Raw genomic sequence first — 72,089 nt, 5'->3', positions numbered from 1 at the left:
ATGTCCTTGCTGTGCTGTTCCCCAGGGCTGGAGCAGCTCTGCAGGGGGGTCTCAGCTGAGCAGAGTAGAGGAGCATAATTATGTTTTATATCTATAAATCCATATATATTACATGTTTAAATGTCCTGAGTGCTCTGCTGATTGGTCCAGCTTAGAGAGTTTTGCTGAGTAGATGAAAAGGTTTGAGTATCCACTGCTCAAAGATGGACTAGAGCTGGGCCTAATTGTTAGTCCAAGCCTATAATTCCCTGAAATCAAGCTGATCCATTTAAATGAGGTCTCTAACAATTTAAATGTCCAAGCATTAGGACAATGCACCAATTCAGGAAACTGGGATGTTAAACAAAGTTATATCAATGTGTTTTTCCATTTGTTTCTAGTTTAACCATTGTCTCTAAACAGAACTCAGTGACAGATAACAGCAAGAGACAGTGTGTCCCAAGAAACACTTCCCTAGGTATTACCCATGGGAACAGCTGGATTTCTGTTTATGAGGCTTAAAGAACATCAAGGAATTGCTCTTCTATTACAAATGCCACTGAGAATCTTGTTTGCATTTGATAGCAAGCCCATCACAGGTGATATTCAGACTGTTTTCTCTTGGATGCTTTTCTTTCCTTTGAACCTTTTAAGGACACCATATTTAGATAACTCAAATCCACGTTTTGGAGGTAAAACCAGCTGATATGAGGACACTGTTGCAAAGCACCTCTGACTGGAACAAGCTGAGCCCGGTAAATTAACTTCAAGAGAGTTTGGGAACTCAAATACTTCTGTCAAATCACGAAATGTGGATCTAGCAAAGACATTTAGTTTTGCGGCTCTCCCCACAGCCAGCCAACACCTCAGATAATTACTTGCAAGCCTCTCTCCATAAGGGAATTTGATTTTATCACTGCCTTCCTTGCTAACATCCCCCTGTGCTCCAAAGGTGCTAACCACCATTTCCCCCCAGATCGTCAAACCAATTAATGTAATTAAGTTGAACTCAGGCTGCCACCTACAGTTGCAGGTGGCAAAGCCATTTTTAAGGACTTGGCCCCTTTGGTCCATCACAGCTGGGGCAACATTGCCTTTCCTAAATATCCTCATCATCTTCCCTCGGAGGGAGAAAGGCCAGTGGGAGCTTCTTGTGTGGAGCTCTGACCAGACAGACATCTCTTCTCTTTCTCTCTCTAATTTTGAGCAAGGGATGCATATCAGCCTTCCAAAGGTGCCCTGCAGAGGTTTAGTGACCTCTGAGCTTTCCCTGCTGGCCAAAATATCGTGGCTAACCCACCTAACTGGGATGGGAAGGACATGGCAGCCTGTGAGCTGGAGCTCTGAGGGCCACAGACCTTTGTAAGGCCTGTGATAAACAGTTGGGTGCCTCTAGGCCCTCTGAGCAGGAGAAGGCTTGGGGACATCACCTCCCCTCCACTGGGACAGTGAGGTGACAGCCCAGTGGTGACAGGAGTGACCTGGGTATCGTCCTATTCCAGAAGAGTTCAAGGGATCATTGCTTTGATCCCCTCCCAGGAGAGAACATGGGAACATTGCTTTGATCCCCTGTCAGAAGAAAACATGGGATCATTGCTTTGATCCTCTGCCAGAAGAGAACATGGGAACATTGCTTTGATCCCCTGTCAGAAGAAAACATGGGATCATTGGTTTGATCCTCTTCCAGAAGAGAACATGGGATCAGTGCTTTGATCCTCTTCCCACCCTGTGGGTATCAGCATGTCAGCATAACCAGGACAAGGAGATGCTCAGGAAACTGCTTTGGGGACACTATTAAAGTGCTGTGATCTCTGTGCCCAGAACATTTTGGGGTGCCCAGGTGATGGGGGACTTGCAGTGTTCCCCACTTCTCTTTCCCTGAAATTCCAGCTATTGAGCTGCTCTCATTTCCAGGTGTATGCTTTGATATAAAATGACAAAAAAATCAGTTTAACAGCCTGCTGCAGTTTTCTGTTGGCTTCCCATCTGTCAAGGCTTTCTTTTATAGTTGAGCTGGCTGGCTTATATTAGTCATTTGGGAGGTTGTGCATTGATTTACATCACACGGTGTCATAAAACAGGCTGGGCTGAATCCAGTGTGCTAATAAAAGCTAATGAGACAAGTAGAACAATATAAGGTGGGACAATGCTATTGTTATAACTTTCTGAGATCATATCATTAAACCTTCCTCAAATTTCTACTGCTCTGGGTGGGTTTCCCCCTGTAATCTCAAGGTTACATTTACATATTGCTTTTTAGTGGTTTAGTATTTGTGCTGGATTCCTCAACCCAGAGGGGAATAATGGTGCAAGTGGATTTTTAAAGAAGTGATTGATCTGCTGTGTATGTGACTTTTTAGGTTTTTTAGTGACAAAGAAAACTCTCACTTCCCTGGGAATAATTTCTGCTTTTCACTTGCTGAAAATCTGGTTATCTTACTAAAATCTTACTGATTTTAGTATTTGAAACCAAAATGCCATTTTTTCTCCACGAGAAAACAAGGGAAAAAAGTTCCACACTGAAGACAGAAGTAATTCCCAGCTCCTGTGTGTTGGGACAGTGGAAAAGAGAGCAGAGAAGCAGCTGCCCAGACATCCTTCACATCTTGGGTCTGGCAGGGGAGAAGCTCAGCACAATTTCAGGTGTCAAGCACAATTAGGTGTTAATTAAAATGATATATTTGCTTGTCCCCCAAGGTCCCCTGCTCCAGTTCAATGACAACAGGCAATAAAAATATCGGGGCACATTTATTTTTCAGCTGTGCCTGTGACAAAACAAGAGCATTTTCTGTTGAGCAGTGGGTGACTGTGACACATCTCCTGGGCCACAGAGGGAAATCTTGCAACTCTCCCTCTACTAAGACACTTTTTCTTGGGTATCTTGTCCTGTGTGCAGAGAGATTCTGCTGGAGAGTGTTCAAAATAAAGGTAATCCATGAGTACTCAGCATTACATACAGGCTAATATATAGAATATAGTTACCAGGTAATGAGGCTGATTTTTAGTATGTTTAATATATTAAAATTACACCTATGATAAGGAAATGTTGGTCTCTGTTGCTTTTTATGAGTCAATGCTTGAGTTTCTGTCTTATTCTTTGCTTTTATTCTTTTATTTAGGGTTTTAAAATCTTTAAATATCAGTATTTTTACTCTTGAGTTGCTAAGCACTGCCATCTATTTCTTTCCTATATTTTTTTATTTCTCTCATCTTGTGTGGCATGAATTCAGATCTACTTGCACAGCTTAAATTCCCAAAACGGATTTTGCATCCCAGACAACCCAACCAGGGAGATGAATGTTTCATTTTCATTTTTGCCTTGTTTTATGCCATAACATATCCCTGCTACTGCTGTTATAAAGAGGATTAGAAAAGAAAGGGCATTGGGGTTTTGTTTTTCTGGTTGTCTACCTCACAGATTTTAGTATTAAAAACCAAAATACTCTGTTTTCTCCACAAGAAAATGAGGGAAAGAAGTTCCACCCCGAAGATGGAAGGAATTCTCAGTCCCTGCATGTTGGGACTGTGCTGCCCAGACACCCTGCACATCTTGGGGCTTGCAGATGTGCAACTTCTGCGTGCAAAGAGCTGGGGAATAAGCTGTGAACGTGCCATGCCCGTGTCTGTGGGGTCTGAGCAGTATTTGGCTGAAGGAAATGATTGATCCCTGCCCAAATCCAGCAGAGAAATGCCCTGTATTTAAAGCAAAACACCTCCCAGCTCTTCTGCCCCTCTTCATCCAGGGCATCTAAAGAGTTTCCAAACTACCTGAGGAAGGAGAAGCTGAGAGTAGGGGCCTACACGGGTCCCTCAGGAGGCTGCTGATTAACTGGAAATGTGGTGAGATATTCACATTAAAAAAGCCTGGGATGTTTGGTTGATTTGGAGGGACAGTGTCTTCATGGCTGTGTTTTTCTGTTGGAATGGTTCTAGAAGTAGGAGAGAAGCAAGGAATTCCAATTTTGACATAAAGCTCACCTTACAGCCTTGGAAACTACGTTTATATCCCCAAAGTTGATGTACACCCAAAGCAGGAGCCCATTTGGGGGCTGCACTAGTGCTCAGGGACATTGGTGCTGGTGATTCCTCTTGCTGAGGGTCACTAAGAAGTCCAAGTGAATCCAGGTTCTTCTTTGGGATACCCAGAGCAAACAAAGCCAAGGGATGAGCTGGAATGGTTTGTATTCCAGAGCCATTTCATCGCTGACAGCTGAGGAAGCTCAACACACTGCAGAGAGCAACTCAAAGAGGTTTAGGCAAGAAAGGGCACAATAAATATTTTCCCAAAGCAGGTCTGCACAAGGGGAGGAATACACCTGAAAAAAACGTGTCTCTGTGTGTCTTCAGCTGGCTTTTCCTGCCATTTACCTTGGCTTTTTCATGCCTGTTGAGCAGGGAACATTTAAGAGAAGAAGATGCCCCTCATCCAATGCAGAAGAACCACCACACTGCTGGAGGAGCCTCCAAATTCATACAGCCCCTGGGAATTTGAAGGGGTTTAGGAAAACCTGCTTCATCCACCATCAGATGTGAAAATAAGCAAATACTGTGGTGTGCAGCTCCTTTCCCTCCCTTCCCAAGGAGGGAACACCTCGCTTGGGCTTCTGCTGAAAAGCTTAATCATGGAGGGAATGTGATGAGCTTTAGAGAACAGATTTTTCCAGAGAGAATAAATCAGAACAAGCCTCCTTCTCCCCTCTCTTTTCCACTGAGATTCAAAGCCCTGGTGGCTGCTTCAAATACTAATTATAAGTTACACTCAGCCATGAAGGGAACAGAACAACAACCGCCGTGTGACTTATGAGAATAATCACATTTTTCTGCTCCAGCTTGAGTTTGGATTGCTGAATACTGATGGGCTGTGACAATGTCTTGTCTTTGGGTCAAAGAAAAGGAGAAAAAAACTGTAAATAGAGGAAAAAAAAAATAGAAGAGAGAGGAAAAGGAAATAAAAAATGTTGAAGAATATTAGAGTGAGCTTAAACCTGCTTGATGATATTACAAGCTGAATATTAGGTTAAATTCATCATATACGTGTTCACCCAGGTTTTTTTGTGGGTTAAGAGTAGTGGAAGGACAGGAATGGCACAGTAATTTTTCCAGGACTCCTCTCTTCTTTTATTTTGTCTCTTAAACTCTATATGTCTCATTTTCCTCCACCTTGGACACTCCCCTCTGATCTCCCTTCCTCACATTGGCAGCTGAATATTCTCTGGTAGTTCCTTTTCCAGTCCAACGTTGCTCCCACCCCCTCCTGGCCACTGTCTCTGATGATTCCCCTGCTTCTGTTGGGACCTGTCATCCTGACCCACCTCAGCTTTCCTCTCCAGCTCCAAGGCTGTGTCACAGCTGGTTCCCCACCATCCATCCAAGCCCACAATCCAATTCCAGACTCAGCTTTGCTCTCATTTTGCTCCTCTCCCTTCTCCATCCCTGCCTCTGGTTCCTCTCCAGCCCCTATGGAGCCTTGGCCCATGAGGTTCCCCCGTCCTTCACCCCAACCCTTTGGACTCTCACTTCCATTATAGTTTCTCCATTCCTGAATCCATATTCCTGAGCTCAGCCCTGCCATTCTGGATGATTTTTATCAGTTTTGGGTCAAGTAGGGATCTTATTTACAGCAGAAACTCCACTGCCTGTTGGTACAACCAACAGAATGGGGAGTATTGAGTTGCAGCAGAAGGTGGGAGAAGATTTCAGGGCAGTGCAAGACAAAAGGCTGCAAACTCTACTTTTAGGGGTGATGACCAGGGTATGCAGACAAAGCTGAAGCAATTGATGCCCCTGTAGATCCCAATCTGCAGGATTTTGGAGCTGATTTAGCTTTGCTATTTCAAAGTTGTGGCATTACAGGCAAATCAAATGTCAGGGACACGGAGGATGCGGGGGAATTTTGCCCAGCACATTTAAAGTGGGGGACACAGAGCTGGCAAACAGGAATTCAGCTTGTATTGTCAGTGTTCCTGCTCAAACTCTACTTTTCCCCTTGAAATTCGATTTTGCACCAAAATTACAGGAAATGAGATTCGAGCTGCACAAATAAGCAACTTTTCCTTGCTGCCAGCACTGGGGAGGGGGTGTTGAACACTGGCACAAGAGCAGGAAGGAAATTTGAAATCCCTGGAAGTGTCCAAGGCCAGGTTGGAGCAACCTGGGCTAGTGGAAGGTGTCCCTTCCCATGGCAGGGGGTGGAACTGGATGAGCTTTAAGGTCCCTTCAAACCCAAACCAGTCTGGATTCTGTGATCTCTGAACAAAGACAATCAAAACCAACTGAAGTTTTGCAGGTATGAAGTATCGTGGCAAATTAATTAACGAGACTATTTTGATATCCCACAGCCAAAAAATATCTTAAAGTGAACAACTGTTTATCAAATGTTTACTGCTGAGAACAAATCCCAAGGTAAAATACGGTCCAAAGCCACCAAAATAATGTCAAATTATATCAGGAAGAGAGAACTCAATTTGCTTTAGTGTCTGATGTTTAGGAGAAAACACTGATAAAAGAGGAAATGCTTGAAAATCATTATGAAAATCAGTTCTGTACCAAATTGCCTTCTGTGGAGCATCTCTCATCTGGTTGTTTGTGTTAGGATTAAAATTTTGTCTTTTCTTTTCTTTCTTTTTTTTTTTTTTTTTTTTTGATCAATCATAGATGTAAGAACAACCACATCAGCAGTTTTGCCACCAGAGAACTGAAGCAAATATTCAAACATGTACTTAGCCTCAGCCTGGCTGATGTTTGAGGGTAGTTAAAAAGCCTTTTCAGGGAGAAATCTGATGCAATTAAGCAGCTTCCGATTTGCCATATCAGCAAATCACATATTTGTGCTGGAGACAAATGCTGACATGCAGCTCTGAAAGTTTACTGAGTTTACTGGGAGAACTGAAGAGATTAAGAAGTGGTTTGAGGCAGAATGTGTAAAATGATCACGTTGATAAAAAAGTATAAATCCACTCTCACATTTACTCCAGTGCATGAACTTGTGGAGATCCTCAGGAATGATGGAGAGGAACTTTTACAAGAGCATGGACAAGGGGGAGAGGATTCAAACTGCCAGAGGGCAGGGTTGGATGGGAGATTGGGAAGGAATTGTTGGCTGGGAGGGTGGGGAGGCCCTGGCCCAGGTTGGGCAGAGAAGCTGTGGCTGCCCCTGGATCCCTGGAAGTGTCCAAGGCCAGGTTGGACGGGGTTTGGAGCACCCTGGGCTAGTGGAAGGTGTCTCTGCCCATGGCAGGGGGTGGCACTGGATGAGCTTTAAGGTCCTTCCAACCGAAACCAGTCTGGGATTCTGTGATTCCAGGATTTACCAGAGGTGGTTCATTGATCCCACAGGATCCAGTCCCGCTTTTAGGCAACATTTAAGAGTCACTTTTTTGGGAAGAGTCTTTCTATTTCTCAGGCCCCATCCTACTCCAGGTATTAAGGTTCCTACAGACCCACCTGAGTCAGAAGGTACAAAATCCTTTCTATTTTCTGCTGAGCCTTGGACAGCAAAGTTGTCTTGCTTTGCATTGGTGACACTTGAGAAAGTTGTCACAAATTAATTAAAGGTGTGAAGTGAGCACATTAATTAAACCCCATGAACACCTGCCTGGATCCTCTCAGTCATAACTCATATCACATTAAATTGCTTTTGCATAACAGCAGCCCCACTTTGGGACTGAGCAGACATGGAAAGGGATGCTTATGAAAGCAAGGAGGGAAAAAAGGAGAAAAAACCTCCCTTGCAGGGGTTTTGGCTTTGCCACAGCCTTGGATCGTGGCCCAACCTCATCAAAAAACTCTGAGAATGTTTTAAGCACACTTGGGATGAGATAATTCCAAATCAAGGTGACACTCGTGGCCCGAGACAGCCAATGAAGCACCAGGATTTTGAGAGGGTTCTGCTCGGGGACTGAAGATTTAGGAGCATGTCAAGCTCCAAGTCAACACAGCAGAATTTAATGCTGTGTAAATGGGAGCCAAAGACAAAGCCCTCGTGAATCCACGTGATGGATGGGCCTGGGCCCCCACAGCTCTATCCTCCAGCACCAGAGTTTTGCTCTGAAATAACAATCATTTCTAGAAAGAAAGAGAAACACTATTGATTTTCAGCTCTCAGCCAAGCTTTCTGAAGTACTTTTTACGTGAGAGAAAGCCTCTAGTTTTTAAATTAAAATACTCTTTTTATTTTTTTTTTTGTTTTCTTTCTTTCTTACAAATCTGTTCAGATGAAATAAAATCATGAGCAAAGCCAAGACTGGATGAGTTTCAGACTGATCCTTAAAGGAATTAGTAAGTAAAAAATGGCCAATTCATCTCCCACAAAGACATGTGGGGCCCAAAGCAACTGTAATATTTCTGATAGTCATTGACAGTTCACTTCGGGGCAAAAATCCAAAGTGGTCACATTAAACTCACTCACAACTGCTTTGTTTTCCATGAAAATATTGTGGAGACTAAAGGATTCCACCTGGCAGCTTCCAGCTCCACCCAGCAGCTGGAAGATGTGGATAAAACATGGTCAACCCTGGAAGAAAACAAATTTGTCTGTTGTAATATTTGAAAGCATTTTTGCCTCTGAAAGTTCCTGTGATGCTTTAGCTCGGTAGCACTTGCTGGGAGTGGAGAGGTGTTTTATTTTATGAGATTCAAAGCATTTGAGGTTAATTCTGCCTCTTTCTTATCAGCTGGACAGTCCCAGGAGTAAATAACACCCCGTGCTGGGAAGTGGAATCTAAATTCCATCCATTCCAATATCAAGCAAAGGCAAGGGTAGATTTTTTTTAACATTCTGATGCATATTCTCTATTTCCTTTCATCCAGACTTCTCTCCAGCACCTGTCTTTCGTTCCAGAGACATCCTATTTTTCCCAGTTTCATGTCTATGTGATGTCTGTCTAAAAATGCTTCTTTCACACCAGCTCAAAGCATGCTGACTTTGTTCCTGGTCTTTTTGCTACACAAAGATTGTGATGCTTTCCTGGGAACACCCTAATTATCACTGAATGTAATTGTTTTTCATCAGCTGTCGTTTGTTCAGATTTCTCTTTTTTGATCAGGAAACAGTTGCAGCAAAACCAAATTGCTCCGAGGATTGATTTCAATTAAACTTATTTTTGAAAAAAAAATCGAATCAAAAATTAATCCTTGATGAAAACAAACCAAAGATCTGAACAAACCTGACGCTCGTAGAGTTTAAACAGTCTCAGCAATTCTCAGGGCTGAGAAGACTTGTCTCATTTCCAGGTTTTCTTGCTTCTGAAAAAAAAGGAAAAGAGAGCAGGGCTACAATGATAAGCCAAAGTGTCTGTTTGTTGGTGCCATTTTCTTCCTAGGCTGAAAAAAAAGAAGAAAAAAAAAAGGAAGAAAAAAGGAAGAAAAAAGGAAGAAAAAAAAGAAGAAGAAAAAAGGAAGAAAAAAAAAAAGAAGAAAAAAAGAAGAAAAAAAGGAAGAAAAAGAAAGAGAAAAACAAGAGATTCCTGTGGAGTCTTGTGGGGAGAAGCCCTTTAAAATGAAGCTCAAATGTTTTTTCTCCTCCCCTCTCCATTGCTGTTCCTGTTTGCAGGGCACAGCTCAGTCAGAGCATCTGAACACGCTGAGGTTGTTCCCATCTTGTCTCTGCTGGGCTGGAGAATATTCCTGTGGGAAAACAGAGCCCATCCCTTGGGTGGTGGAGATCCCAGGTGCCAGAGCAGACCCTGCTCTCCCCAAGCAGCAGGACACAGACTGAGCAATGTTTGCTGCCAAGGGATCCTCGGGCAGTCTGGGGGTGACAACCCAGGAGCTGGGGGGCCAGGGATGGCCAGGGACACTGCAGGGGAGCTGGAGGGGGAAGGAAAGACCAGAGGCAAAGGGATAAGCAGAAAGCATCTAAAGAGCTTCAAAAAATCCTGAGGAAGAAGCAGCTGAGGAGGCTGCTGGTTAATCTGGGGTCTGCTGAGATAGTCACAGTAGAAGGCCTGGGGTGTTTGGTTGATTTGGAGGGACAGTGTCTTCATGGCTGTGTTTTTCTGTCTGACTGGTTCTACAAGTAGGAGAGAAGCAAGGAATTCCAATTTAGGCACAAAGCTCACCTTACAGCCTTGGAAACTGCACTTATATCCCCAAAGTTGATGTATACCCAAAGCAGGAGCCCATTTGGGGGCTGCACTAGTGCTCAGGGACATTGGTGCTGGGGATTCCTCTTGCTGAGGGTCACTAAGAAGTCCAAGTGAATCCAGGTTCTTCTTTGGGATACCCAGAGCAAACAAAGCCAAGGGATGAGCTGGAATGGTTTGTACTCCAGAGCCATTTCATTGCTGACAGCTGAGGAAGCTGAGCACACTGCAGAGAGCAGCTCAAAGAGGTTTGGGCAAGAAAGGGCACAATAAATGTTCTCCCAAAGCAGGACCAGCAGGTACCACAGGTCTGCACAAGGGGAGGAATCCTGGTCCTTTGGCAGTGTTTTGTGTGAAGAATGAATGAGCCCTTCCCCTTTTGTAGATCACTTCAATCCCTTTTGGCTTTCACTTTTTACCCAAAGAAAATCTCCAAGACCAACTCTATAGAGGCTGATACCATTTACAAACTTTTATCTTTCCCAGCAGCAGAAGGAAACAGAAACCTGAGCTTCCTTTACAAAAGTGTTTTAAGAAGTTTTTTTTAATCTTTCTGCCTTATCAAGTTTTATAAATAGGATTTTTTTTTTCTTTTCATAAAGCAAACTTCTCATTGTTGCCATGCATTTCCTTTCTAAGCTCTGACAGTTCTTGCTGTATATTGTCTTCCACAGAAGTTTTTAAAGTTTGGAGCTCTGCCTTCATTTTCAATCTGTACTTTTCTGAAATTCCTGGACTCAAAACAGTCTCAAAGCAGCCTAAAGTTGTCCAGACTACAGAGAGACACTAAACCTGGTAACCAAATCATCTGGTGCCTGTGGGGACATCTTAGTGTGGACCTACAAGGTTATGATTTGGAAAACACAGGTCCCAGTCCTGCAGTTTTACAAGCAGAAAGCAGTCAGAGCAGTCCCATTAAAGTCAATATATATAAGCTTAGGCAAGCCTAAGCCTGTGAGATTGATGCCATCTATTTTTATTTAGGTTTGTTTCTCTTGTATCTCCCTTTCATTTATTTTTCACAAAGTGCTTCCTCTACCTGTTTGTCTGAGATATCCCATTTCTGCTCAGTCCAATTACTTGTGTGCATTTCTTTGCCTGCCATAGTTCTGTCCTCTCTGGTTTTGATCTCTTGCAAGAATATACACTTTTATTCCTCTCCTATCTGGGAAAAAACAGTGCCTTGGAGCCACGAGACAGTAATTATGTGCATAGCAAACCACTTTCTCTTGCATTTAGAGTAGTTAGAGTGGTAAATAATATTTGATTTCTCTTTAGCATTCAGGGAGCAGAGTGATGAGCCTGGTGTGACCATCCCTGGGCCACGGCACATCAGAGGACACACATCAGCCTCCTCAGCATTCCATTCTGGTGCCCTGCTCACCCTGGGAGTCCAAATCAACAGATTTTTGATTCAGGACTCAGTGATTAAGTGTAGAATTCCAATATCTTTATTCCTGCTGGACAGTATTCCCTGAATGAGAGTGTTGGAATGTGACAAGAATAAAGGGAACACTCTGCCCTGCGAGCTCTGAATCCACGTGACCCTGCAATTTAAGATTTTCATTGGTTAAAAACAGCAAAAAGAGGCAAACTGCAGTTATTTTCCAGACACAAAGCCTGACTAAGGTCCAGGTTTTCAGCTGCAGTATCAAATCCCCACGTGGCAGGAAGCACAAAAATGCTGTTTCTCGTTTATTTGCTCGGTGTGATGGCCCAGCTCAGGCTGGGTGGGGTAACACCAGCTCTGCCCCCATCCCCTGGCCCTCAGCACATCTTCACACCCCTGCCATGGATTTCAGGAGGCACCTGCACCTCAGTTCACGCTGCCATTGATGTGAGATGAGTCACAGAAGCCCAAGTGATGATGAAGAGGGAGGGGGAAACCCCAGTGTGTGAGAGAGGAGATGAAAAGCTGCCCATGCAGAGAAACTCCTCCCAGCTCACAGAGACACAGCAGCCACGAGGGAAACCTCTGCTTTGTTTGTTCCCAAAAATTATTGATAATTTCCATTTCCCCACCTTGTTGGGGTGGGCTTTTTTTCACACTGCTGAAATAGCAGCTTAAAACCCACCACAATGCCTCTGCAGATCTTCATTGCCATGATGAATATTCTCCCAAAACAGGTTAATTATCAGAATTTCATGTACAATAATGGTAAACAATGTTTGATGCCCAGAGAAGCTGTGGCTGCCCCTGGATCCCTGGAAGTGTCCAAGGCCAGGTTGGAGTAACCTGGGCTAGTGGAAGGTGTCCCTGCCCATGGCAGGGGGTGGATCTGGATGAGCTTTAATTTTCCTTCCAGTCTAAACCATCCTGGGATTTTATGATACCGTGGTTTGTTGGCCTTCTGGTTATGGTTGTTTCTACATTTCTCTCCAAGAAAATTTTGTCCCCATTTATTTGCTCTTATTACCCCTCCTCTGTCAAAAGTTTCAGTTTCTGCCAAAATATCCTATATTTAGTGTCCTGTAGTATTGTACAACCATAAAAATAGTTTCAAATCCCAATTCTCCAAGACTGGCTAAACCTTGTGTCAAAATGCCAACCCCAAAAATTGATGGTGAAGCCTATTGGTTGATATATGTGGGTTTTTTTGGATTCTGCTCTATCTTAGTTGTCCTCCAAAAGCTGCAATACTGAACTAAATATTTCAATATCGCTAATTAAGAGAAAAAAAATCATAATGTTGAGTGTACTCACATGTTCCATCTAGGAACACTCTCCCAGCCTTGCCACTGGATGAACCTCGGGATACAAAGCCACATGTCTGCTGGGATAGTGGATTCAGCACCCTCTGCTGTATCTGACTGCTCCCTTTTTAGGAACAACCTGCTAAATCACCAAAAAGTAACCCTTTGTATGCCCACCCTCCCATCAGTCTTGCTCAAGGTCAAGATCAAATTGCTTTATTAGGAATATTCAGAGGGGGTTTGCTAGATTTGCATCTCAGCACAGTTCATTCCATATCATAAAATAATTACAGCTGTAAATCATTTATTAGCTCCTCTGTGCCCCAGCCAATATATGACTTATTAATAACATCTGCTTTACAGAGATAACCCATGTCCAGGTTTGCTGGGTTTATTTTTTGTACTGCTATATATTTAATTCTATTTGAATTCCCTGGTTTTCCAGCTGAAGGGGAAGGGAACCCAGTTTGCTGCTCGTGCATCTTGTGTTACCAGCCCAGCTGAATCTTCTGATTGAACCACAATCCCTATCCTATCAGAATCCTACTAATTTCTTTGATTTTAAGTGCTATAGAAATCTGCCTTTTGTTCATATCTGACCAATAATGAGTCTGGGATAAAGGAATAAGGAGTTGGGAAATCTGTGTCTTCTCAAGCCCAGGGGATGATGCTTTGCCTCTACCAAAGCACATGGGACCCTACAGACCCTTCTCTCCTCTGCAGGTGACAGATATCAGGATTCTCTTCACTGCAACACCACTGATTTATAAAATCAAAAGCTCAAGAGGTTTTTATTTACCTCCTGGAAAAAATTCCGAATTTTTAGCCCCGAGGAGTCTCATTTTCCAGGATGCTGTGATGCTGTGGAAGGTGGTGCTCAATGCCCTGGGTCAAACTGCATCTGGCAGGAGATGGAACTCCTCTCCCACGCCTCTGGAAGTGCTTTTTCTTGGTGCTCAGCCCATCAGTGCTGCCAACTGCCCTGCCTCTCTCCAGGCAGTTCAAGAGGGGAATTTAGCTCTGTTATTTAGACTGAAATTCTTGAAAGAGGGACTTGCATTGGAGCTCTCTGTGACCATGTGTGTTCACAGCCTTCTGTGGATACCAAAAAACACTTGTGTCATGTGAGGAAGAGATCACAATGTTTAATTATTAATTTCTTTGGTCTTGTGCTTGGTTTGCCTCCAGAGATCCTTAAACCCACTGCAGCTGTGGTTAAGCAGAGGGCACAATGCCACAGATGCTATGTAAGAGTTTCTGATAAAAATAGTAAAATTAAATTAATTTTACTAAAAATTAGTAAATTTTTTTAAGTCTGTTTTTTATTCTTTTCAATTTCCCTTCCCTTCCCTTCCCTTCCCTTCCCTTCCCTTCCCTTCCCTTCCCTTCCCTTCCCTTCCCAAACCTTCCCAAACCTTCCCAAACCTTCCCAAACCTTCCCAAACCTTCCCTTCCCAAACCTTCCCAAACCTTCCCTTCCCTTCCCAAACCTTCCCAAACCTTCCCAAACCTTCCCTTCCCAAACCTTCCCTTCCCAAACCTTCCCTTCCCAAACCTTCCCTTCCCAAACCTTCCCTTCCCTTCCCTAACCTTCCCTTCCCAAACCTTCCCTTCCCAAACCTTCCCTTCCCAAACCTTCCCAAACCTTCCCTTCCCAAACCTTCCCTTCCCAAACCTTCCCTTCCCAAACCTTCCCTTCCCAAACCTTCCCAAACCTTCCCTTCCCAAACCTTCCCAAACCTTCCCTTCCCAAACCTTCCCTTCCCAAACCTTCCCTTCCCAAACCTTCCCTTCCCAAACCTTCCCAAACCTTCCCTTCCCAAACCTTCCCAAACCTTCCCAAACCTTCCCTTCCCAAACCTTCCCAAACCTTCCCTTCCCAAACCTTCCCTTCCCAAACCTTCTCTTCCCACACTTTCCCTTCCCAAACCTTCTCTTCCCACACTTTCCCTTCCCAAACCTTCCCTTCCCTTCCTTTCCTTTCCCTTCCCAAACCTTCCCTTCCCAAACCTCTCCTTCCCTCCCCTCCTCAGCAAAATGTTAAAAGCCTACTTGCTTTCAGAATCAGAAACACTTCATCAGTTGAATAATTTCTCATGTGTCACTGTTAAAATCGTGATGTTTCAGTGACCTGGGGATTTTTTAAAAATTGGCTTCTAATTTTCAAAGTGAAGTTTTAGTGAGAGATTTTCAGAAAGAAAACAAGAGCCAGAAGATGTTCTCATGGTGGGTGGAAATAGGCAAGCACAGGACTTTGTGCTCAACACTCCTCACTGAATTTCTTGCCTCAATTAAATCAAAAAAGGAAAAAAAAAACCCCTTGTTAGCACAAGTATTGACAGAGCTTAATTTCTGCAAGTGTCTTGTATTTGAAGAAAGGAGATGTCCTTCACACAGAAGGGCAAACTAAACAGGAGTGGGAACTGATTTTAAAAAGGCAGAGAAAGCTACTCCATCTTCAGCAGTCGAAATGGTGCAGAAGATTTTCAGTTTTTCCATGGTAATTATTCAACTGTAACCTTCTCAATGCCCTGTCACTTCTTAATTTATTCTGTATTGTAAACACCTGCAGGCACAGATGGTTGATCTAGTCTCCAAAGCTTTGGCTATTTTGCAGTGCTAAAATGAGGTAGGGCACTGGTGCAATACAGATTAGGTTTATTGTTGAGGGCTCATGGCAGTGTTCACAGTTCCACATGCCCGTGGACAGCAGGATGATCCTTTATGAATCTGTCCCAACAAACTGGCTCAGGATCCTTCCCCACCTCACTTCCATGAGGTAACACCTTGCTGTGACTGAGATATCTGTGTTAGTTGTTTGGTTTTTAGCTGTCTTTTTACCCTTGATTCGGGGCAGCAATTTTGCTCTGGGCAAACTTTTGCTCTCCATGTTTTCCCAATTCCAGGCAGGGCAGCAGGACTCAGATTCTCACGATACCCTTGACCTCTCTTATGCAAGTCCAGGATGGTTTGGGTGGGAAGGGACATTAAAACCCATCCCATCCCACCCCCTGCCATGGGCAGGGACACCTTCCACCAGCCCAGGTTGCTCCAAGCCCTGTCCAACCTGGCCTTGGACACTTCCAGGGATCCAGGGGCAGCCACAGCTTCTCTGGGCAACCTGTGCCAGGGCCTCCCCACCCTCACAGGGAGGAATTTCTTCCTAATATCAAATCTAAAGCTACTCTCTATCAGTTTGAATCCTCTCCCCCTTGTCCATGCTCTTGTAAAAGTCCCTCTCTGTCTTTCTTGAGGGTCTCTACAAGTTCATCTCTTTGAGTAAACGTGAGAGGGAATTTCTCCCTGTGCCAGGGCCTCACCACCCTCACAGGGAAGGATTTCTTCCCAATATCTGATCTTAATTTCCCCTCTTTGTCCTGTCACTCCTGTTCCTGCTGAACAACCCCTCTCCAGTTCTCTGGAGCTCCTTCAGCCCCTGGAAGGTGCTGTGAGGTCTCCACACAACCTTCTCCTCTCCAGGCTGAACATTCCCAGCTCTCCCATCCTATCTCCATAGGGGAGGTGCTCCAGTGCCTTTTATCAACTTTGTGGCCTCCTCTGGACTTTCTCCAACAGTTCCATGTCCTCCTTATGTTGGGGACACCAGATCAGGACACTGGGGAGGATCTTATGAAAGCAGAGGGAGAGAATCTGAATTTTTACCTTCCTGAATGACATTTAATGGATATGTCACAATTTTTGATCAATAAAATCAGGGTGAAAAAGCAATTCCCATCCTTTTTTGCAGCCCTCTGGAGGCTGAGACTTGAATGCCAGTAGGGCCAGACAGGAGGAGACCTGGATTTTGGCTACTGATGGACATGGATGATAACATCAATTGTTGTCAGGTTATCACTGATCATAATCCAATCCCTCTCCAATGCATTAAAAACTGAGGCAAAGTGGAGTAAAAGTCAATTCTGACCTGTATCAGACAACTGGATTTCTGGAGAATACTCCTCCTCTCCCAGCAGGTCCCCACCCATTGGGAAGTGCTCACTGGATACGTGTGGAATGAAATGGAAATTTTATAACCACAAAAAAATTGGAAGAAATTCTATTTTCGGCAAAAATAACATGATGTTGTGGGGTTTGCACAACATATTTGCATTGTTTTTATTAAAGTATTTAAAACTAGCTGATGGCTTACAAATTGTCTGCAAAGAACGCCTTTAATACACAAGAATGAGGGGAAAACACTGGGTTTTTTTCACAGATTAGGAGTATGTCGTGTTTATTATGCTAATTTGGGGATTTGAGACAGCAAATTGAAGTATCATTTTTCCAGTTCATTAAGATTTGACTTAATTGCTCTGCAATTGATTAGTTTAATTGTGCAGATACCAAATCTTCGAAGGGCTTTGAAGGCTCTTTCACGTGGTACCTGTGGTGAAATTTGCTTTTGGAAAGGACAACAGGAGGTTTTTCTGGACAGGTCTCTGCTCCATTTGGCTGAAAGCAAGAAATCCCCCCTTTCTTGTCACTCAAACCCTTTAAGTAATAACATGACATTAATTCATATGATCTGACGTGGGATCCTTTAATTATCAACGTGAAGCACACGTGCATTTGGAGGGGTGGAAATGACATTTCAAGTGACAATTAGTCCCTTTCACACTCCATTAAGGATAAAACCAGGATGAGCATTTTCTCAGCATAATCCATGGTCGTTATAAAGCCATCCATGGGCATCAGGAATTGTGGCTGTTATTGAAATATATCATTATAACAAGGGTAATGATTGCAGGGTTTGTCCAACTGCAGTCATCACTTGCTCTGTTTTGCTCTGGTTTGAGAAAGAAAAAGCTGCAATTGGAAAGCCACACAGTCGCAGAAAGTTGGTGCAATTATTTCCTGTCACTTCTGGGCTTTAGAACTTCAGGCCACATTTGCCAGAAAGTCCAAGAAAGAGGCAAAACAAACACAATTTTGTTTTATAAAAGAAATAAATGATAATTCAAGTGCTGTGCCAGTTCATATACAGGATCCAACGTGGGGAATAAAATGTTAAGTGAAATAATCAAAGGATTTGACTGCTCTTTTAGCTACAGGGAGCTCTTGCTTTACTTTTCTCTTTCCCTTTTCTTTAATCCTCTTTTCTCTTTTCTTGAAATCTCTATTCCCTTTTCTTGAACTCTCTATTCCCTTTTCTTGCTCTCTTCATTCTCAGAGCAGGACCAATGCAATGAGACGACTCCACATTTTTCAAGCCAAGCCATTCCTGGTCAAGGCTTGGCCACAGAAGACACCCCCCCTGACGGTGGTGTGGAACCATCGCTGGATTTGGACAGTCTCTTAGAAATCCAAGCCGTGGGCCACACATGTTGTTTGGTCACACAGTGCAACAACTGTCCTTGTTTTATCCCTGGATTGGCAGCTGGGGTCACTGACTGATTCAGGAAGTTTATTCATGGGCCAGTTTAATTTCAGACTCCTGTTTAAATTCCTTGGGATGTCAGTGAAGTCTAAGTGCTCCTTCCATGTGTTTTACCATCTTTACAGAGTCCTGTGCTTTCCTCTTCCAGCCCCTTTGCTCTCCAGAATCCTTCTTCCTTAACTGAAGTGGTCTCAAAAATAATCTGGGAGCTCTCTCACCTCGGTAAATTCATCACAAAAAGGCATTTTGCAGGTTTGGGGTGGTTTTCCCACCCAGCAATGGTTTTGTTGATGCAACATCTGGCCTTTGTGTTCGATGGAGATGCATTGCTGAGATTGAATTCCTGCTGCACAATTAACAGCCCTGAGCATATGTTTGATGGGGACGTTTCCAACAACCTTTGCTCCATAACAGGGACGTTTCAAAGGTGTCCCCTGGGTTCTGCTGAGGTGCAAGTGCAACTCTTAGAGGTCAGATCTGATGGGAAATGTGTCACTTGGGTTTTACCATGGCTTTTAGTGTTGTTTCCTGTCAAACAGGACATAAAGAAAGGCAGCAAAATCATGAATGTATTTAGTTCTTCTTATCTACACCAAATAAATACTGCAAACCATATGTGTATGTATAATTAATATCACAGGGGTCACATATTAAAGATAAAGCCATTTTCCCTGTTGCTGTCAGGGCTTTTAGGTTTTGTGTTGGAAGAAAGTCCCGAAAAATATCCTCTAGAGGAAAACCAGAAGACTTTTGTTGTACAGAAAATCATGTGAGTTGACTGTACTTGTTCTTTGTGGCTGGACTGGTTTATAAAGGGATTTATTTTATGCTAACAGAGAGTGTGAAACTTTACTCCTCTTAAGCATATAAGACATAAAGGATTAGCCCTGGAGCTGAAATTTGTGATTCTCCTACAACATTGAAATTCAGCAGGTAAAATCTTGATTTTTTGTTAGTTGTTGTTGTTGTTCCCAGTGAAATGAAGTAAACAATGTTACATTTTGGGGCAGTTCAAAATGTTTTGATTTTTTTTTTCTGCAGTTATTTATCTCTTTTACCAGCTGTTTCTCAATTTATATATATTTTTAGATGAAGTGGTATTTAAGAACTAACAACCACGGCTTACTCTTTTGTATTTCAGAATTAAATAGCCTTTCATTTTAAAAATTGAACGCCAAACTCCACCCTTCCCCTGCTTATCCCTTGCCAGTTTGTTGAGGCTCCTATTTAATGCAAATAATTTAAAAAAAAAACCATAAAGTTTTGCTCACAGTTTAGAAGTCAAGAGATAATTTTTTCTCATTCTTCCACTTTGACACAAATTTGGCTGGGAGGGGTGGCAAGGAGAGTTTACCTACCACTAATTATTCCTTGTGGAATGCTTATTTACTTGATAGAAACTTAATTAACCATCCAACTGCTTCAGGATGGGACAGCCAGGGGCTTTTTTTTGTTGTTGCTGTGTAAGTTTTTTCTTTTAAATAATACCATATAAAATACGTAGGGAGGAATATTTCTCTGGAGCACCTTGCCCATGTTTCTCCTGCTCCAAACCAAGCTGAGCTTTTCCAGCTGACAATGTTTAAAATGTAAAACTCTATTTCAGCCAGTAAATGATGTTGCTGCTGATGGCTGGCACTACAATCCTGGGAAGCATTTAAGCATATGGATGATATCTGTTGGAGTTAATTGAGCTGCTGGATTGTTGGAATTACACAGAGACCTGATAGCAGAGCTTAGTCACCTCCTCTGAGTTGTACTGGATCCCCTTGGGATGGGATCTAGGGACTGGATTCCTCAGTCAGCATCTGATGAGGGGGTTCAAGGTCCCTCTTTTGGGCTGGATGGGTGTGGTTCAACCTGGCAGGGACATGGGGCACTTGTGGCAAGTCATTAAAATGTTAAAATTAATCCCCCCCCCGTAGCAATCTTGGTTGTGTAGTGCAATTCTAACCACTCCCAGTTATCCAGGTATTTCTGGGAGAGCCCTCATGGGCATCATGGTGGGACATCTCCAAGCTTAAAGTTGTGGTGAGCCACAGGGAGAGAAAAGCCTGTTTCTTCTCTTTGCAGACCCTCTCTCAAAGCTGATATCTATTTCTTCAGAAGAATCAGGTGGAAAAAGCAGAGTGGCCTCAAGCAGGGACAATATGTTGGGAACCACTTCTGGAAGTGTTTTTTGTAAGCTCTGTTTTAGGCAAACCAAAGTTTATGCCCTGTGCTCTGGGATGGCCCTGCTGGAGCAGGGAGGTGGGACCAGCTGAGCCCCTGTGGGCCCTTCCAGCCTGACCCATCCTGGGATTCTGGGATTCTTTTACAGCAGAGTGGTGAACTCCAGGTCTTGAAATTCACTCTTTCAGGACAGATTTATCCTGGCCTTTTAGACAGATTTATTTGATAAAGATAGGAAAAATAGCACCCTCGTTTATAGCAACTACCTCCTCCTTTCAGAGCCAAAAATGACTTGAATTTTCAAGGCAGAAACGTTAGTTGGGAACATTCCATTGACAGGATGAGAATTTGTGTGATTTTTAGAGATTCACCTCTGCAAAGCTTCTCAGAATGTTTCCCAGGTGGATCATGTGTGTGTCACCACACTCCTGGGAGCTTGGTGGGTTTGATCTGATGGGTGACTTACTGGGACAAGACCAGAGCTGTCCACTCTTTGAGAGTTGGTAGGAACACAGAATCATGGAATGGTTTGGGTTGGAAGGGACCCTAAAGATCATCTAGTTCCAAGCCCTTTTCCATGGGCAGGGCCATCTTCCTCTATCCCAGGTGGCTCCAAGCCCTGTCCAACCTGGCCTTGGATATTTCCAGGGATGGGGCAGCCAGAACTTTCTTTGGATGACTTGTCTTTAGTGGCTGCAGGAATAGGAAGAGAATCAAATTAAATTTTGCCAGTCGCTAGCAATGACTTTCCCTGTGCTCCTATGGCCTGAAAAAAGGACTTTGGTGCAGGTTCAGGAAGGCCAGGCAGTGAATAAGCAAAGCTGACCAAAGGATCATGGATCTTCTCACTTAAAAATGCTGGGTGTGATGCTAAATAACCCCCAGATGGGGGTGTGCTGGGGCATGAAGTTGATGACATATTCAGGGACAGAGATCATACTTACCCATCAGGTAAACTCCTGCTTTGGGACATTACCCCAGAGCAGATGATTTATTCCAATGGCTTTAACTTTCCTGCCCTATCAGAACTTCTCTTTATCTTCCCACTATATCACCTTGGCATTTTCCTTGACTGAACTCTGCTCTTGCTTCTCTTTTTTAGTGTGCCTGCAAATCTCTCTGTCACTGCCTTTGCTGTGTCTCCCAAGTCATTACTCCAGTGCTTAATAAGAGGTACAGTAAAGTCATCTTGAGGAGCTTCAAAAAAAGAGAACATATTCAGAATTAAAGTGTTGCCTGGGTGTCAAGAACTGTGGTATAAACAAGAGCAATTCTATGTCGGTAATGAATCCAGATCCGTGGAAAAAGAGGCTGTGCCCCTAATCCATCACTGCCTGTGGATTATGTATCCCAGCAATCTTCTACACACATCAACAAACACAGTGCAGTGTAATGGACCCAGCCACAGAATTCATATTAAAGAATTTTTTTCAGTCCTTTAATTGAATTTGAAAATGTCACAGTAATTCAGGCTCTACTTCACTTACACCTGCACAAATCTGTTTATGGGGGTTTGATGTAATTTGGGCCGCTATAAACCGGCTTAAATGACCCAAAAAGGGGATTTGTTTTCCCTTGGAATCCCCTGAAAGCTTGGCAGAAGTTAATAAAGCAAGTTCTCGGGGTTATTTTTGCAGCAGGCAGAGTCTTCCCAGCGTGGTACCTGTTTAGTTATTAATTCACTCCAGTATGAGGGGAGTGTGATGTCGTGGCCATTAATAAACAACAGAAATGAGACTTTTTAATGTGATTTTGGGACATTTGTCTTGCTGGCTTCATCCTGCACCCATTCATGAAAATGTAGATAAAAGACTTAGAGGAAAGGAGCTGATTCAAAGGCAGGTGACTAAGATTTGACTCAATATTTAGGACAGGAGGGTGGAGCGAGGCTTTTATGGCCTTTTTTGAGAAGGATGTCTTGAAGGGATAAGCAAAGTGGACAAAGCAGCACTTCATGGTTGAGGTGGGGGTTCTTTAGAGATCCACTTTGGTGAGAAATGAGTTTAATGCTCTATTAGCTGTTTTCTACAGCCCTCACCTCTGTCTCTTGTCCCCTCCTGCTGATATATTGAAGCAGAATAAACACACATGTGGATGTGTGGTTCTCATGACTGCAGCACACAGACATGAGTTTTGTTGAATTCCCAGTTTTCCTTCTGTTCTGGTTTCCTCTCCTTTCCAGTGCTCCTAAAACCAACTCCTGGAATCAAGATCTTCATCAGTTTTGTTCCCCAAAAAAGAACAAGCTTTCCAGCGGGAATGAACTGGAGTTTTTGGACACCAGGAGAAGGGAAAGAATTCACAGGAAAATAGAGGTTTGATGCAGCACAAGGCAGAGGGAGAGAAACACTGAGCACGAAACAAAAGGAAGAAGAAAGCTTATATCATAATATTGGTACCAAAACCAATTGGGAAATGCAAAATCAAATCAGTAAAATTTCACCCCAAACAGTCTCATTAAAATCCACCATTGATGGTGACAGACACTTTCTGTTGAGAGTTATGCACTCTTCTGCTGGTAAAAGTATCTTTATATGGAGAATTTTGGCTTTTTTTAGAGAAACAAGGACATTAAGTTGTTTTTTTTAAGTCTCAGAGTGGCTGAACATTGATTGATGCTTGTTTGTGAACCCTAAAAAACCAGCACACTGTAAATGAGTTCTGATTGGTGGTGAACAAACTATTTCATGATTATTAATGAACTCCGAAGTTGCTATTGCTGTCTAATTATACTAAATGTATTTCTCAGGGTTCAGAAATCTACATAAATCAATAAAAAGAACCGAGTCTGAAAAATGAAGTGAAAATAGTTAATACTCTGCTTGATTGGACCTTACTGGTGGCTAATAGAGTCTTTTTTCCTGGTTTAATTTTCTTAGTTGCTTGAGGAGTCCTTCTGTTGCAAGGCACTTTTGAATAGCTGCTGTTTTTTGGTAACCTACCTAAAAGTTATTTTTGCACTGTGGATGCAGCAGCCAAGAACTCTCCCCATATAATTGCTGTGGGGTTATGGAATTTTCCCTACAGTGAGCTTTAATTATTCTGTGCTAATTAAGCAACTGATGCCTACTGTGAAAAATGTTCCCTTTGGAACAATGTGAGCAAAGGTGCATCCATAAATTTCATAACATATGCATAAAAGCATCCCTTTTTTATCTCTTGTACTAATTTCATGTCCCCATGTTCAGTTGGTGGAATGAATAAATATAACTCCTATTGCCATACATAGCTTGTTCATAGCACATAATATTTGTCTTTTCCCATTAAAAACAAGGTATTTTGGGTCTTGTTGGATCCTCTCTTTAGTGGATGACAGCTGGTGATGTAGAATCAGCCTCAGACCATCTTAAAGGAAGGAGGAAATTTGGAGAGAACATTAATGTATAAAAATGCCTGACAAAGTAATTTCTCATCAAATCTAGCAAACCTAGATTTGCTTCTTTTATTCTGTCTGAAACTAAACAGATTTTTTGATAGCTGTGCTACAGGTGAAAGATGTTTTCTGAGGAAGCTGAATTGAATTAAAATCCAAGCTTTTTTTTTTTTCTGACAAAGTGTCAGTATAAAAAGAAATCAGCAGTAGTTTTTTCAAATGAAGGTTTGGAAAGGGAGTTTTCTGCCTCATGGCTGAAACCTTGCACTGGTTCTGTGATGGACACAAAGCTGAGTGGATGGATAACTGGATAATTACATCACTAATAAGTGGGAAAACTGGTCCAGTACATCACTGCTCCAGACTGGAGCTGTATCTGCTCCATGGTGAAGCTGGACTTGGTTGGATCTGTGTTGGCTCCCACTCCACTGGTGTTTTCAGGATCAAAACAACCTAAATACAGCTTTGGAAGATAAAAGCTCTGTGTGACAGAGCTGAACTGGCCTGGAAACATCTCAGAAGTGCCAAGGGATTTAATTTCTCTGCTTATGAAGAACGTGAAGGTTGAGCTCAGGCTTTTTTGGGGGGTAAATCTGGCGTAGATGTTTTCCCAAGAGTGTTGTTACACCCAGGTGGGTGCACTGGGGTGGAGGATAAACCTCTTTACACAAGTCATGCGAGGTCAGGACTTGAAGGCTCTGCCTGCAGGAATTTGGGGTTCAACCCAAATTCTAAGGGGACCCTCCTGAGTCCTTAGAGTTGGGGAACAGAAGTGCCCACAGGTGCCAAGCCCTGCCCTGGGCCGGACCTGCCTGGGGGCACATCCCTGAGGCCTGGAGGCAGCAGGAGAAGGAGTAGCACCATCCTGGACCAGAAACCTCCTGAGATGCCTTCAAGCCTGAGTTAGGTCCTGATCCTTAAGAAAAATGAGCTGCCTACTGAGATAGAAGCTGTTTTGAATTGACTTCAATTTCTCAATACGAAAGAAACCCAGGAAAAAAAGAATCCAACCGGTTGCAAATTTATTTTAGACTAAAAACCAAAATTTCAATCAGTTATTAACAGAGATCTCTGTGTGTCCCCGAGGTGTCAGAGATGAGTGGATATGTAGATATCCCAGTTCTGATCCACCTGTGGGCCCAGCAGTTGTCAACACATCACTGTGGAGATCCAACCTAACCTGGCAGGGACGGTGTCCTGGAGTCACATGGGGACACAGGCTCCACTCTGCTGCCAGCTACGTGTGAAAATACTCCTGTCAGGAGCAGGGAAATGGCCTTGCTACTCCAAATTCTCCACATGACCAAAGTGAAGCTAGAGGGGGAGAAAGTCTATCTGAATTATCTTTAGCTCAGCCTGTTTTTTTCCCCTCCAAATCACAGATATGTCACTTCTAGAGGTTTCTAATTCAATTATCTTTAGCTCCACTTAACTGGAAACTCCTGGTCTGTGGAAAGGTACAGGACAAATACTGTCTTTTGGCAGCTCAGCATCATCCCTCCTTGTCTTGACAAAGTGCTTAAAGAAACTACAGGTTTCAAACAGGCTCATTCATCTTGGATATGACTTCAACATACTCTGGGCGAGTTCATCACAACGATTTCCAGATTTGCCACTTTTTTGATGTTTCTTTCTCTTCCCTGTCTCAGCTGTGCTCACATTGCAGGAGTTTATGTATTCTTTCCTTTTATCCACGTGTGCTGACTTTGAAGACTGGATTTTTCCTTGCTACGGCACAAAACACTCAAGAATTGGAATAGAAAAACTCTGTGTATTATCCATTATTTGCTTTTCCTCTGTTAAAGAATCTGCCCAGTACAAACTGTGGGACCAGTGCACATTGCAAGAGATCATCACAGAGGTCTCCTCTTTGTTCTGCCTTGAGTCCTCAGGAGCCTTTTTGCTCCCTAAATTTAGAAAGATTCCCCTAGAAAAGCTTTTCCATTCCACAGAGGGTGCCAGCACTTTGAATAGGGTTTCATTTTTTAAGGGAGATAAAAGGAAATGTTACATTTTCCTGCAAAAATAAGAAACCCACAGCTTGCATTTGTCAAACTTTCTGCTTTGGTAATCTCCAAACATGTCATTTGAAATGAAATTCTGTGCTGTTGCTGCTGTTTCTGGGGGGTTACCCAGTGGTGGAGCTGCTGGGATAACTGTGGTGTAATTCCCTTGATTTATGAGGATGGGACAATCCCCTTTACTTGGGAGGACAGCACGTGTTCTACCACAGAACACAGGGCAGAATGAACCTGCAGGAGATGGTATTTTTTTGCTCACCAAAGTGCCTCCTGCAGTGCTATGTCAATAGAATATTAGAATATAGGATCACTGAAGCATTTAGGTCGGAAAAGCCCTGTGAGATCATCCAGTCCAACCCTTCCCCCAGCACTGCCAAGGCCAGCACTGACCCGTGTCCCCAAGTGCCACATCCTTGGGGCTTTGAAATTCCTCCAGGGATGGGCACTCCAGGGTTTAACCTCCCTTTCAGTGAAGAAATTTTGCCCTTCCTTTTCCTGACAACATGATAAAATAAAGATTATTCAAATGCATAAAGTGTGCTGTTATCTGGCACCTTAATTGTTTAACAGTACATCTCTTAATAAATAAAAATATACCTCCTGAAATCTCCCCAAGTGTAATATTTGGCTCTGAGCAACCTGGGCTAGTGGAAGGTGTTCCTGCCCATGGGCTTTAAGGTCCCTTCCAACCCAAACCAGTCTGTGACTCAATGATAAATTCTATGTACAACTCATAATTGCTTTTCCCAGTTCAGGGCATGACCCAGTGAAGGAAGATGGCAAAGGCTCTGCTTCCTTTCCTCCCTGCACAGGGTCCAAATATGTGTTTTAAAGGCAGGGAAAACCAAGCTGTATGGCAGGTTTGAGGGCAGCAGGGAGGCAGTGCAGCATCTTCATCCTCCAGCATGTTCTGTGAGCTGAGAGTGACATATTCCAATTGCTCCTCTTGCTTGGATGGATTTTGGAGTGGCTCCCTCCTCCCCATCCCAGGCTGTCATTTCCTGCAAAGGGCACCTTTGAGCTGGGGTCTGTCTCTCTCCTGCTGAACAGAGCTTGCAAATTGCTAATGATTTTGGCAAAAGAGCTTTAATTTGGTGCCAGTGGGAGATTGCAGGTTAATTAGATAGTCTTGTTACTTCTGTGTTTCACCAGCTTCTGGCTGAGACCAAAATCTTACAACTTCAGGCCCTAATAGTGCCTTGACCTGAACTTTCTCAGGCCAAACCCATGTCTCCAAGTGCCTGAACAAGTTCTGATCCTTGTTCTAAAAACTTTAGGGCCACACCAGGACAACAGTTTGCTCCAGGCAGTGAAAGCAAGGCCCTGATGCTTATTACTTTTGTTAGCCTTGAAAAATGTCCAAAAATGTGAGAAGAGCAGCAAACCCAGCTGCTGGAGAATATGTCATTTAAATCAGGATCTCAATCTCACCTGTGGAGGCAGGTGAGCAAAACAGAGAGGTGAGGAAATCCCTGGGCAGGAGGGAAGAACTCCAGAGTGAGGTTTTACCTGCAGGCAGTGAGTGCTTTCCATGTCAGCACAGACTCCTGGGGCATTAAAAACTGATATATTTGGTGTGATCAGAGGAGCTGCCATCAAATCCAGTGCTGCCTGTATATTAACAGTGGTTCTCTGTTGCAGTTTGGCTCTCAGTTATGGGAGGAGGCTCAAGAACCACAGGTTTGGGGCACAGGATTTGTGGGAAGAAGTGTCACTGTCAGTGGGTGCACTCAGCTCTCTGCTTGGCAAGGATTATAAAATCATGGCTTGGGTTGGAAAATATCTTAAATCTCATCTCATTCCACCTTCCTGCCATGAGCAGAGACACCTTCCACTAGCCCAGGCTGCTCCAAGTCCCAAATTTAGCAGAAATTTAGGATCAGGTTGGCTAAAAACTCCAGTTTTCTGATTTGTGCCAAAGACCCTGAATTTCTTAGCTTTGTGCTTCTCATAAATGGCCATAATTGCAAATTAATTCCATACCATTTTTAACAAAGACCCATTAAATACCAGTTGATATCAAACCTTCTACTGGTTTGTCCATGGAAGTCCATGGAAGTGCAGGGAGGGAATATCAGGCCAAAGTCTTACAGTGAATTTTTGTTGATTTTCCCCGTCTTGTGCAGGGATGTTCTGGCAGATTTAGGAGTCTGGGCAAGGAGATGTGGGAAGAGCCAGGAGAGATGGGAAGGACCAGGAGAGATGGGAAGGACCAGGAGAGAATGAGAAGAGAGGTGAGGTGAGAAGAGTGAGGAGTGGGGGCTCTGCACATTTGCACAGTAGGAAACCAGGAGCAAGATCAGAGTCAAGAGGTTTTAGGAGACCGAATACTGAGATTTTTCTGGGACAACTTAGTAGTTTTGTGGGTAGGATTTCAGGAGAGATTGGGTACAGGAATGGAGGAAGTTAGATGAGCAAAGGGCTTAGAGTTTACACGGCTGTCTAAAGGTTTTATATCACATTTTGAGCTCTGATGAAACAAAACAGTGAGAGAATAATTGCAGAATATAAGAAAAACATTGCTGAGATATCCAGAGGGACCTTTGCCTGCAATGGTTGCCCCAGTGTTATTTTATTCTAATTCAGCCAAATCACATCATAATTAACAAGAAAAACAAAAAAAAAGTAAGAGTTTGGATGAAAATAACAATGATAAAAGCAATCCAGGTGCTGTTCTGAGAAATGCAGATGAAGAGAGAGGATTTAAGTGGAAGAGGGAAGCAAAACAAATAGAAAAGACTTCCCTGGTGAGCAAAGCCTTTTTACAGTGCAAGGATGATAATAATAATAATAGTATCAACTGTGTGTGTTTTATTCAGGTTTTGTAGCCTTCTTACTTATACTGAGAAGAGAGATGGGAAGGGCTTGGGAGAATAGAGAGGGATGGGAAGGGCTCCGAAACAAAAAGTCTGTCTGCTGTTGCTTTCTGCAGGTTTCTCCCTGTCTTCTGAAGGAATAAAAAATACAAACCCTCTATATTTCAAGTCTCTACCAGCTCTTCCCCTTCCATGAGTGCCAGTCTTTGCTGGCACGGTGGCTGTGCCTGCTGAGGGCGGAGGTGCCCTCCCTTGCCCCACAGAGGAGGCAGCACTGTGACTGCTGGGCCTGATTGCTCATTAAGAGGGGAGTTTTAGGGCAGGATGGTTCCTGGCTGGCAGGTGACAAAATCGTTGGAGGTGTGTGCTGAAGCTGGAGCCAAGACCTGGAGGGGGAGAGGTGGAGGACTGTAAATAAGGACACTTGGAGCCTGTCTGTGCAGTGCCAAAGGTGTTCCCAGCCAGGAGCGAGCTGAGCCCGTCACACACTGTCCCTGCCTCGAGCTGCAGGTCACTGCTGCTCCTGCTGGGGTTGTCTCTGGGAGCCAAAGGAGACAATCCGGGTGGCTTTCACTGGAAAAATTCACAAAATAGACAAAAGCCCCAAGGTTGGCCAATTTCTGACCAATTTGGTCAAATTTGCTGCCATTTCCTACTCCGTCCACCTCTCTCATCCCAGTGCCTGTGTGCCTTCCCAGCCCCAGTCCTACTCACCACATCCCACTCCTCAGCAAGACACGGAGGGGCTGGGAAGGGAAGGGAACTGGGAAGGGGCTGGAGCAGCAGGAGCAGCTGAGGGAGCTGGGGGGGCTCAGCCTGGAGCAAAGGAGGCTCAGGGGGGACCTTCTGGCTCTGCAACCCCCTGACAGGAGGGGGGAGCCGGGGGGGGTCGGGCTCTGCTGCCAGGGAACAAGGGACAGGAGGAGAGGGAACGGCCTCCAGCTGTGCCAGGGGAGGCTCAGGTTGGACCTCAGGAGGAATTTCCTGCTGGAAAGGGTGGTCAGGCCTTGGCAGGGGCTGCCCAGGGAGGTTTGGAGTGCCCAGCCCTGAAGGTGTCCCAGGAAGGCCTGGCCGTGGCACTCAGTGCTCTGGGCTGGGGACAAGGGGGACATCGGGCACAGGGGGGATCCATGGGCTGGGAGGGCTTTGCCAACCTCAGGGATTCTGGGATTCTGTGGACAAGGGCAGGTAGTGACAGGACAAGGTAGAACAGACACAAACTGACAGAGAGTAGATTTAGAATGGATATCGGGAAGAAAGTCTTGGCTGTTGGGGTGGCGAGGCCCTGGCACAGGTTGCCCAGGTAGGGCTCTGCTCCCAAGGAACAAGGGACAGGAGGAGAGGGAACGGCCTCCAGCTGTGCCAGGGGAGGCTCAGGTTGGAACCTGGGAAAACTTTCTGCCCAGGAGTTGTCCAGCACTGGCACAGCTGCCCAGGGCAGTGGTGGTGTCACCATCCCTGGAGGTGTTCAAAAATGTGTAGATGTGGGACGTGTGGACATGGCTTAGTGGTGACAGTGGCAGTGCTGGGTTAATGATTGGACTTGATCTTGGAGGGCTTTTCCAACCTGAACAATCCCATGATTTTAAGACTTGCTCCTAAATGTGCCATGTATAAAGATCAGATCTAGGAAAAAACCCTCAGTGAGTGTGGGGCTTTGGCACAGCACTGTCTGAACACGCCACACTCTTTTTCCAGAAGCCACTTGCCTTGAGCTACCTCAGGGTTAGCTGTAAGTCCCAATTTCTCATGCCTTTTCTCTGGCATTAATGTTGCTACCTCATATTCTCGTGCTTTGGCATCTGCTTCTGCAAACAGTTCAAATTCAAGACTGACTCACAGGATCTGAAGGGCAGAACAGTCCAGCACTGATTTTTTCTGCTGTTTTTTTTTTTTCCTTGTTGCAGATGACTACAGGCCATGCATGGCAAAGAAGAATTCCACCCAACCTGTGCCATGGGTGTTTTAGAGCAATATTATCAAGCCATATGAATTTTTATGCAGGTCCCTTAATGAAGTGCCTGTGTTTGCTCTACAGACAGTGTTGTTTGGTGTGTCACAGATCATTTTCTGCAGAACTGAGATGATTGTTGCAGACGTGCAATCAATAAAATGTTCTGCTTCAAACTGGCACACTTGATTTTCCTCCCGAAATTTTGGTCAGGCTTAATGGGAATAAATTTCCAGGCAAGGCAGTCTCTGAGGACGTGCAGGAAGGACACTGGAAAGGTCTATCCTTTGCCTCCAGTCACTGACCACCAACAGTTCCTGAGAAAATCCCCTGGGAATTGCAGGGGATTGTGCAAGATATATGTGGGTGTTGAAGCAGAGGAATTGGTCATAAGTGGAATAAAATTTGCTGCATTTAGTGGCAGTTGAGCACCAGACTTCAGGAGATCTAATCAGGGGGAGTCCAGAGAAAAAGAGAAAGCTTTAGAAATGATGACCTACAGGAAAAGATTGAGGCAATTGTGACTTTTGAGGAGAAAAGCAACGAGGGAAACATGATAGTCCAATCTTCCAAACTTCTACTGCTGATGAGAAGTTTCTTCTCCATACCAGGGCAAAAAGCTAGTTGGCAAGGGAAATTTAGCCTAACAATGAGCCTAAATTAGGCTTAGCCTAAGATTTCCAATGGTTTGAAATAGGTGTTGGGATAGACTGACTGAAGAGGTGATATAATCTCAGTCACTGGAGGTTTTAATCCTTATCACTGGATATTTTTAAGACCAAAGGATACATATACAAGAGGAATTCAGCAGAGGTGCAGGGTTTGTAGCCCTTCTTCAGTGTTTTCATGTGTCTCATTCTGCAACTAATACGTACACATACAAAATCGCAAGTATTTCCAATTTTTTCTCCTCAATTTTGACGTGTAGCTTTTCTTTGTGCTTAAGTTTGCTCAGGGATTGTTTCATTTCAATAACATGGTCTTTTCAGAAAGTCTTCTTCTGGGAATAAGGGGTATTCTGCCCAGATATTTGTGAATCACTGAGTCACAGAATCCTGCAATGGTTTGGGTCGGAAGGGACCTTAAAAATCATCTCTTTCCAACCCCCTACCATGGGCAAGGACAAGTTCCACTAGTGGAATTTAGTCACTAAACTAATAAAGAAGGGAGAAATTGTCTTTCAGATTTTTGGAGGAGAGTTCTGGCCTTGTCTCTGTTGACATTGTTGATGTTACCATAATAAAATAATTACAGGCAGAAATTTGTGAGTAATCAATGCCTAAATTTCCATGTTTCTTTGTAGAGAAGAGTTTTGCCTGAAAAATAAAGTGAATTTCACCTGACAGTTAAAACTACTCTCTGATGATAGCAAGTAACAATTTAATGTCTTCTGGTTACTTACAGGTTACTGAGCCTTTTGGAATATGTTTTCAATATTTTTTTTTTTATTGGTTTAAGTTTTCTTCCTCTGAGCAGAAAAAAAAAATAAAATATTCAGTTGTAATAACAAATTCTCTGATGACACGAAAACATTATTAAACAACTTCAATAACCTCCAGAAACATAAATGTAATATAGGAGAAACATTCCTTTGCAAAAGTCGATTGGAGGCAGGGTTTTGATACAATTTGTCAAATCCATCTTGTTTCTAAAACCTGATGGAAGTTAATATTGATTGCCATTTTAAAGCACAGCTTGTCAGCTTAGTTCCACTCAGCTGCCAGCATTGTCATTCCCAAGGTTTATTTTGCCTGTGCTCTCAGATCTCTGAGGCTGCTGGAGCATGTTAGAGCTGGTAATAACACAACTGACTGATAAACAAAAGCTGTTGAGTATCAGCACAGCAGAGTGAAGTGGAGCAGTAAAATCTCTACCTGTGTCTGGGTTTTGAATGTACTAAAAGCACTAATCAACATTTATTTAAAGAAAGAAATGCAGTAACAACAGAACGACAGCAGTCTGGTATCAGTTCTTTCTCTAATATGCCAGTAATAAATAATATCTGTCCTGTATTTTATTTGGGTTTTTGATATCTGCCCAGTAGAATTATAAATTCCAGGATTAAAAAAAAAACAAACAAAACATTATTACCTATCACTGTTCTTTTCAAGTATGAAAATTTGCCTTAATATCTTTAATTAGAAGGATTTCTGTTCTGGCACTTCTGTGTTTTCCTGAGAGTGCATCTCCCTGGGAGTGTCCTCAACGTGCAGTTCTAGGAGTAGGGAAGTTATGCCAGGCCTTTTTTGGGGGTCTCCACTGCAGTGTCCCTGATCCATGCACAGCTGGAGCCTTCATGCCTGGGACCCCAAGCTTTCCAGGCAGAGGGACATCGGAGATGCTTCCAGAGCAGCATTTCCCAAACTCTGACCTCACTGGGAGGGAGGAGGGTGACCAGAACCCAGGGGAGAATTTGGTCTAAAATGCCAGAAGCACAACAAATCCCAGATTTTGAGGTACCATGATACATAACTAGAGAGGAAAAGGATGATGCTGACAGGAAGGGGGGCTGCTGATTACATGGCCCTGCAGGTGGGCAGGAACAGGAGCTCCTTCTCCTCTGGAAACCCCAGACCTTTCCTTCCCGGGCGAAAGAAGAGATTCACACATAAAACCGTCTCTGCCTCGTGCTGACAGTTGTCTTGATATACTCAACACACTCCTAAAACACTCAGAGTGCTGTTCTTCCCTTGAATCACTGTTTTTCACGGGGAGCTTGTTCAGCTGGAAAATGCCTTGGCTGGCAGGACCCTGGGAGGTCGGGCAGCACATCACTGTCCGGCCGAGTTCCAGCCTCCTCCCTCCCCACATCTGCTTCGGGAGTTCTTTTCCATCCAGCTGGATGATTTTCTACCTATACTTGTAGGGTGCAGAATGTTCCACTTGCCTGTGAAGGCTTTATTAGCACCTCTATTTTGCCCTGTCTGCTGATTAATGGGGCGAACGACCCCAAATCCACACGGGTGCAAACTTCCCGGTACTTCGCTGCCCTCGGAGAGACACGAAGGAAAAATCTCCCCACACGATGCGTGTGTGCATAAAGTGATTTATTTAAAAGGCACAGTGTATTAACAGTGCTCCCACCCATGTGCTCCTTCTCAGACAGAGACAAATTGCCCTCTCAGCAGCTGGGCTTGCCAATGCCATTTGCACTTTGCTTTGCCAAGTGACAGGAAACTCAGCTCTGTCCCCTCGTCCCCCCTGAGCTGTCTTGTTAAAGCACATTTGGGCTGCAGGAGCTGATCTGCAGCGCTCAGTCCGGGCACTGGCACCATGGAATGGCTGGGAAAATATGGAGGAGTTTTCCTGCTGAAGGAAACTTTTCAACACCTCCCCATCATTTGCTCCGGATGCTTAATCCCATTTAAATAACCACGTGTCAAACATGCCCAGCCATCAGCTTGCAGGTGGCCTTGCTGAGATTTTTCAGCTTGAAGTTTTTCTGCCTCTCGTTGCAGAAATTTTTTGCAGGGATTGTTTTCCCCCCAAATATTGACTTTTTGGTTTTGAGGTTACTGTTGACGTGCTCGGGCACAGGAGTTGCTCAGCCCACCCCAGGAAAAGAGGCACATTAAGAAGATGAATGCATTTATCAGGCAAATCAGCTGGCTGATTATATACTTTTGGGTTTACCTGCAAGGCATTGTTTGAATAAATCCTTTTTCCCCCTGTAATTCCATGTGCAAACAGCTGTGAGTCCTCATCTTTCAGTCCCTGGAAGAAGTAGCTCTGATTTATGGTGTTTACCTGGCAGTGCCCGTGGGTTGGTACCGAGCAGGCTTCAATCTCCACTTCCTCAAAGAAAACAAAATCTTATTTATTAACAATGAGAAACCTACAGGATCCTTTGCAAGCATTGTCTGACAGCGCACTGCCAGATCCAGAGAAGCCAATTAGTGCAGGAATGGAAAAGGATGAACTTCGGGTAGCTCCACTCTGTCCTTTTGCTGCTGGGGGCACCCGAGGCTGTAGAATAAAGGGAAGGCAAAGCTGGATTTCTAGATCAGATGACCTGCACTGGCTGCTTTGGCTGTGACAATTGGGGTTTTTGCACCATTTCTTTCAGGACACCTGTTTCATGATTTAATCATTCAGGTCGCTTAAACTTCTGGGGGTGAACTAAAAATAGATGCTGAGTTTGAGCCATTAGTCTGGCTCTGTATTTCCCAGGGAACAACAGTCCAACAGTGCTGTGAAAAATGATGGTTTGTTTGGGTTTTTTTAAGAAAAAAAGAATAACTGAACCAGTGCAAAAAAACCCCAGACCAAATGAAAAAAAAAACAACCCAACACCAGAACAAAAACAATGAATCAAAAAACCCCCAAACAAACACCCAAAGAAAACCAGTAAATTAAAAACCCCAAACAACCCCCCAAAAAAACAATGAATCAAAAAACCCTAAACAAAAACAATTGATAAAAAAAAGGAAAACAAAACCCAAACAAAGACAATGAATTAAAACACCCCAAACAAAAGCAATGAAACAAACGTCCCCAAAACAAACCCCCAAACAAAAGCAATGAAACAAAAACCCCAAAACAAACCCCCAAACAGAAACAAACAATGAAACAGAGACCCCCCCCAGACAAACACCCAAACAAAAACGGGGAATCAAAAAAACCCAAAAAAACCACCTAATAGAAAATAATGAATTAAAACCCCCAAACAAACACTCAAACAAAACCAATGAAACAAAAAACCCAAACACCCAAATGAAAAAAACGAATAAAAAAGACAACAAATGAAAACAATGAATGAAAAAGCCCCAAAACAAACATACAAACAAAAAGAAAGAAAGAAAGAAAGAAAAAAGAACAGACAGAAAAACTCGTTTACTTTATGCACAGAGAATTTAAAAATATTCAAAACCGTGAGAAATTGTGAGGGAGGAAAACAGTCAAATCAAAGATGTTTCTATGGCACTCTTAGGTGGAAAGCTGTCTCAGGCACTGTTTAAAGTGCTTGTTAATCTTCTGCCTGAATATTTCCCAATCAGGAAAAGAAAGAACAAAGTACAGAACGCTTTTTTTCGTTAAATTAGGTGAAATACTATGAGATGTATTTAACTGAATGATTCTCTGCTGAGCTCTCAGACATTTTGGATGTTGATTTTGGTTTTTTTTTTTTTTGTTAATAGATGTGTTTTTTTGCAGTGTTCGCCACGATGTATTCATCAATCTCTGGCTTCTGAGCTGTTTGTCATTCGGAACAGGCCACTCTCTCCCGGGTGACTGCAGCACTCCTTGATCCCCCAACTGAAACGATTATGGCCAAAGATAATTAAACCAACAAATGGCAAACAGCGAATAGCAAATAAGGAGTATCGACCCTGTCTGAGCAGGTACAGCCTGTTTGCAGGTGGATCCAGAGGTTTGGATAAATGACCAAGGAGCTGTGCAAACAGCCTGTTTGCAGGAGCACTTCCAGCTGGGAAAGGAGAAGGGGCAGGAAAACGGCTCAATTAGGTCTTGTGAGCTTGAGTAACACAAACACTGTGCCTGGGACAGCTCAGCTTGGCTTTTGTCCCTCCAGGTCTCTGGAAATCACTTGGAGCTCTGCCAGTTCCACCGGGAGCACAACCAGTTTTCATCATAATATTCAGTCGAGATCAGTCTTAATATTCCAGGATTACATTTGTCATCTGGTTCAATTAGATCCTTTTAATGTCCACATTAGTAAATGTTGTTTAGTTGGGTAAATTACCATCACATGGGGAAATGTGTTCGGTGCTGCTGTTTAGATGTAGTGTCACTGTGGTGTTTTTATAGGAATAAATATATTTTTGTGATCACAGAATCATAGAATAGACTCAGAACATCCTGAGCTGGAGGAGACCCACAAGGAGCAAGTCCAGAGGAGGCACCAAGGTGAGCAGAGGGATGGAGAATATCTTAAAGGTCTTTTCCTACCTCAACAATTCTGTGATTCCATGGTCAGTGTCAGGTTCTGACAAAGAGAGAACTCCTGAAGTCTGGAATCACCTCTTTCCCCCTCACTCACTTATTTTGCACAGCCTGTGGTGTTAAAACTAAGATGTGCTGGGGAAATTTTCCACATTAAACATACTTCCATTAAGATGGAATTAAGCATAATTCCATTTTAAACATTAAAAAAATGTTCCATAAACATAATTTTCCCAGCATGATGGGAAAATGTAATATAAATATAACAACAAGGTTGTTAATCAGGACTAAAATGCATCCCCAAGTTGGTGTAATATCTGCTGCCTGCCTGACCCCAGAATTCTGGGCAGGTTTACCTCTTCTTGTAGACTTCTGAACTTTTTAAAAGTGTGGCAAAGAAGTGCAGGTAATTTAAATCAATAATCTGGTTCTTGTCTGACAGCTTTGGTATTTTATACATATTCATACACTCCTTCAAAGCTGATTTCTCTTTATTCTTCAGAGGGTGAGAACTTCATTGCTAATCAGAACACTATTTCTCCTTACAACTTCCAGCAAATGAATCTCACCCCGTTGTTTAAATTGAAATTTTGAGCTGCCAGTCAAGACAGGTCAAATGGGAAATGGAAAAAAAAAAGTAGGATCCCTGAGTACAAAGAGCAAATATCATCTATATGCACAAACACCCCTGGTTCCGTGGATTCTCCAGGAGGTTTGTCTCCATCCAGATGGCAGCTATTCACATGGCCTTCCTACCTTGAGAAGTTATTTCAATTCAAAGGAAATAAAAGCTTTTAAAATGCCATCCACTCGCAGTAGTTGACTGTGCCAGCAGGTTAAAATAGCTCTGAAATGAATATTCCACTTCAGACTGGGGGTGTTGCTGAGGAGGGTGACCCAGCTCTGTCTGCAGCAGCTCCTGTCACAGTTTTTCTGGGAAAAAAAAAAAAATCCAACCAAATAAACAACCAAAACCTCTAGTGTGGAGAGAAACCTCTCCTTGGTGCTTTTTTGTGTTTTATTGTGCTTTATTGTGCCTTTATTCCCACAGCAGCAGGAAATCCAGGCCCTAAACCCTGAGGTCACCACCTGAGAGATGCTTCAGGAACAGCAGAAGCGAGGAGTTCTTGTCCTGATGAATTTTGAGTTGATGACTCCACCAAACTCTCCAGAAGAAGGAGAAACACAAAGGTTTAGTGGCTGATATGAGAACGTGGAGTGGGTTATTGGAAAAATGAGCTCTCCAGCCCCTCCCAGCACTACTTTAAATCAATCAAGGCTGGGTTGCAATCTCCAGGTCCTGGGAACGCGAGGAATTAAAAACAGTTCCAGCAGTTTAACATCCTGCTTCAGGATAACCTCTGATATTTAGAACTGGGCCATTTTTCTCATGAAAACACCTTTCTCAGCTCCAAGAATTATGTAGCACTTGCCCTCAAAGCCTTGGTAATTGCTGCAGGTAACCCCTTGGATAACTCAGAGCTCTGTTTGCACCACTCCTAAATGTCCCTCTTGGAGTAATTTAGGGAAGGGAGGTCACCCCACCAACACAGGGACATTTATCTAACACAGAGGTAGCTCTGCATTTTATATCACACCTCATTTTTTTTGTCCTTACGCTGGACAAAGGACACAGGAAAATTACAACCTTTTTGGAGTTAATAAGTGTAGGTGGCTCTGATTAGAAAATGTTTCACTAAATTCTGAAAGCTCCTCTGTGTCACATGTTTTTACCTCTAAATATTTGAATTATCTGCCCGAAATCATTGATTTCCAGTGGAAGACACCTCCAAATGCCAGCAGAGACAGAATCATTCCTACCACTGGAGAAGAGAGGATGCAAATGGCTCCTTTAAATATATTCAACTTTTTTTTCCTAAATTCTCTGGGCCATCAATAACCCAGTTTCTTTTCCTGTGTGTTGCTGCAACAGAAGCTTCTGGAGGCAGATGAGCTGAACTGAGTTGGTCCCTGCCTCTGCTTTTCCTGCTTTCATGCTGGAATCGTGCAAAAGCAGGAAAGGATTTTGGCAGTTGAAGTCACAGGCGGATTTGCTCTCGGTGCCATTGTAATTTACTTGTTCAGATAAATGTCTTTTACACCTGGGTGATCTCTTTACACTCTGCATGTTCTTGAGCAAAGTTGAAAGTCTGAAAAGATGCTTCGAGTCAGCTCTTTCTACTTGGAATCACTTAAAAAGTATTATGGGATTATTGGTTTGCTTCTCTTTTTTACTCAGGGCTGGAAAAAAAAAAAAAGAAGCTGCATGTAACAAGAAAGAAAGGAAAACATCCCAAACATATCCTTAGGCTAAGAAAGGAAGGTTTATTGGGAATGGAATTTGAGCAGGCCATGAAGTGGGTTGTGTTGTGCTCTCTGTTGGAGTTTCCTGGGAATTTAGGGATGAGATAACCCCAAGAACAGAACCACAGCGCTCAGGGATGTTACATTTCTGATTTATTAAGTAGGATTGTGAGTTCTGGGATGAGGTTTCTGCTGTATGACTTTTGTTCTCTGACACTCCCAGTCCTGGCCCTGCTCCATTTGGGCCCAGGAGAGCAGGACATCCCACAGCTCCACATTCCCATCCCTGGGGAGCAGCCCAGGCCCTGCCTGCACTGCCTTCACTGTGGGCTTGGAATCCTACAAGGTAATCCCATGTCTGAGCAGATATAATCCCACAAAGGGCTTGTTGCTCCCTATTTAAGGTTTTACAACTTGTCTGCTTGGCCAAGACCTCACAAACCTGGGCCAAGCTCTTTGGTTTCCTCCCCACCTCCAGCCAAACTGCTGCTGGTTTTGGGTCACTGTCACCCCCCAACCTCCTGCCCAATATATATGAGAAGGTTCTAGAATTTCTAAAGCCTGCCTCAGTCATCAGACACAGCCCAGAGCTTTTGGGGAGGTTTCTCCCATAAAAATGATGTGTATTTTTCTCTTCCCTGCACGTACCAGAATCTGCTGATGAGTTTGAGCTGAGCAAGTGGAGCCAAGGACTCAGGTGTGTGAGTGATGCTTTCAGGGAAGGTTCACCCCATGACAGCAGTTTATTACCCTTATTAACTATTTGGAAGAGATGACTGGATAAAAAAGGCACATAATCAAAGAGCGAGGAGGAAAAGGGCATTATGTATTAAAGCTGACTGAGAGCTGATAAAAATTTAACCTTATTTTTTTAGTTGGCTGAATGACTGCAAACAGTATGTATTTTAACACAACCAATGGAAGGTCTTGCATTTAGTAATAAAAAAAATGTAGGTGCCAATTGTTCCGGGAAGAACTTTGGGAAGGGTCTGAGCACTGGAGGGGAATATTTAGAGAAGTGGAATATTTAGCTCGTCAGTGCCCAGTCCTGCTGTTGGCATTTAAAAGTGCTACAGAAAAATGGGAATGAGTTAAAAGAAGAGCCATGACATTGTGGAAAGCCTCAGAAAAGAGGTTCTGGGATAATAACTAGCATGGACAAAGTTTTAGTGCTCTAAACCAGACTTGAAAACACTTCTCTCTCAAGGGGGCACAGTCAGAGGAAAGGGCAATCCTAAAGAGAAATTTAATAACAAGACCTGATGCCCTGAAAGTTGTGGGTAAACAAATGTGCAACGTAATGTATATGGTTTCTGCTTTTTGGGGAGCTTTTTTAGCCTTTCTTATCTTGATTTTTTAAACCTGCAGGGTAATTAACCACTGGAATATCTTACTGATATCAGCAGTCGCAACATCAGAGAAAATATTTATACCAAGGGCGGGTTATTTTTTTTCCTCCACATCTGTGGTATTTGATGAGAGACATTATTTCAGGGAATTTTTGTGTCTTGTGCTCTTTATGACCTCAAAACTAACACATCTTTTTCAAAAGGCTAGGAGAGTGTTGTGAGAGGAGTCTGGCAGAGGTGAAGGAAAGCAGAGCGGAAAAGAAGGTCCTCTTCTCAAAAGAAATGACCTAACTTAGAAACAAACCACCCCCAAAAAAGCAAAGAGGCAAATTAACAGCATGAAATGACCAGAATAATGATTAGATGCTGATTTGCAGTCAGTCTGGATGAGATCAGGGGAGGATGCTTGGGTGAGTAGGGATTGCAAAATAAGCAAAGGGATTGAACTGCCCCATTTTGTTATTCAGTGCTGGAAACAACCTGCAGAACAGCCCAGAGCTCTGAGAGGGAACGTGGGGCTGATCCTGCCAGGCCCTGAGCTGTCTGCTCAGCACAAAACCTGAGGCAAGGGGTGTTTGAATACCTCTCCTGCCTGACTTTCGGTGCTGTGATCAAAGTGTGTGGCTCATTTTCTGGGGAAGACAAAGACGGAAGGCAGATGGAGACAAACCATCCCAGAGCAGGGTTTAGTGCTGGGCTTTAACTTTGGAGAAGGGAGAAGAAAAGGCCCTGCCTTTGTCTGCACCAGCCTTTGAGCTTTGGGGCCGTTTGGAAAGGTGGCAGTGGGTGTTTAGTGCATCTCAAGAGGGGCAAAGCTTTGTTTCAGTGACAGATCGTGCACATCCACACTCAGCTCCACCAAAGGAAAGGCCCCCCTTGGATTCAGGGAGCTTTGAGTCCATTCCTGCTGCTGCTTCTGACTTCAGTGAGAGCTGCACACTCTAAACATCTTAGAAAATTCCAAACTCATCATCTTTATCTTTTTTTACACTTTCCATATTAATTTCAAACCCATTTGTGTGAAGCATATTGTGGATACGGCCCTGACAGAACAATACCTTCAGTCTGCACCAGTTTGGGCAACACACAAGAACTTTTTGAGGTTGTAAAGTTTCAGTGAGAACCTCTTCATTATTAAAAAACTCAAACTGCCTTGTTTACTATTGAAGCCCATTTTGCTCTTGAGCCCCATGTCTTCTGCTCTGCAGTAAAACAAACTTTTTCTGAGCCTTTTAACTGGGCTTTTTGCTTCTGGCTGTGGTACATCCAAGTGATGTCACCTGAACTATTTTTATCTGCCAAGCATTCTTTTCACAACAGCAACAGCTCCCAGTTAGGATATTTATGTCTGTGTATGTGTGTAATATTGGTGTTACACTGTGCAGTGGGACTGGAAACACAGAAGGGGAAAAGGAGTTGGAAAAGTGAGGCTGGTGGTGCAGTCATGGGGAAAAGGGAGGAACACATAACAACCCCCTCTTTACTTGGGTTGGATACCTTGTAGAAGGTGTCCCTGCCCACAGCACGGGTTGGAATGAGATGAGCTTTGAAGTCCCTTCCAACACAAACCATTCTGGGATTCTGTGATAAACAGTTCAGTGATTGCAGCCATCAAATACAAGGTTTTCCTTAACTCTGGCATAAGAAATCCAGACCTGTTTTCCAAATGCAGGTCAAATCCCTACTTTTACTCATTTTATTGGTAATATTTGGATTAGGGTGTCACTTCTTTTGTTGGGCATTTTAAGGACTATCTATACACTGAATACAACACGAGAATCCTTTGATAGAGCCATGAATTTCCAGGGATTTGCTGTCCACAGCTGGTAAATAAAGCAAGAGCAGCTCAGCTGAAATATCCCTTTGCTCTGGCTGGCACTGTGACCCCACACACACGAACCCAGGCAAAAATATCTTCACACCTATGGAAGAAACATACTCCTGATTAACCAAGGCTGCATTATCCTTCCATCTTCTCCTTCTCCAATGAGTTGTAACTGCAATTCTTATAAATATTCCAGGGCAGTAGTCATGGCCCAAGGCTGCCAGAGCCCAATGAACATTTGGACAACACTCTTAGGCACGTGGTGGGGATTTTGGGGTGTCTGTGTAGGGCTCGATGATCCTTGTGAGTCCCTTCCAACTCAGTGTATTCTATGGTTCTATGGAATATGGAAAAATTCAGTCTCAAAACCAAAACAGGATGTTTTAAGATAACCTAAGGCATGACCAAACTCTGCTTTCTTATCAAAACTGCTGATCTCTACTTTTGTTTCAGTCGAGGAAGTTATTTTGTCGTGGCAGCACAAACCCTTTTGGGTCTGAGAATATATTTCAGTCAAAAAGCAATCGGGGGAAAGTCTACTGCTTTGCAAATCTTCTCATAAATTTGAGGGATCACTTGCCTTGCAATGAAGGGTTATTCTGTGGAGTGAAAAGGAACACAGTCCCTACAGTTGCCATCTAACTTGAATTATATTTAACCTGGAGAATAAACTCGGCATAAGAGTTATGCTGCAACATTAAACTGGAGTCTGTGTGCCAGCACCTAAATGACTGTGAGGGCATTTACAGACTCCCCCCAATTACTCTTGTGCTAACCCCAATAACCAGAGCTGAGCTAAATCACACATACCTGCACTGCTCCCAGGCTTTGCCCCAAGACTTTGAGAGATGAGCAATTTGAAACTGGTGCTTTACTGTAAACCCTGCAGATACCAATATAAAAAAATGAAACGAAGCCAAATCAGTCAAATACAGGGTGGAGAGAGACTGTGGACAAGGGATGGAGGGACAGGACACAGGGAATGGCTTCAAACTGGCAGAGGGCAGGGAGAGATGGGAGATTGGGAAGGAATTGTTGGCTGGGAGGATGGGCAGGCCCTGGCCCAGGTTGCCCAGAGAAGCTGTGGCTGCCCCTGGATCCCTGGAAGTGTCCAAGGCCAGGTTGGAGCAACCTGGGCTAGTGGAAGGTGTCCCTGCCCATGGCAGGGCGTGGCAGTGGATGAGCTTTAATGTCCCTTCCAACCCAAACCATTCCATGATTCTATGATTCAGGTGTCCGTGAGGTGTTTGTGAAAATGAATATGATTGGGTAAACACTGAAACACTCAATAATTCACATAGAAAAAAAAAAATCTACTTTCTGAGGTTCTTATAATGATTTCCAAGCCAAGAGTTGTGAAGGACAGGCTTGTGCAAGGAATTTTTATTTCATATATTTAATTCTCTTTCTGTGTTGGAGACAACTCCTGGAAGCCTGTTCTTAAATGTAAATGGATATAACTTTCAAAAACTTCATTAATGACTCACTGATTATCAAGAGCTGAGCTCTTTATTCATGTATAGTGAACTGAAGTTTCATTTCTTATGATTCTACCACTCTTTCCTCTTCCTTCTAGTTTCAGCAGATGGATCATTAAAAAGGGTCCCTACAGCATATACTTATTTAAAGGTATTCCTGGCTGCTTTGGCAATAGAAAGAGACTTGGAATTCAGTTTCTAAAAGTCAGTATCCCCTCATTTCATGTAATTATAAAACTACATCATTTTTAAAAATGAGACATTAACTCCACATTTATGATATTTAATGTTCTGGATGTGCAGATGGAATGCATGCAAATGTGAAATTTAAAAAATGGTATTTTAGAAAGCCTGTACTCCGAGACCTTTTGTGCATGACTTAGGGGAATCGGCAGCGAATCCATTCAAAGCCGTGAGTTATGGATGATAAGAATCCGGGGAACTTGTCTAATAAATAATGGCACTAAAAACCTCTTCCCCAGTTCATATTTCTAGCGGGAAAATGTACGGCTTGGTGTGACTGAAATGCAAATGCTGGGCCCTGAGCTCTGTGCTCCTGAGGGAGGAGGAAGTGATGCCCAAAAGGGTGCAGTGGAACTGTTTAGTTGTAGCCTTTAAACAGCGAGGTATTTATTCAGGCAACGTTGGAGAGCAGCCCAGCTCGCTCTGGACAAACTGCTCTGCCTTCCCAGTGAAAGGACAGGATTATATATCATTTCTACGAGGGATTACAACATTTTCACATACATATTCATATAATTGCAATGTATAATTATAATATTCATAATAGGTAGAGTCTGGGCGCAGTCTGGGGTGGAGTCATCTTTTTGGGGTGACGTTCAGTGGTCGTTCCTGTTTCTTCAGCCTCGGGGGGGGTTACATTTTTACTCTTCTTCCTCGGCTGAACTTTTCAGCTTTCTTGTTTTTTGCTGATTTCATGGTGAATTTTGCAAGACTTTTGGACTCCAGCCCCTATTTCACCCCTTATCTTTATTTATGTGGGTGTGTGAGCACCCTTCTAGTGCACGGTACCATCTAATCCTTAAGCTCTGGTTTCTGTCTCTAGCTAAGCAGTACATTCTAGCTAAGCATTACATTTTCTTTTGAGCAAGAGATTCCCCAGATCAGTGTTCAGAGTTAACTCTTCAGGCCCTAACTCCGTTTCAGAAGGGCCCCTCCTTGGCCAAACCCAGGGATGGAGACAGAGCCCGATGGCCCCGACTGGTCACGTGGAGCTCCCCAGGAGGGCTCAGAAAAGTAGAATTGAAAGGCAACAAACAAAGGAGGAAGCAAAACATCCTCCCTGATTTCTGTCCACGGTCAGAGTTGGCTCAGTAGGGTTTTCCTTCCCTTGGCAAACCCTGCTCCCTCCTGCAAGAAGAACCTCCTCGTGCAGGTGTCACACCAGGGTCGTTTTGTCCTTCGAATCGCTCGGGTTGGAAAACACCCCCAAGATCATCAAGCCCAACCTGTGTCTGGCACCATGGCTCGAGCAAAACTTTCAGAAGGCACCTCAGTTTTTGCTCACCAACATCTCCTGTGGTTGTGAGGTCCCACCTGTGGAAAATCTTCTCCTTTCTGGTTGTTTTTTGAGCCTGTCACCTTGACAAGTGGCCTCAATGTCACACTACTGGCAGAAGGGATCCATCTTTGGGATCCACAGAGTTCCAACATCACCTTCCAGGCTGCTGTGACTGGAGCAGATACCTCAGTTTTCCTCAACGTGTTGAGTCAAAAGAGATCCATCACAGGATGGCAAAAGGATCTATCCCAGGGATCCAAATGGCTCCAACATCACCTTCCAAGCTGATAAAAACCTCAGTTTTACTCAGGATGTTGGGTCAGTCTCATGAAATTGCCACTTATTTGCCTTCGGGTTTGCTCTACATGGACTCACAGAGTCCATGCATTGAACAGATATTGAAATATGCCCAGATTGCAGGTGATAACAGGATCAGAATGAGCAAGCAGGAGGAAAAGTAGCACAGAAACAAAAGCCCAAAGGGTTTTATTGCTGCATTGTTTCTCTTCTATGTATTTCACAGTCACTTTTGCAGTTCCTAATGCCCTATAACAAGAGAAAAATCCGTCTGTTTAAGAAGATACTTTAAAACTCACTTGTCAGGTTGGAGCTGGCCATTGGTATTTGTTGCAGTGAGAAAAGAGATGGGCAGAAGTGACTAATATACAATATATTTCCAGATTTTATGTTCTGGCAGGCGCTTGAGCAGCAGAGGAAGGTTCTTGAGTGACAAAGTCATGTAAAGAGGTGGAAATGAGATGTCAAGGGAAGGTAATGGGACTTTTTTGATGCTACAGCTCTCCTGGCTTTGGTCAACTGCCAGCAAAAGTCAAAAGGATCACAGAAAAATCATACTGGGAAGAACAAACAGGTTAAACTGTTGGGAAAAAAAGTCAAACGGAATAAACTGTTGGGAAAATGTTAAAAATCTCTATTTCCATCCCCATTGTCATGGGTGGTATTATAAGGAAAGGGCAAGGGAAGCTACCATAGGCAGTTTATCTTTTAAATCCAAACCAAGAATTATCGGTTTATAATATTTTTCAAGCTAAAACTAATTTTTTATATATTTTTTTTAACCTAGGGCATTTTTCTTTCATTTTTCTGCTTATAAATGGGATCAAAGCTTTCCCTCAATTGCAAAGTGTCCTTTTCTGTTTGGTTGTTGGATCATAAAAGCCAAACCCAAACCCGGAGAATTGTGAGTTCATTATTTCCAAAGTAACTTAATGTTTTTATCCCCCTCTTTTCCACTGTTTTGTCTTCATAGGGAAACGCAAAGAAGTTGAGAAAAGGAACTTCTATAATTAAATTAGTCACAAAAAAATGAGCAAACCAGAACATCACATATTCCACTAATAAGCTGTGCCTTTTTTCCCCCACATCATTAATATCCCTTTTGCTAAAGTTATTAAGATGAAAAATGGTTATCAAGCCTTTATTTTTATAATCAGAAGTATATTTATTTCTCATACATATAATTCCTTCTGACATCAGTCACCTTAATCCCACATTATTTGTGCTCTGACACTTCTGTAATTATCTCCTCCTCTTTAACAAAGCAGCTTTATTTTGAGGCAGAACTAACAGATGACCAGAAGCAAAGGAAGTGGGACTTCCAGAAGCAAAGGGGGTGGGACTGGATGAGCTTTAGGGTCCCTCCCAACCCAAATCATTCTGGGATTCTATGATTGTAGGGATTGCACTCTTCTCATCTTGCTGGGCCACACTCAAGTGTTGTTGTGATGAAAACCCTTTAAATCATCCAACTATTTAATTTTATTACTAATAAAACCATTCCCTGCCCTCATGTTCTGTGGAGAGTGGTGAATAGCTGCCACCCAGAGAGTCAGAGAATTCCAGAGTCACAAATGGGTTTTGTTGGAAGGGACCTTAAAGCTCATCCCATTCCAGCCCCTGCCACGGGCAGGGACACACACGTTGCTCAGAGCTCCATCCAGCCTGGCCTGGTGATCCAGGGGTAATTTTTCCAGGCAAACCCAAACGTGGAGGATGAACTGCAGGGTGATTCACATGCTGAAGAGGCCCTGTTAGCAATGCCACAGATGCTGATGCTGCTTTGGGTACTGACAGTGATGAGTGGTGTGTAATATCTGATAAAGATTAGAGGCCTCAAAATCAAAACAAAGCTGCTGAACAGGGATCCCATGATACCAAAACACCATTTACAAGCTGTGACAGCAAGATAATTGGGCTGGGTGTGGCTTCTACTTACTGGAATAAATGATGATAAATAGTGACTCTGGCTGGACTTTGACTGGGGGAAAATGGAATACTCAGAGATATATTTTTATATTATTGCTGCTGTCAGAAGGCTGCAGAAGCGAATGTCTGCATGCTTGTGTGATCTGTGAGTAGAACAGAGCTGGCTGTGTACAAGCAAACTGCTGCCCTGCTTCCCTGTGACTCCCACGTTGTGCTCCTTCCTCCATCATACCCTGTGTGCCTCATCCATAAACCCAGACGAGATCCATTCCTCCTGCTGCCACCTCCCACCCTCGTTATTCTTGTCACCTGTGACTTTTCCATCACTTAAGAACTTTCTCTTGACCTGAAAATTGGGTTGTCATCTCAAGATGGATCGTGACAGGAGGAAACATTGCTCAATGAGTCCCTTCTTAACTGTCCTCCATGAAATAGTGGGAAATAATGTCAGGGAATGTGATGCCCGTCCATCACTGTCCAGGTGTCTCAGAAAGCTGAGAACCATCATTTCTGCCCTTTCTTGCAGCCAATCCATGTGACCAAGGTACTCCAGGTGATGCAAAACACACCCCTGGGAAGGAGAAACTTGCTGGAAGAAGAGTAAGGCAAGAAGGACACATCTCTTTTTCCTTTACCCTCCTGACAGGTTTTTTGAGCCCTCTCACGTTCTTTTTGAGGGTCTGTGAGGAAGATGATGCTGGGGAAAAGGATGGAGGAACACTTTTGATCAAAGCCTTTTATAAGAAGGTATCACTTTGTCCTCTGAGGAGCTGTTGGGCTGCCAGGCTGGCTGAGAATCTGGGCTTTATTACCTGAGTCAGGACTTGGGAATCAACATTTCTACCCCAGCTGACTTATGTTGGTGAGCAGTGCATAGAGCTGAGAGTTTATAGAGTGTTGACATAGCTTTGAATTGGGGTTTTAGACTTAAACTGCAGGAGTTGTCTTTAGCTCTAGGATAAGCACTGCTTTTATAAAATTAAAAGAAGGATAGAGGGAAAAAACCCCAGTGAACCTATAGTGCTATTCCCTTTAAAATTATGTCTGAACTCACCACAAAATGGGAGAGGTACATTTGTCAGTGTACTGTTAAACACAAGATGCTGAGTTGCCAGGAGGAACATATTTTTTATGACAGGCAAGATAAAGTATCCACTGTCTTTTAACCAAGTAAATACTGCAGGACTGCTCATTAAAAATTCAGTGATCCATCTTCATCCTACACCTCGAATTTCTCGTGGTGAGTGACTCAAAATTGGTTCAAGTGGCAGATCCTTGGATTAGGAATTGTGGATTTTCGCTCTGCAGGTTTATTACAGGGTGCCCCAGCACCACCCAGGACAGAATGCTTACCCTGTGCAAATCAAAATGAAAACAAATGGTTCCAATTAAAGGGATTTGGATAGAAAAGTTGTTGCAGAGATGAGAGTGGAAAGGGAAGAAGGACCCACCATCGGCTCAGAGGTTTGGAGTGTAACTGAGATGGGATGGAACAAAAGGGATGTTCTGACTTTCAGATTCAGGCATTATAAACTGAATAAACAATAAAAGGGCATCTGTTGAAACTGGCTGGTTCCAGTTGTTCACAACATACTCCTGGTGAGTCTCCTTTCCTGACCCTACAACTGGAGTGGAGATTTGAAAACACCCTTTCTTGAAGAGACTTTTCCAGGTAACTTTGCAGTTACTTCATCTCCTTTTCCCCAATAAACCAGCCATTCAAAGGCAAGGCAGACACTTCACCAGAGAAACAGATGATTTCTTAAGGCCATGTGGGGTTTTTTTTACCACTTGAATCCGACTGAGTAGCAAAGGAAGAAAAACATACTTCAGGAATTCAGACCATACATTTTGCACATGCTGAGTTCACCCCTCACAACACACTCCTCATGGAGTGAGACATTTGTTAAATTGAAAGGTGCCTCTTGCAGAATAAATCTCAAGAAGTCTGTTGCCATTAACTGCAACAATTTTTGTTGCCTCCAGTTGAAAACCCTTTGGAATTCTCTTATTAAGGTAAGCATTTCTGTGCCAGAGGACAGAGAGCAACCGTGTGCAGAACTCAGGCTGACTGCTGCGGGAAAGCATTGATGGGCTTGAATAGGGAAAATGGAGAAATATCCTTGTGAAAACTTCTGTTAGTTTTATAACAGCACATTTCAGCACTAAGGAAGGAAAGAAAACTTTTATGATGATAGTAATGGTGGGTTATTTTGCCCACTTGCTGTCACAGATTAAGCTGATATGTCCACTTGTAAAAGGCTTCTTTACAAAGAAAACAATCCACATCTAGTTGTTGGAGTTTGGTGTTGTTTTTTTTTTTCCAAATGATCCTTTCAAAGTTTAGGTAAAGATATGACAGTATCTGAAAACACCATTATGTGCCTTTAGATTAAAGGTAAGATTAACATCTTCAGGTGGAACATTGAGAACCCGGTTTCATCCAGCTCAGAGCTTTCCAGACAAACCTCCTACTTTCCACAAGTTGGTTTTAAACACACAAACAAATAAACAAGTGAATATTTTGTTGTGGTGTGTTTGTTTGGTTGGTTTGGTTGTTTGTTTTTTCTTTGCAAAAGAAAAAACTGTATTGATTCATTTCATGGTATCCTGAGTTTAGTCCTAGGAGGAGAGAGTTGCCATTTTGCTTGAGAAGAGCTGGGCAGGACTTGAGGTGGAGGTGGGACGAGCTCTTTGCTGTGTTTTAAGTCCTCAGTTAATAACATGTCTGACTTAAAGGACTTTTAATCCTGAGAGGGTCCAAACATGCAGGTTGCACTTGCTGGAAACTTCATTGTTGTCAAGCCCAGGTCTCTTGGCATAGCAAGAGAGACATGAAAAATATGTGAATCTCTGCATCCTGGTATCAAAAATGCTCTTTCAGTGTGGGGGAGCAGTTGGGGTTTGTGGTCCCTGCTCTGTGCTTTGGTCCCTACTCCAGCTTTTCATTCCCTACTAAGCACAAACACAGAGACAAAGGGCTTAAGGCCCTGCCCCTCTTCTACAACTCCTGTAAAAAGATAAAAGCCCTGAGATCTTCTACATTTTAGGCCCGGGATGCTCCTCGAGGGGGTGTGGGTGTTTCTCAGAGTCACCCACCTTGAGATATCTGTGTCATGGAATACAGAGCTGGGGCCTGAGCCAACCACAGCCACTGCAGAGGGGCCAACACCCAGGAAGAGGAAGGTTGTCTAATTCTTGCCTTTTTAAGGTCTTTAAACCTTTTTAAGGTCTGCACAGCCCCAGCTGTGACAGACACCCCGGGATCCCTCTGCTGACAGCTCCTCTGCTTGACAGGCAGGTGGGATGACAAAACACAGTGTTATTTTGTGAGGAGAACCAGGGGCCAGCAGAGGAAGAAATTGCTGGTTTACCTGATCTTTAAGGCCCATTAATAACAGTAACTTGGATTTCTCAAACTGCAGCTAAAGGCTGTATTCAAAACCTGCTGTCTTCAGTGCCTTCGCAATCGAATTACAGTCCCTCAATCTGTATTTTTGGCTCTTAAATAATTCTCTTTTGTGACTGTTTGACAAGAATCAGACGTCCTCCCATCTCATGCCAATGTCTATGGTGTGCTTAATGCCTTTGTCTGGCTCCTCTTGTATTGAGGGTTTGACAGCTATGCATCAATGGCTCTTTAGATATATTTTTATTCATCTATTCATGGGCTCAGTGCAGGTATTAATATCCATCATTGTTGTTGCCTGAAATTAAAGCTAAACTCTTCTCTGCTTGAATGTAGCACAAGCAGATTCTGGTGATCATTTATTTAAACCAGACTTTTCACCATCACCTGCCTTCCAGGGCTCACATATCACTGTGGCCCTGTCACATCAGAGCATGGAAAAGGGTTTGGAGAGGCCACCAGTGCTTGGGAAATGCTGGGAGGGAAGGTCTGGAGTGGAAGTGGTAAACAGTGAGGATGGGAATGTCCAAGATCTTCCTGTGCTGAAGGAAAATGGATGACGCCCATTCCCTGACCTCACCAATCCCCATCTCCCCACACTCATTTTACATTTAATTTATATTAAACACTTTTATTTTTCACCGGAAAAAAGTTGGCAAGTCAACCTTTCAATGAAAAAAGTTGGGGTTTTTTTAAGTTAGCAATATTTTTGTGTTGGAATTTTCATTTTTCCAACCCTGACATTCCACAGATTAACAGCTCCAATAATTCCCCTAAACCCTCTGAATTTCTTTTTACTACAATATGAAAGAAAGCTGCTGGAAACAGTTTTATATCATCTGTGTCGATAGAAAAAGAGAACAGAGCAAAATCTTGCTTTCTGATTCCCACGACCAATGTTTTCCTGGAATATTCCCTCTGTCTTGCTGTCCTTCAGCAGGGGTTGCCCCTCTCCACCCACATCCCATGAGCCAATGCAGTGTTGTCCAAACTTGCTCATACATTGTGGAGCACGTGGAGTAATTCCAGTGCCTTTAATTGATTTGTGCAGGAATCCTGAGATCCCACAGCTTTATTTGTTTAAGTGACAAACCCCCAGAGGGGTTTGCAGCTGTTCAAAAGTCATCCCTCGTTTTTTTCTTCTTCTCTTTCCCTTTTTTCTTTCGAACAAAGAGACACCAGCTAGTTACTTATACTCCTTTTTTTTTTAATCATGAGCTGATTTTGAGCAACACATCTTTTAAGAACATTTGTCCCCTTTAACAAATACCAGCTTCTACTTAAGTTATAATGTAATTCGATGAATTCTGCCAAGCATTGAACTGTTAGCATTTTGTATCCACTTTTATAGTAGAATGTTTGCCAAGTTTACTGATATTTCCTCTTTTTTTCCTCTTCTCTCATCTCTTGCCTGTGCCTGTTTTGTCACTAGGCATAATGGTCAAAGCAAGGCACACACAGGGAGAGAATTCGATATTGGCACACCAAGTTATTCTCAGATAAAGGCAGCAAATGACAGTCTGGGATAAATTCAAAGGAATGATCAGCAAAGCAATGATTTTTTCTGTCTTGTTGTGCTGGTTGTGCCTGGGGTAGGGTTTATTTTCCTCCCAGAGGCTGGTGTTGGGCTGTGTTTTGGGTTTGGCTGGAAGCAGGGTTGATAACCCAGTGGTGTTTTAGCAGGGCTTGCCCTGAGCCAAGGCCTTTTCTGCTCCTCTCCTCATCCCCCAGGGAGGGCTGAGGCTGCACCGGGAGTTCACCCAAGGGATATTCCGTCCCACAGGGCATCATGCTCAGCACACAGAGCTGGGGGAAGAAGGAGGAAAGGGGGGGAACATTCAGAGGGATGATGTTTGTCTTCCCAAGTCGGCTCTGAAGGAGCTCAGATTTCCTGGGGATTTCTGAACACACAGGAAGGGGGAACGAGTTTATTTTGATTTGCTCATGTGCCTGACTTTTCATTGCCCTATTTTACAGTCTTTAGCCAATCCTAACCCAAACTTTTCTCATTTTTGCCCTCCTGATTGTCTCCCCATCCCACTGGTGGGGGATGAGTGAGTGGTTCTCTTTTGGGTCACACCACAACACTTCTCCTGGTGCAGCTGGAATGCTGCTTTTGGGGTCAGTGAGAACACAGACAGGCTGGAGGCTCAGCAGGAAGCTTCAGGAGTTGAAGAATTGCTGAGTGAAGAGGCCAAAGATTGTGTCCATACCCTTGAGCATTCATCTATCCTTTCCTCATTCTTTTTTACAGAGCTACTGATGATTGGAAAAGAGGCTGCTCTGTCCATCTCCTCCCTCCTTTGCTGCTGTCACAAAAGCTCTGTGACATTGCACTTTTGCATGGAATACACATATGACCTTCTTCAGTGGCTTATAAAGTGCATCCAAACTGGTGGATAACTGGGAGACCAATAAGTGGTTTAAATGCCTTCAGTTTGTGTCCCTCTCCACTCGAGCTCTCACACAGGAAGCCTCACATGCACTGGGAGTGCTCTGAATTCCAGACAACTCCTTGTCTTCTCTCATCCAGTTCATTCCAGCTCCACTGACTCCCCCTGACTCCAGCAAACACTTAAGAAAAATTCTCATAAAAATGAAATAAAAGTGGGATCTCTGCTAAAGAGCAGGATAACAACTCTGGAGTCCCCAGGCTTGCAATCTGTGGCTGGTGACAATGACATTGTGTCATTCCATTGACTTCCATGAACTTTGGAAGACCCATAATAAAAAAGGCTTGTGTTTTACAAAGACCTTATTTACTGTAACACATCTTGAATGTTAATGTGTTCCTACTTTTTTTTTTCCTTCAACATGACACTACGTTTCCCCCCTCCTGTGTTATGTAATTTAATTATATGCAGACCTTGAATGTCATTTTCTAATCCTCCGTGGTTCATTTGAAAGTCTTGTAAAATAAAACTAATTGGTGTGTTCATTAAAATGTCAGAAATATTTTTGAGTTCAATTAGATAATACAGCAGTTTTATCCAAAGTGTGCTCACAGTACAATAACTATGTAAGGAGGATGTAATTAACAGCAATTTAAATGAGCAATTGTCTTAAATTTTTCTGGCTCTTCATGCATGAGAACTTAATCAAACAGCAAAGTTCTTACAGACTTCTCCATTCTAGAGAGAGGTGAAACACTATAAACTCATATGTAGAAAGTCAAATTGAAAGCTGTAAAACTACTGAGCTAAGGCAGACAAAGATATAAAAATTAAGTGCAGAAGTTATTTCCCTGCAATGTCAGCACGTGGTAGGAAAGGCCAGACAGGAAAGGGAGAATTTAGGGTGTGGTCACCAGTTCTGAATATTGAATGAAGGTCAAAGGTCTGAATAACAGAATAGCAGAACAGTTTGGGTTGAAAGGACACTGGGGCCTTCTGCTCTATTGGCCTGTTATTTTGACTTAAAATGTCACATAAAACTCCATTCACTGTTCGTTTTCTTCTGGCTCCAGTGGCTTTAAATAAAATTGTGTAAAACTACCTATTAGACAACAAAAGGGTTTAGCAAGTCCAGCTTTCCTTTGCAAATCCAGAATCACACCGAGAAATGTCACGTATGGCTTTATAAAAATTACTGAACTTGGTTACAATCAGTTTTCTTACCCATTTTCATCCAAATATGCCAGTTTATCAAAACAGATGTTTTGTGGTAAAGTCTGTTTTTGCTGAGCATCTTGATTTTTGCTTTTTGTTTCCACCTCATGATTACTTTATAACACTGAAAAATATTAACATAAATTTTCTGGATTCACTTATGGCCTTCTGCAGAATTAAAAAATATGAGAAGGAACGTTCACACTCAAACAAAGCCTTTCCCTTGGCCTACAGTTAGTCAGTAAGTGAATTTGTAGACAATAAACATATTTCTGTCTGATCAAGTGACAAGACAAAATCTAAACCTACCCAAAGGCTCCTGAATTGGGCAAAACCTTTCCTGGCCCACCTTCAGCCATCACAGCTGCAGCTGAAACAATGGAAAGTACTCAGATCATGACCAAAGCTGCTCCCCCAGCTCCTGTCCCCATTTGGATGTGCCCCTGTTTTGGGATGGGTGGGTGGAATTCCTTGCTCTGGAATTTACTGAGAGAGCCAGAGCGGCGTGTTGGTCCTGCCAGGGGCTGAAGGCTTTGTTCAGGCAGGGAAGTATGAGCAGGAGAAGCTGCAGACAGACAGGAGAGAGGAATTTTCCTCAGCAAAACCTCCCCCTCAGGGCTGCAGTTCCATGTCCAGCTCCCACTGTGGTGGCTCGTGGTCACACGGTGCCTTCACAAAGGAGCCTTTGCTCTGAGGACCTCAACAGCCCAGTTTGGGGGGTGTTTGTGTCAGTGGGTTTCCTGCTGGTGTTTTTTGGCTGATCATGTGGAACATCATGACCTATGAGCCATCTCTGTGTGCTCACCGAGCCTGTGGCATGACTGGGGCACTTTTAGGTACCACAGAAGACATGAAGCCATTGGAGAGTGTCCAAAGGAGGGACACAAGGATGGGAAGGGCCTTGATTTGAAGCCATGGGAGGACACTGAGGGCACTTGGTGTGTTCAGCTGGAGCAGAGGAGACTGAGGGGAGGCCTCAGTGCAGTTCCAATTCCTGGGCAGGGGCAGAGGAGGGGCAGGGACTGAGCTCTGCTCTGGGGGGACCAGGGACAGCACCCAGGGAATGGCTGGAGCTGTGTCAGGGCAGGCTCAGGCAAAGGTTCTTCCCCCAGAGGCTGGTTGGGCACTGCCCAGGCTCCCCAGGGCAGTGGGCACAGCCCCAAGGCTGCCAGAGCTCCAGGAGTGTTTGGCTGATCCTCTGGGGCACAGGGGGTGACTCTTGGGGATGGGTCTGTGCAGGGCTGAGGTTGGACTGGATGATCCTGGTGGGTCCCTTCCAGCTCATCATGCTCTGGGATCTGTGAAGGTGGTTGGTGGCCAGAAAACTTACTGTTGCCACATTCTTGTCCCCTGGGGACTCTCCTGTCACCCCTGCAGTGGAGAGCAATTTGTGACAGGGTCAGAAGTCACATTGCTCTCGATGCACCCACACGACAACGAGCAGAGGGGCTCTGCTGGCACAGACCGACCTTGGCCATTGGAACTTGGTTTTGCCACCTCTTGAAGCACCAAACCAAAAGAGTATCTCCAGCTTTGTGACAAAGGGTCCCAGAGGCAGGGACTTGGTATTCTATAATGTGTGCACCCTTAATAATTAATAATTTTGTTGTTCTCCTGGAGTCAGTGAAGCAGATGTCACACTCGCCATTTGAAGACAGGAGGGAATTAGACAAAAGAACATCGTGATGCACAAACTCCTCTGCAAGTTTTATGGCTTCCTGTTCCCCTGATGCAATAGCATAAATAAAAGACCAGCTCTGTGAAGTGTTCCTCAGCAGGAGACAAGAGAAGAGAGATTAAGCTTCAGTGGGCTACCTTTGTGTTCGGATGTGGTGTTTGCTGCCTCTCCTCAAAGCAATATTGGCTGTTGTGCCAGCTATAAAGGAATTTTCAGCTGCTTTGTCTTGCTGGCTTTCATTGCTGTTTTTTAATTAAAGCTTAAGGAATTAAATGGAGCGGAGATGCTGGGGTTACACGAGGATGAGAAAAGATCAGGCAGGCAAATCCACCGAGGGGCAATGGGGCACAGGCTGATTCTCGGATTATCATACTCAATGATTGTTTTTTCCAGTTTAAAGCATAAACATTAATGCATTTTAAGCATCTGGGTCAGGCTGACAGTGTACAACTGTCTGGGAGAATCAGATCTGAAGCAGATTGGGAGCTACTTTATTAAGATTTTGGCTGTGATTTGCAAAGGATGCTCCAGCGAAAGCACCTTTCTGTGGTAGCATTTTGGGGAGGGAGAAACTGATAATCAAATGCCTAATAAGAAATACACCTATTTGGAAGGGAACAGCTATTGCAAGAGGCATAATTCTACCTGGTACAACACTATATCTATCTATTAGGTAGAAACATTTGTAACATTGATTGTTTTGTTTACAGACTGTGGCCACATTGTGTAATTTAGCTGTAAGCTGCCATATTTAATTGAGCTGGGGGAGGAAATGAGGCCATCAGCCACACTCCTAATATTTACAGTCATGGAGCTCTACTGTTCCATTGCTCTTGTAATGGATGCAGGTTTGAATTAATTTTTAGAACTGCCAGGAATAGCAGCATATTGGTATCTCTCGCTGCTTTGTTTTATGTTCTGTGTCCCTGCAGTGTCTCTTGATTGCTACTCATTACAAACAGACTCCACTTGTTTTTACCAGAACAAAAAATATTCCCTTTCCTCATTGCACCTTGCAATCCAAACTTTGCCTTGGATTTAAATAGATGCAAATGAAATATTTAAATTTTCGAGGACTGCACCTTCTACTGTTTTAAACAATGATGAGCTTTTGTGATGAGCTGGGAGGACTTAAAATTGTATTTCTTATGCCGTGGGCAACAGAACTGGGGTTATTCCTTCACCTCATTTACTTTTATGGGAATAATAATATGTGTTTATCTGGAGGAAGGGGATCAGGGTTTTATTTCCATGGTTTGGTGGGATCAGGACTAGGAATTGTGCTGGAATCAGGACTAGATCACTGAAGTGCTAATCTGGAACTTGGGAGGGCCATGGGCTGTTTCTGGCTCTGTTGCAGAGCTGTGGGGTTTGCCTTGCAGTAGATTTTAGTATGTCTTAATTTTGTGTTGTCACATCAATGACAGCCCAATTTAGGGGTGACACTCCCCACTTTTGCACTTCCACAGGTGTCAAGGGATACCTGGGTAAAAATTCCAGCAGTGGGACCTGAGAGGGGCCTTTGAGCAGCTGAACTGGGCCAGTGGATTGGGAAGGCTTTGAGCTGGGCTGTGTTTGGAGGACTGTGCTGGAGAACTGCTTCTCATGGATTTTGCTCAGTGTGCAGCAGCTTGAGGTGTCCCATGGAACCCTGGAATGGTTTGGGTTGGAAGGGACATTAAAGATCATCCAGTGCCACCTTCCACTAGCCCAGGTTGCTCCAAGCCCCGTCCAACCTGGCCTTGGACACTTCCAGGGGTCCAGGGGCAGCCACAGCTTCTCTGGGCAACCTGGGCCAGGGCCTCCCCACCCTCCCAGCCAACAATTCCTTCCCAATATCCCATCTAACCCTGTCCTCTGGCAGTTTAAAGCCACTGCCCCTTGTCCTGGTACTCCAGGCCCTCATCAAAAGCCCCTCTCCAGCCTTCTCGTAGCCCCCCTGTAGGAACTGAAGGATCATGTAAAGGCCTGGATAAACCTCTGAGCAAAATGTTGTTGCAACTTTAAAGAAAAGTCTTGAATCTCTTCCACAGCATCATGGCTGGTGTCTGAACATCTGTCCCTTAAACCAGCATCCTCAGAGTCACCAGGGGGCTGATCTGGACTTCAGTGGTGAGGAAAATGCTCAGATCCAAGCAGCAATTGCCTGAACTCAATTGTTTCTCATACACAGCACTATTGAAACAGCAATATAGGGCTTTTATCCCCATGACATGGAGGGACAGAAATTATTTATGTTTGTAGCTGCCAGTTGCTTGTTTGGTAATCCAGCCAGAGCATAAGCTTTAATGAATCCAAAATTCAAATTTACTGTGGAAAATAATGTGACATTGTCATATTCTAATTCTTTATTTGGACCTGGAGAAACTGAGTTGCTAAGAGACAGTATTATTTTTTTTAAATTTAATGTGACTCTTCTTCATGGTTTCCTAATTAATAGTTGATGTCTGGTGTTTATATAATGCCAATCTCAGCAGATCATACAGAGACTGAGTTTTGTGTAGCAATCTTTAACAAAGATGCACTTTTTTTTTGCAGCTTCTTTAATATGTTATAAAATAATGAAATAAAAATGTTTTCATTTAAAAAAAAATTAAAGAAGAAGGAAAAAGTAGTCTTATAGTACTTCCTGCAGTTCTGCAACCAGTTTGGGGTATTTGTTTCTTACAGGGTGGGGGTTAGTGTTAGGTTTAGGGATGAAGCAGTATTTTTATCCTGGCAAACTTCATTACAAAAACATTTTACTAGTCTCTTTTGAAAGCTTTTTAGGGCAAGGGATTTTTGCCCTTTTAGTACAACTACAGCTATTTTATAGAGGATGCCTTGAAATTTGCATTTCAACTACAAAATCCCATTCTTGTCCCAGGTGATCCTGTTGTTTTTTCCCCCAGTGCCAACCATTATATCAACTTCATTTTCCATCCTTTTTTGTGGCCTTCCAGTCACTCCCTTTGCTGCTTCCTTGTCTCTCAGAACACAGCTCTGGACAGACCCAGAGGCAGCTCCCAGATAAATGTATGGATGTCAGGGATGCTCAAGAGCTCCATGGTCACACTTCAGGGCCCAGATGGTGAAGCAGAGATGCTCTGAGGGCATTTTCCCACTCCCAGGCATTTCTTTTTCTCCCTGGAGGTTTTTGCCTGCAGCCAAAGAAATATCTTCACTGCTCTTGAGAAATAATAAACCACCATTAACACTTATCACTGCCTGGGCTTTGTTAAACCCATTCTAAGCTTGCAGTGTAGTGCTGAATAGGACAAACAGGATGAGAGATGCTTTAATTAGTGTGCAGGCAGCTAAGCTCAATAATTCTGGTTTCCATGAAAAGGTTGCTGTAGTACAATGATGCTCATTCCAATTGCCCACAACTTTTTTTATTTTTTTTTTTTAAAATAACTTCTTGCTAATATTTGATGCAGCTTGAGTTTGAAATCAACTTTTAAAAGTCGAGTTTTGTTTTTTTACGGACTCAGAGGTAGAAGGTAAAACCTGTGTGTGTTGTACAAGACCATCTGTGTTTTAAATTTGCTGGAAATAAACCTTACAATCAAGTTGACCCTCAAAGGATCACACCAGAGAACACAGATCACCCCAGAATATCCAATATTTTACTTATGCTTTCATTCAGTTAAATTTCCACTCCAAAAAAACACATAAGCACAGGTTCTCTATGAATCCTCTTTGCCTTTAATATGAATTTGCCTTGCTAGCTCCCTTTTATACTTCTGTTATTATCCTTATGGATTATTTTTAGTGGTCCAACCAATTTAACCTTGTCACTTCTGTTAATTTTGTGACTTTTTGCCTTTATGTGTTGGTCTCTCTTTTCTTTTTAAATTTCTTCTTCTTAAGGATGCCTGGTACTAATTTCCTCTTTATTTCTGGCCTATGCACACTCAGGGTATTCTGACATACTGAGTTTTCCTTTCCTTTTTGTGCCTTGCCTGTCAGTCCTCATCCTCTTTGTTCCTCTGTTTCTAAAATACAAGCTATTTAAAAACACACAGTGACCATATAAAATACAGAAAATTACAGCAATCTGTCCAATTTGGAGCTCGAGGAGCAAGAAGTGGAACAATTTAGCTGCAAGGATGGAGCAAAAAGATCCTTTATTTTCTACCTTGGCTCCAGCATCCAAATCCCAGAATATTCTGAGTTGGAAGGGATCTCAAGAATCTTAAGTGAATGGCTTGGATGGGGATTGAACCCACAATCTTGGTGTTAACTTGCTCTAAACTAAGACTTTTACAATGATCTTGAAGAAGGCAAGTTTTTTTTCCTGCCAAACCAATGTTTAAAACATTGAGAAAGATGATATTTCCTTAGCAGTGTGAAATTCAGCTGATTTAGGGGCAGGGTATGGCTTGTCTCACACAAGGAACAACCAGCTCCATCAATATTATGGCTTCTGGTCTACACAAAGGAGACAAATATCTCCTGGAAACCCCTGCAAAGCTCATAGAAAAATCCATAAGCTGCTTTAGTCCTTGTTATATATTTAGTCCCTGTTGTGTGGCAGCATCCAACAAGAATTTCCTCCCTGGCTCCTGCAGCATTTTCTCCCTAAAAGCTCCAAGTGATGAATAAAGGCCATTTCTTCTTCTGGTGCCTGACATTGTAGCCATCGAATTGGGTTGTTGGTGACATCAACAGCTCTTCAGAGCTCTAGATCTGGACACAATAAATAATGTCCAGCACATGTGACAAGCTTAATAGATGTTGTTAGATTTGTTTTTGGTAAAAAAATATCCTGCTAAATGGGCCTCTCTTCTGGAAGAAACTATTTGCAAATACATCCACACACACCTTGAGCTTAGCTCAGAAAGGAAAGGTCCCTTCACGACTCACTTCTGCCATTACACTGAAAAACAGGATGTTTTAACTCTTTAACTGTTTTTGTCCTTTTAAATGATTCTCTTTATTCTTTATTATTTTTCTACTTTGCCTTCTTCTCAAAACATTATTTTTCTAGTGATGCTTCCCAAACTATTGCACAATTCACAGGATGTCACAAAGTGTGGGAAGATGGAAGCTCTTGAGTTCCTAAGGCAGTAAATACAGAGATATTGTGAATTTTCCACCTCATCAGACCCTCAGTTTTAAATCAAGGACAGCAGTGAGGGGGATGTCTAGAGCAGGTAATTCTGGCCATGGAGATGAGAGAGCTCACCTGGAACACTGTGACTGTTCTGGTGTCCCCAGCATGAGAAGGACATGGAACTGTTGGAGCAAGGCCAGAGGAGGCCACAAAGTCATGAGGGGACAGGATGAGGTCCCCTGTGGAGACAGGATGGGAGGGCTGGGCTTGTTCATCCTGGAGAAGAGAAGGTTGTGTGGAGAACTCACAGCACCTTCCAGGGGCTGAAGGGGCCACAGGGAAGCTGGAGAGGGGCTGTTCAGCAGGAACTGGAGGGACAGGAAAAGGGGGAATGGGCACTAACTGAAAGAGGGGAAATTTAGACTAAAAATGAGAAAGAAATTCTTGGCTGGGAGGGTGGGGAGGCCCTGGCACAGGTTGCCCAGAGAAGCTGTGGCTGCCCCTGGGTCCCTGGAAGTGTCCAAGGGCAGATTGGAGCAACCTGGGCTAGTGGAAGGTGTCCCTGCCCAGGGCAGGGGTAGAATTATCTGATCTTTCAGGTTTCTCCCAAGTCAAACTGTTTGGTAACTCTGTTATTCTATAATTTAAGATTTATGACTGACTGCCATTGAATTTTCAGCCCCAACTATTGTCTGATCCTTGCAGAGTTGAACCATTTGTTCAGTCACGGTCTTTAAATCCAGAACACAACACCCTAAAAGCTGGGAATATTCAGACATCTTTCCCAGTGTTGTTTGCAGTGTGTTCCCAGCTGGGGGTGTGAGAGGCTCAACCACGAGGAGGTGAAATGTGCCATAACCTGCTTCAGGTCCAGCTTTGAAAGGAAGGGGTTGTGTGCCAAGAGGGGGTAGAAATAATAAAAGAATGGTATTTTATTGAGATGTTTGCACCGTAGGAATTCTTGGCAGGGGATGAATTCAGTGTGAGGTCAGGACTGCTCTGGATGGCAGCTTCCAACCTGTGATTTGTGTTATATTAAGCTCTTCTAAAAATAAATTTTTCCTCATGGGTTTTCTCTCTTGCTAAGGATCTCACACATTCCAAGTTCAATTCTTAGATTTGGGTGTTGAACACTGCAAGATCTCAATTGTGAGACTTTTTTTTTAATCGCTGATGCATCACCCTGGTCAGAAAATCAAACATACTAAGGATTCCTTGCCTCACTCCTTCCCATGAATTAATGAGCCACTTGGGCAGGTTATTTTTCACAAAATAGGACAAAAAACCCTCACCACCCTTTGTCAGACATAGCCTGACAAAATGTTGAAGGGTAATTATTTTGGTAAACATTCAGATCCACACGATTCAAAGGGTTAAACACTTCTTGTCTGTGCAACAGTTGGAGCTTGGAAGTGTTGGAGTTGCCATGGAAACAATAGGTCTTTGATTCCAATTAAAAAAAAAAGTAAACAAGCTCTTTTTATGCCTCAGAGCTAATGAAATGTGGCCACCAACTTTGTGAGGAGTTATTATAAATACTTCTAAATCACTCCAGCAAGATTTCCTTTTTAATAAAGTAAAGCAAACCATAAAATGAAGAAGAAAAAAAAGGAGATATGGAACTGGTTCTTCCTGTTCCATGGAAGAGCTCCCAGGCCATGGAGGGTTGTGGTGGCTTTGGAAGACAGCATCAGTTTTGTGACAGGCACAGACCTTTAAAAGGCTGCTGAGGACTTTAAGGTCAAATTAGTTGGTTTTTCTTACAGGGAAACACACTTTTGATTGACATTTCTGATGGAACAAGCTCTTCCCTGGAGGAAATTCTGATTTTGTTAAGAAATCACTTCCCCTTTTCACGTCAAAAAGTTAAGAAATTTGGGGAATAACAGGGAAAATATTTTGTAAAATCTTTTGTAGTTAAGACTTTCTAGACAGGGATGGTGATTACACCAGAGACCTGTCTGGTGGAAAACTGCATATTGTTCCTGACATGGTGCTGGGTAAACTCCTGCTGGATGCATTAGTCCTGCAAACCACCCCTGCCACACTCAGATTGGTCCTTACAACTTGTTTTTTCCTTGTTTTCATGTGCCTACTCTCCTAACTAAGGATCACCTGCCACAGAGTTTAGTTTAAGCCTCTCTCAAGGGATTTTATTCTTCATTGTGTGATCTCTGGATGTGACCTTTCATTGACTGTGGGGCCAGTTAATGATTCTCGGGTGTTTGGAGCCTGAACTTGGCTTGGCTGTAGCAAAACTGATATTGTTGTGCCTGCTGAAGATACAGGGTTGTGTTAGTGGTTTCATCTATGGTGACAAAAAGACATAATGCTGCCTGGGTCATTTGCTCACAAGTTTAAAAATGGTGGGAATAAAATGGTTTTCTTCCGCCCAAACCAGATTGTGACCAAGTTTTTTACTGCAGCCTTTCCACAGGGTGAAAAATGCAAAACATCCCTTTTGGACCAACACAGAAACATTGCATTTCCATGTTGATTTACATAGAAAACAAAACTGTAAATGTATTTCCTCAGATCCAGTACTGATGAGATAAAACAACCCCCTGTGTACCTAACTGATTTTTAGTGGGTTTGATTAGTTAATGAGCTACACACAATTTTTTTTTTCCCCTGGTAAAAATACAGATGAGTAGGAAACAGTGAATGTCAACACTTTGGCCTTCATATTTCCCAGGAGCTTGTTTACAAAAGTACTAAAAAATGACACAGGAGGAATGAGGGCACAGAAGCCACCAGTCACCTGAGGCAGCTCTTCATACCTGGGCACAATGACATGTAGAGCAGCAGCCCAGCATTTCTACAACCCCTAGCAGAGGCCTTTTTCAATTATATTCTGCTCAATAAGTGCTACTTCCAGGGTTGAAGTCAGAACAAATTGGTTTTTTCCCTTTTTTTTTCTCTGCCGACACCTTCTGCACCTTTTGCAGAGGACAAGGAGGTGTCAAACACAAGTGCAGTGAGGGAACTTTGAAGGGCTTGGGAAATAAATTTCTCGTTCAGACTTCTGTGCTCCTTCAGAGTTTGTTGGGGGTTTTTTTTTGGGCTTCTGGGTGAGTTCTGCTGGCAGGGCTTGGATCACCACAGTCCAGCACATGGAAGGGCTGAGGAATGGGATAATTCAGGAATGTATAACTCCTGCAGATGTGCAAGAAAAAAAAGACCTGTCTGGCTTGTTCCCTCTATTGTGAGAGGGAGAGTTCGTGGTGCTGCTTCCCCTCCTGTGATCCCAGCACCACAACTTTCCCTGCTGTGGCTGCTCCTGGCAGATATTTGGGAAGGGCTGCCACACCCTTGTGTTCAGCCTTTGAAAAATGCAGATGGCACCTCTTTTTCGGCCTTCAAGATGCACCTGAAGCTTTTAAGAGGAGATCCAGGCAGTAGATTGGGCTCTGCAGTGGCCAGTGGTGATGAGAGCTGGTGGCCCTCATGGACATCATGGAGCAGCAACCACTGTGGAACACTTGGGATTGCAGCAGAGGAGCCTTCAGGTTTATAGGAGAAAATCAGTTGATGTAGGTGGGAAGGGACACAAGCCAAGTGAAAAGTGGATGGGAAGAACAAGGCTGAAAGGACAAGGAAATGTTGAATGCACAAGTGAGAGGGAAGAATGCAGCTCCAAGTTAGGAAAATTAGGGAAGAATGTTGGGCTTGACAGTTTTGGGATAGTAAATAGGAATTCTGAGCTGGGAAGCTCCAAAATTTGTCTGTGCTGGGGCACTGGTGGGAGGAGATGGGAAGGGTATTAAAAGACACATTGCCACTTTGGAATCTGCAGGTGGGATTTGTTTTAGAGAGGGCTGTTCCCTCTTTTTTCCTGGGGAAGAGGTGGCAGTCAGAGCCTGGCCAAGGTTCCCTTCCCAACATCAGCCTCCGTCGCCTGCCAGGCCTCAGCAGGCACTGAAAGCAAAACTTCTGGGTTACTGTGAGACCAGGAGATGATTTTCAGGAGAGAGTTTCCTTTCAGCAGGATCTATTTTCAAGCTGACTTTTCCCAGCAATCTCACAGCTCCTTCCAGGCCGCTTTTATTTCAGCTTGAAAAGCTTTTAGGTGCTGATGGGCCTGGCTGGGGAGGAGATAGACAGGCTCTGCACTGGTTTCAGTGCTGTTCACTTCCCTTTAAGCTGTGCACAAGGAGCCTTAAACCACATCCTTTAAGGAGGAACCCTCGTTAAAAGGCCCAAGGCAAGGAAATACAGCAGCTCTGGAGTTCCTTCTGCTGCTTCAGGACCTTTGATCTTTGAGTCTTTGACAGACCTTTAAGTATATTGTACTTGCAGAGGTGGTTGATATGAGGATATTTGCCAAATGATAACTTTGGATCCCAGGTGGATCTTCCTGTGATTGCAGGCACGAATCCACAGCCACAGGGAGGTTTTCTCTCTCCTCAGAGAGAGAAAACTGTGCCCATGGTGCTCAGTCCCAAAATAAATGGCCCTGGGAACCACACCTTGGTCACCTGCCCCAGCAGGGAGCACTTCCACAAACACAAAGCAGAAAAACACATTTTCCCCAGAGTTGCTCTTTGCAGGAGGAACATTCCCATTTATTGCATCACAAAAACGTTGGATTTTGGCAGCCAATTTGCTGCTCTGCCTGGGGGCTTTTTCCAGAGGGGAGGAGGAGCCAGAGGCAGAGGGATTACCTGTCAGAGCAGGGATTTGGAGTGAATGTTTGCTGTTAACATGACAGACTGGAGCTGCTCCTGCCTGCCAAGCACATTTGGCTGCTGGGGGGGGTCACACTCACTTTTATGGATTTTCAGCTTTCCTTTATTTGCTCTGAATTTACTCGTGTGGATTTTTTACTTTAACTCTTGGAGGCAGCTGGAAACAAGGTGGTAGATTACGGTGTGGGGGAATAGTACTGCCATTTGTATTTGTTGGACTGCCCAGGGAGCAGATTTGTTCCACTCACTAGAGAGGGAGAGAAGCTTAAAACCATCAGCAGGAGTAGCAAAGTTTGTTTGTACAGAGTAATAACCCCACAAGCAGGACTTTCCCAAATGAGTGTGTGCTAAACTGATCTTCCAGCATTTAATGACTTTGGGAGGCAATAGGAGAAGATATCCATCTTTTTTCTCCCTAAGCTACATGGGAGATTGGATGGGATAGCCTTTGTTAGCCTGAGCCCTGGCTCTGAAGGCTGTAAAGGATTTAAATACCAACCAAGGCTGAGCTTTCCATACAATTCACAAGAGTCTGAACCAGCCTCCCAGCTTGAAGAAACATCTGCAGTGACCATAGGATGTGGGCTCCAAGTGTGATTTTCCCCATGAGAACCTTGTGAGGCTCTTTATGTCAAAACCCACAGTGAGAGAGGAGGTGGTGACACTCCTGTTCTTACCCAGCAGAAAACACTCTGTCTAATTTTGCAGTCGGCAGACACTGTAGGTTTTATCTCACATCCAAACATTGGATGTCTGTGCTCCAGTTTTAAACCAGCCAAAGAGATTCAGGCTCTCACCCACCCTGGGTTTATTTTCTCTGTTCCAGTGGGTGTTTCTCAGGGCTGTGTTTTGGTTGCCCTGAGGAAAAGGCTAATGAGAGAACAATTTGTGTGTGCCTGCCAGGGCCTTCTCCTCACCTCCTCCGCCTCCTGGCTCTTTGCAATGAGATGATCTTTAAGTTCCCAAGCTTTTCCATGATCTTTTCAATCTTGGAGCCAATTCCAGTCACAATAAACTGGGATAGATCTCTAAAGCTGTAACTTCTTGCAGGTGTCACTGAACTACATGGCTGAATAAAGCTGGGAGGTGCCCTTAGTAGTCTCTCTGGTGAGCAGAAGATGCCCATAAAGATCAGGTTTTTTTGGATAAAGAAGCAAGAACTGAGGGAATACTTTGGAAACGCCCGGCTGTCAGAGATGGGCGTTTACAGCAGGTTTTTCAAGATTAGAGAAATGAGGCAACATAAACGTTCTTATTTCAAGGAAAGTTCACCACCATACAACTTTGGTTTGGGAAGGGAAGGTTTGGGAAGGGAAGGTTTGGGAAGGTTTGGGAAAGGAAGGGAAAGGAAGGAAGGGAAGGTTGGGAAGGGGAAGGTTTGGGAAGGAGAGGTTGGGAAGGTTTGGGAAGGGAAGGTTTGGGAAGGAAGGTTTGGGAAGGGAAGTTTGGGAAGGGAAGGGAAGTTTGGGAAGGGAAGGGAAGGTTTGGGAAGGTTTGGGAAGGGAAGGTTTGGGAAGGTTTGGGAAGGGAAGAGAAGGTTTGGGAAGGGAAGGTTTGGGAAGGGAAGGTTTGGGAAGGGAAGGTTTGGGAAGGGAAGGTTTGAGAAGAGAAGGGAAGGGAAGAAACTTTCCCTGGCTTTATGGGATTGAGTAGTACAATTTAGCAGGGGCTGCCCAGGGAGGTTTGGAGTGCCCAACCCTGGAGGTGTCCCAGGAAGGCCTGGCCGTGGCACTCAGTGCTCTGGGCTGGGGGACAAGGGGGGCATCGGGCACAGTGGGGATCCATGGGCTGGGAGGGCTTTTCCAACCTTGAGGATTCTGGAATTCTGTGACTCTGTAACGTTTCAAACAACCCACACCCTGTGTGTGCCCCTACATCCTCCATCCTTTTTCCCCAGCCCCTCTCCCAGCCCCAGCAGGGTGCAGGTGACTCCTCAGTTCGTGTGCTCTGCTTCCAGCTTTAGCAGGAGCCTGTTTGAAAGCCACCAACTTTCCAGGCGTGTGTTTTCAGCTGTGGTTTCTTCTGCTGCCCTGCCAAACCCGGCACTTCCAAATGAGCAGTCACAGGGAAACAACTCCCAATAGCACTGCTGCAGGAGGTTCCAGTGATGTTGGAACTCTATTTATTATATGCTTGAGAGCCCCGGGAAGCAGCACAAAGCTGTGCATTAATACATGGGCAGGCAGGAGACAGACAAGGCAGATGCTGCATTTCCCACAGCTTCGTTGGAGCTGGAGAACAGCGAGTCCTCGCCCTGCCTGTCGGAGCTGCTCAGCCTGATGGCCTCTTTAGAGGATCCCCCCAAAATGCTGACATGCAGGCACGGCTGACAGCCTGTCTGAGAGCACTGGGAAGTAGAAGAGAGAGAGGTTTCTCCTGTTCAGCTCCTCTAATGAACCTGCTCTGCCTCTGAGGCAGCTTCAGGTTCAGTGTGTGATCCAAGAGATGAGTGGGGTGAACAAGCTGAGGAGCTCAGGAGTAAGTGGATGGGATGTTTCATGGATGCACCAGAGCAGGAACATGTGAACATGTGGAAAAGCCTCAGTGCAAAATCGGGGTCTAATACCAGTTTGGGGTACCACAATATAAGAATGATCTAAAGCTGTTGGAGAGTGTCCAAAGGAGGGACACAAAGATAAGGAAGGGTCTTGATTTGAAGCTGTGTGAGGAAACTGAGGGCACTTGGTGTGTTCAGCTGGAGCAGAGGAGACTGAGGGGAGACCTCAGTGCAGTTCCAAGTGCCTGGGCAGGGGCAGAGGAGGGGCAGGGACTGAGCTCTGCTCTGGGGGACCAGGGACAGCACCCAGGGAACAGTTGGAGCTGTGTCAGGGCAGGCTCAGGTTGGATCTCAGGCAAAGGTTCTTCCCCCAGAGGGTGGTTGGGCACTGCCCAGGCTCCCCAGGGCAGGGGGCACAGCCCAAAGGCTGCCAGAGCTCCAGGAGGTTTGGACAATGCTCTGAGGGACGGGAGAGATTGTTGGGGTGTCTGGGGCAGGGCTGGGAGCTGACTGGATGATCCCTGTGGGTCCCTCCCAGCTCAGCACATCCTGTGACTCTATCATCCAGGGATTGTCCAGGCAGGTCCTGCAGCTCAGACAGAATGTTCCAGCTCTCTCCCAGCTGCACAGGGCAGCAGCAATCGATGTCCCCCCAGCTGCCAGCAGCTCAATCTCATACTTTTTTTCATTTCTTCCCTCCTTTTCCATCCTTCCCAGCCAGCCCAGGGCTGTGCAGAGAGCACGGCTGAGCCCAGGCTCGGCCTCAGGCAGGGCCACAAGAGCTTCTCTCAGCAAGAGACACTTGGAGAACAAAAATGAACAATTTTCCCCAAGCAAAGGAGAAAAAATGAATTCCTTTACCAGTCTTTCCTTCCCACAGGCCTTTTGTCCAAGTGACTTGGAGAGGAAATGTTTTCCTCCAGGTAAAATCAGTTCAAGTTGTCCAACAGGTAACAAAAACTACATCTTGTTGCTTGTTTTGATTTACTTAAAAACATATAAATCTCTAACTGAGCCTCAAATGCACTGGTATTGCTGGTTTCCAACATAAGGAAAGCTCTTCATCCCAGTTATTTGAAACAGCCTTGGCTGTGCAGGACCAGGAGCTGGACTGGATGATCCTTGTGGAACCTCCAAATAGGTTACAAATGACACAACTGAGGACTTCTGATATCCAGCTCCTTGTTCCAGCTGAACTATTTCCCTCTGCAGAACTGCTGCTCTTGTTGCATCATCATAGTTTTGTAAATTCTCCTCTTTTTTTCCCTAAAAAAACCTTGGCTATTCATAAACCTTGGTGTGTGCAGAACAACGATTGAGATGAGCAGCCTGAGTTTCACCTTCAGAGCCTGCAAATTAAAGCTCAGTGGAATGAAAATAAAGGGAATTAGTGCCTTTTATTTTGGTTAATTTTTGGAACACACGTGGCAGGTTATCTTTCCCTATTATAGATCCACCAGCCCTGGGTCTGCACACAATGATGTATTGGTTGGTTTTCCCATGGTACCTTATTTTGATGTTTTTTTTCAAAAAAGAAATTTTTTATTAGGCAGGAATTCTGCTGGAGCAGAATCACAGCTTGTAGTTTGAATTTTTGACTTGTTCTTCGAGTTTAACTTGAGTCCCTCATGTTTTCTCCCAGTAGAATGACTTGTGGATCTCTGTGAAAAAGTGCGATTTAATGATATTTTAAAAGGTTTTTTTTGTTTATTCAATTTATTTTTGCTAATATGGATATTTTCACTTATTTATACCTAATCAGCACTGGAGAGAGGAGAGCAAGGAGAGCAATTATTCTTCTGGTCACCATTTGAAAATATTCCAGGTACAAGGGAAAGAGCTGCCACTTAATCTACATTTCTTCTGTGCATCAGATGTGACACCTGCAACCCATTGAAAAAGCAATTTATCATTACATATAATTGCTTTTTTACCTTCTGTGATTTAAAGCAATTAATTAGGATAGAGTTTGGAAATTCTTTCTAATAAGACTAAACAGTGAAGATCTCTTTTTTCTTGTTTCCTTCCCAGCAAAATAGAATAAAATTATATTTTATATTTAGAAGAAGACAAAACAAGTCCTGGGGAAAAAATCCCTTTCTCCATCTAGGATCATTTCTTGGATTTTTCTCTGAGTAGCTCTGAACTGTTATGTCTAGTTTGGTTCCTTATTTCTTTGGCAACCTGCTGCAGTGCCACAACAATGTGGAGGAAAGATATGACCAGAAAAAAGGTATATTTGTTCTTTGATGGATCAGTTAATCTAATTAATCCAATATAACAATATCCAATTAATCCAATATAATACTACTTTATGTTTCTTTTTCTGATAAATATGGAGAAACAAGGAAAGAAGTATTAAATAAATAAGGCAATGAGGTTTTTCCATTGGACATTAAATAGTAGGATGTGTAAAATTGTAAAATATTTCCTTTGAATGCAGTAAGAGACACCAGGGACCAAACTTTCACCCAAAAGGCAAAGAAAATTTGCTACTGGTATAGGATTAGAACTGGCCCTGTGCAGGAGCATCCCAAGAGCCATAGGGTGGGATTGTTGGGGTCAGGAATTGGGCTGGATGATCCCTGTGGTCCCTTCCAGCTCAGGCTGTTTTATGATTCCCTGACTCTCTGAAAACTGAACATAAACTGTTGGATTCCAAAATTTGGATATCAGAAAAAGAAACTGCTGAGTTTAAACAGGGGCTACAGAAGCTGGGAAAAACCCTCTTCATTGACCTCATCTCTGGGGAATTTTCCTGCCTTCTCCAGCAGGGTGTGAAGAGACTTTTCATATAATGTCCTATTGTATCTGCTCCTCCCTGCATAATCCTGTCTCAAGAGACGTGAATGTCTTTCCCCCATGAAAATCCCCTAAAATAAGTAGGTTTTTTCCCCATGAGGTAATTCCTAAGACCCCAAGAAGTGTAACTTGGATTCTCCCCTGATGTCATCTCTGTGAAAACCCCAAAATGTATAAGTCAGGTCATCCCCTGAAATGCCCTAATTGTAATAATTGTAATAGGTGCAACCCCCTGATGAGTGTGTAGACCCTAAACCCTTTAAATATGAATTTGTAAGTCCAAGAAAACATTCCAGCTTCTTGCCCCCAGGTTGGGATCATCTCAGCTTTATTGACCTCCACATAAACCACCCCACCACAACAAGTGCAACCTTCCACAGATGATGGTGGATCATCATCAATCGATCCCAGAGCTGTTATTCCAGTGGAAGGGAAAAGCCTCTTACCTGGGGTAAGTGGAAAACCCTGCCCCTCACCCCCTTGTGCTGCCAGAGAGAGGAACAGGGGGCTGCACAGCTCAGAGTTCGGGTTCATCTCCAGAGACATCTTTCTCTGCCCATCAGTCCTTGGCCCACCTCCCTGAAAAGGGGGACTGATGCTTTGAAAACCCCTGAAAGCAGAAAGAGGGGAAAAGCCCACCTCCTTCATCCCTGCACACCCATTTTTGGTGGGGGAGAAAAGTATTAAGCCAGAGAATCCCAGAATCATTAAGGCTGGAAAAGCCCTCTGAGACCATGGAGTCCAATCATTAATCCACCACTCACCTCTGGCCCTAAAATGAGTGGGTGGGCATAAAAAGTCCTGGCAGAAACCACTGGATCAGATTAAATGTGGCTTTTCCTTCCCCCACCAGCCACGGAATCCACAGAAGTGAAGGTGCTCCATTCTTGAGTGGAAGATGCTCCATTCTTGAGTGGAAGATGCTTCCACACTTCCAGCTGGAGAGTTCCCAGTGTTTTGTACTTGGCAAAGAACTCAGAAATACGTTGCAAGATCCAGCTCAGTGGGTTTTTTGACCAAAAATAAGACCCCCAGGGTCTGGGTTGCTTAAAAATGCTTCTCATGGAGCCTGAGCACAGCACAAACAGCTCCAAATTGAAGAAGGCAGTGAAATCACAGAGAAAATTAACAACCTTTTACCTGCTGTTGTCACTGCCAACATAATCAGTTTGTATTTCTCTGCATATCCTCTGAATCAAACCCGTTGTCTCTGCTTTTAAAAGAAAAAATTATACAAGTTTAAATTCCTTAATTTTTATTCGGGGAGTTTCCTTGTGATGGACGATGCTTCGAGTC

Source organism: Chiroxiphia lanceolata, chromosome 9 (genome assembly GCF_009829145.1).
Source record: "Chiroxiphia lanceolata isolate bChiLan1 chromosome 9, bChiLan1.pri, whole genome shotgun sequence".
In the NCBI taxonomy this organism is placed as follows: Eukaryota; Metazoa; Chordata; class Aves; order Passeriformes; family Pipridae; genus Chiroxiphia; species Chiroxiphia lanceolata.
This window is presented reverse-complemented; position numbering follows the sequence as displayed.